We start from the raw sequence: 72,089 nt of genomic DNA, 5'->3' as shown, positions 1-72,089 counted from the left end.
TTACTCAATTCAAGCTTGTAGAAATTAAAACTTGAATTTATAAGTATATTTTACTTGGAATTGTTTGTCATGTTTACAATGATTCTTTAAGCAAGTATCAAAGTTATAAAATTAAGTAAAACCTACCTCAAATTTCTGCTAAAAAAAGTTGAGTAGGTCGCTTTCATTGTTAGGTTTAGTAATTTGTGGTTTTGTGATGAGTTCATTTTCTATTCAAAATGACCCATTCATCCTCAAACTATCTACTGATTGTTACCGTTATTGTGTGTTGTGTATCAAGTATTGAGGTCTCTTAGTTCGGTTGGGTACCTCATTACCTTTATTGTGTAATAAAGTGTAACACAAAATCTACTGTGTTGTTTTCTTAAATGTTTTTAAGTAAACCATACGCTTTAAAAGCATGGCTTATTTCAGTGAATAAAATGTACTTGAAACAGATTATTGCAAAGTCAACTTCAAATGAGTGAGTAGAAATTACTCCACAAACTCTAACTGGCCAAGTTAAATTTACTTATTCTCTTTTGTTAATTTTACTTAATTCAGTTAATTCCATACATGTGAAATTTACTTTAAAAACATGAGTGCAAAAACTTATTCACTTCTCAGTGAAGAACTAGACCTTGAACAATACTTGCACACGGCAACTCAAGACGCACATACATTTGAACATTTGACCTCTCTTAATTGTTACTATAATTCTTGCCATATATGGTAAGGTTTGATCTTTGAATATGATCGGATGCCTATGACATCCTGGATGTTATTGCCTGATTGTATGTGTATAAAAATGACCCATCTTCAATTTACTTAAAAAAAAAATTAGGAAACTGGTTGATTTAAAAAATTTAAGTATTGTGAACATAAACATTTCAGTTAATTTAACTTGCAATGTTTTGTAATAGCAATTGCAGTTAGGGTTATATTTAAGTTCAAAGTTCAATTTCCAAGTTCAATTTATATATATATATTTATATATATATATATATATTTTTTTTTGTTGATTTTTTTTATTTTTTATTTTTTTTTATTTGTTAAACTAGAAAAGTGTGGGGGAGGTGTGGTCAGGAGATAAACTTCATAATTTGAGTTAATTTAACTTAAATTTATTCACATTTTACACATTAAAATATGTTTACAAATTAGTAGCATCTACTTATATTTCATAATTAATGCAGATAAACTTAAATATTTTAAGTATATTGTAAGTAAAAAAAAAAATATTAGATACAAAATACGGGCTTACATTATAAATAATAAAAATAAAAATTACCATCTATGTAAAACAATACTCTATAAGATGGGATGTTTTAAAAGCTTTTATATTAGAGGAGATTTTTTTGAAGTGATGACTGTCACGGTTACCGTTGGTTTCTGCACTACATTACCCAAGATTCCCTCTAGCACACCTGCACTCACTCTCAGGATCATTAATCACCCGCACCTGTTCCCAATCATTAACCTCATCAGTCAACGCATAAAACATTCTCTGTGATTTCAGTCTGGTTTAAGCCTCCAACAGGAACAGACCATAATCCGTTGTCTCCAAAGAGACAAAGATTACTGAACTGAGATTGCTTGACGTCAACTTATCCAAAGTGAAAGTGCTTACCTGCTTTTCACTCCACATCGAGTTTCCTTCACGACTTCTGCACTTAAATTGAGTGAATACTCACCTCGCACTCTGATCATCTGTAAATAAAGCTGTGTTTGATTCACTTACCTCTGTCTCCTGGTCTGTATCCTGACAGAAGGCTTGACCTCATACTGTTATGGATCCTACACAGCCCGCAGACCGCACGTCCGCGAACCCCATGGAATACACTATGTTCGACCAGAATGGTAGAACTTTGGAGGAATTTGCTAAAGTTTACCTTAACCTTTACCAGGATGGGAGCTGGGATGAGGAATTCCTTCAACAGGAGTTCTGGACCGGGTTGAATGATCCACTCGCCCAGATGCTGCTGCTGGATGATCTCGAACTACCTCTCATCAAACTCATTGTCCGCACGCTGTGGGTGTGTGGTTCATCATTCACTGTGAGAGACATCCAGTCCGATCTCCACGTCCAGCCTGATCCTCACCTCATCAGCCCCGTCGAACCTGCTCACACTGTCAACCCAGACAAACCCACAGTACCACTCCCCGTTGAACACCGTATCCGTTCCGGACCAGTGGCTGAGATCACATGGCCCAGAGCACGAAAACTGATTTCAAACAGTGCTGATCTGGCGTCTAAAGTGTTTGATCCCGTTCTGATGTCCGTCCGGGGAGCTCGCAGATCTGCTCCACGTTCCACCAAATCCACCGAGTCTGTTATCTGCCCAGCCAAATCTGAGCATATCGTCTGCCTAGCCGAGCCACCACTTCCTACAACACCCCTTCGCCGATGTAAGAGGAAGAGGACCCGTCAGGCTCGCCAGAATACGGAGGACGTACCCGGAGACTTCGCCCTGTCAGCCCCGCCTCTGTGCCACGCCATGTCCGAGTCACACCACACCAAACCTGAGACCCCTCAAGGCAAGCCAGCACTTCACGCCAGTCCAGCCGAGCCTGCACTTCACGCCAGTCCAGCCGAGCCTGCACTTCACGCCAGTCCAGCCGAGCCTGCGACTGAGAGCGTCATGCCCGCCGAACCTGCGACTGAGAGCGTCATGCCCGCCGAGCCTGCGACTGAGAGAGTCATGCCCGCCGAGCCTGCGACTGAGAGCGTCATGCCCGCCGAGCCTGCGACTGAGAGCGTCATGCCCGCCGAGCCTGCGACTGAGAGCGTCAGGCCCCCAGAGCCAGTCGTCGGCCCAGATGTTCCGAGTCCAGTTCCGAGTCCAGTTCCGAGTCCAGTTCCGAGTCCAGTTCCGAGTCCAGTTCCGAGTCCAGTTCCGAGTCCAGTTCCGAGTCCAGTTCCGAGTCCAGTTCCGAGCCAGAGCCAGTCTTCGAGCAAGAGCCAGAGCCAGAGCCAGTCTTCCCAAAGGCGCTTCCTTCGCCGCTAGTCTCGCCCAGCTTAAAGCCCTCTTCGCCGCTGGTCCTGCCCAGCCCAGAGCCGCCTTCGTCGCTGGTCCTGTCCAGCCCAGAGCTGCTTTCGCCCCCTGCCTCATCCAGCCATGTGTCAAAACCTGACAATTTCCCCATTAAAATTTTGGGGGGGCGCAGTATACCTGCTAGGGGGACCGCGGAGGTCTCTCCGACGAGGTTCCCAGTGTCACCATGGCCACCAGAAAAAACATCTCTGCCATGGCCACCCGAAGGGTCCTCTCCGCCATGGCCACCCGAAGGGTCCTCACCACCATGGCCACCCGAAGGGTCCTCACCACCATGGCCACCCGAAGGGTCATCACCACCATGGCCACCCGAAGGGTCATCACCACCATGGCCACCCGAAGGGTCATCACCACCATGGCCGCCCGAGGGTCCGACAGATCCGCCCTGGCCAAGGCCACAGCCTGTTCCGCCCTGGTCCCCTGACCAGCCAGCTCCGCCTGGACCGTCCTGGAATCTAGGATGCCCACCCTCCCACCCCTTTGATGTTATACGGCGCGAGGACGCGCCTTCGGAGAGGGGGGGGGGGGTACTGTCACGGTTACCGTTGGTTTCTGCACTACATTACCCAAGATTCCCTCTAGCACACCTGCACTCACTCTCAGGATCATTAATCACCCGCACCTGTTCCCAATCATTAACCTCATCAGTCAACGCATAAAACATTCTCTGTGATTTCAGTCTGGTTCAAGCCTCCAACAGGAACAGACCATAATCCGTTGTCTCCGTTTCCTCTGATACATCAAGACTTCAAGCTGTAATGTATACTTACCTGAAACACTCACCTTTATGTCATTGTTGTGCTGTCTTCAGAAATCCTGTCTGAGTCCATGCTGCCTGAGATTCTGTGTTCCTTTGAGTTTCCAGTGTTTCAACTGAGCTTGTTTGATTGCCGATCTGCATCTGAAAGAGAAGAGACAAAGATTACTGAACTGAGATTGCTTGATGTCAACTTATCCAAAGTGAAAGTGCTTACCTGCTTTTCACTCCACATCGAGTTTCCTTCACGACTTCTGCACTTAAATTGAGTGAATACTCACCTCGCACTCTGATCATCTGTAAATAAAGCTGTGTTTGATTCACTTACCTCTGTCTCCTGGTCTGTATCCTGACAATGACAATAGTAAATGTAGATCAGAAGCAAATACTTGTTATGTTTACATTTAAGGTGTCTTGCTTTCTGCGTTTTTCCACTGCGTGGCACAACTCGGCTCGGCTCGGCTCGCTTTACTTTGTCTCATTTTGCGTTTTCACTGCAGTTTAGTCTGCTGGGTCAATCCTTGTCAACTCAACTAGACGTCCCCGGCTCAATTTTTTGATTTTGATCATTTTTTTCAGTAGGAATACAAACATAAATAGTGATGAAAGCCAAAATATTAAATGTCACAGATGTATATTTACTGCGTAATCCACTGTTTTGTAGAGGGCGGTCAAAATAACAATTTTCACCTGAGATTTGGAGCCAAATTAGAGGGGTGTAAAAATTACTTTATGAAGATGTCAGCATCATTATTTTATTTTTACACAGATTGGTAGGTCTATTAGTAAAATCTGTTTACTTTAGCAATCTTCGACAATCTTTTTCAAGGGAAAAAAGCACTTGTTTTTTTTGCCTCAAGTTTGGATGTAACTCAAGAAGTATTAAAGATATCTTAATATCCTTATCAGAAACACACTTCAACATACAAGTCCTTAAACACAAGAGAGGGGAACACAAGACAGGAATCATGACAGTGACTTAGTGTTCATATTTTCTCAAGCTTCACTTTTGACTGTTCTTGTGTAAGACTGAATTTGTGTAACTTTATGTTATGTGCACATCGTGGACACACAGACTGATAAAGATTATTCTGTGGTGAAGGGAATAAAAAAAGAAATGTAATTTCTACATTACAAAAGTTAGTTCAGGCAAGAATAATAAAAATAAATTCTATATTATTACTCAATTCAAGCTTGTAGAAATTAAAACTTGAATTTTATAATTTTACTTGGAATTGTTTGTCATGTTTACAATGATTCTTTAAGGAAGTATCAAAGTTATAAAATTAAGTAAAACCTACGTCAAATTTCCGATAAAACAGTTGAGTAGGTTGCTTTCATTGTTAGGTTTAGTAATTTTTGGTTTCGTGACGAGTTCATTTTCTACTCAAAATGACCCATTCATCCTCAAACTATCTACTGATTGTTACCGTTATTGTGTGTTGTGTATCAAGTATTGAGGTCTCTGTGTTTGGTTGGGTACCTCATTACCTTTTTTTGTGTAATAAAGTGTAACACATAATCTACTGTGTTGTTTTCTTAAATGCTTTTAAGTAAACCATATACGCTTTAAAAGCATGGCTTATTTCAGTGAGTAAAATGTATTTGAAATGTATTGCAAAGTAAACTTCAAACGAGTGAGTAGAAATTACTCCACAAACTCTAACTGGCCAAGGTAAATTTACTTATTCTTTGTTAATTTTACTTAATTTAGTTAATTCCATATGTGAAATTTACTTTAAATAAAATATGAATGCAATAACTTGCAAAAGAAGAATTAAGTACATTTTACTTATTTTTGTTTTTCAGTGAAGAACTAGACCTTGAACACTGGCACTCTCGCACGCAAAAGGCAACTCAAGACATACATTTGAACATTTGACCTCTCTTAATTGTTACTATAATTCTTAATATGCCATATATTAGGGGTGTAACGGTACACAAAAATCACGGTTCGGTACGTACCTTGGTTTTAAAGTCACGGTTCGGTTTATTTTCGGTACAGTAAGGGAAAAAAATGCAAACATTAAACTGCAGGTTGTTTATTACTATAAACTTTTTTTTTTTTAACAATTTGTTTACACCTTTTTTAAACACTTTTTAATAAAATATAATAAAATATATATAAAATAAAAAAAAAGAATAAGAAATAAAATACTGCTGCAAAGTTCTCCACTAAATAAAATACTCTCAGTCTCAAACCAATATCACATAATAAAATATAATGAAAAATATAAATAAATAACTATGATTACAGTGCAGCATTACCAATCCCAGCTTGTAGGCCTGCTCATATTTAAAAATTAAGGCTGGGAATCGATAAAAAAAATTAACTAATTAATTGCACAATTTGCTGTAATTAATTGCAATTCCTCCAAGCTTGTAATCATCAATAATTAAACTTATAATCACCTAATTAAATGAAACACGGGGAAAAAAAGAACAGAAAATAGCCCTATATTAAAATAATATTAAACATAAATATATCAATGTATTATTATTTTTCAATAATCAATCAACATAATCAATTTAAGATTTTTTTTTGCCCCTATTTTTACTAATTATCAATATAAAATATAGTCCAAAGCTATAGTACAAAGCTATTATTACCAGAGCATGTGATCGGAGCAGGTCATTTTACCAGTGTTGCTAGCGTGACTATACCAGTTCAGCAAACAGAAGTCTACTACTGAGAAATTTCACCTTATTTGAGCGGACTTTGCTTTTCCAGTGCGTGATCGGTACATGATTGGAGTCTTTGGGCCGTTAACGACAGAGCAGAACGCGCAGCACAAACACGGACTCGAACATTGAGCAGAGAGCGCAGCGGGCCGACACGCGCGCACACACACACACACGGAACGGAGAGTGCGGCGGCGCACACGGAGCGGAAAAGCTTTTTTTCGCCCTGCAGTCTATTTCATTGGTTTAGGTTACAGTGACGACGGGTAAAACACTGGTAAAACCCATAGGTAAAACCATAGAGGGTAAAACATTAGAATCAGCTGCAGGGCGGGACTAGCGCTGAACGCGGAGACATCCGCCACTTAATATGTTCGTGTGGAAACACGAAAATGTACCTATGTTCCGCACACAAAATATTGCATTCAGTCATTCGGTACACACGTGCACCGAACCGAAAGCCCTGTACCGAAACGGTCCGGTACGAATACACGTACCGTTACACCCCTACCATATATGGTAAGGTTTGATCTTTGAGTATGATTGGTTGCCCAACAGGACATCCTGGATGTTATTGCCTGATCTCTTATGTATAAATATGACCCATTTTCCCTCAATAAATATGAGAATGTTATGGTATTACACTAGCTCTGTGTCTGCTTGATCATTATTGATATTAAGTAAATTATAAAAGCAAAGCACGGCTGTTTCTGGAACTTCACCAAATCTTCTTCTGAGATTCTGAAGGCAACAATTTGAAAACCAAGGTGAGTTTTTGGAACAGAGACCAACTGAATACATTTTCTACCTAAAGTATTTTCTTGCTTTGTCATTTAATGCATTGAGAATCGCAGTGTGTAGCATCTGAGTGCATGCAGACATTTAACTTTTCCTGTTATTAATTTCAGGTTCATCATGGCGATGCTGAAAGATTTTCTGCTTCTTTTCATGATCTTCTTCATGGGGAATGCAAGAGGTAACCAATACATTTATTTGTAAAAACCCTTGCTATTTAAAAACATTTTGGAAATGTACAATATTCCATTTCACACATATTTTCAGCACATAACATAAAACAACATTCTTTGTTGTGAATATTACAAGAACCCTAACGTTTATGTATTGGATTCAGATACTTTGGCCCAAAAATGCCCCGCTGGATGGATACATTTTAGACTCCGATGCTACAAGTTCTTCTCTCATTCGACTAAGTGGAGCATCGCAGAGGTAATGTGTTAGTTACAATAAGGTGATTTGGTCACACTTTATATTGGTGTTTTTAACTATCTAAATAGACAGATGTACAGCCATGTATGTACACAATAAGTACATAGTATACATATTAAAGACACTTAATATAAAGTGGAAATGGTGATTTTTATTTATTTTTTATTGTAAAACATTATTTTTTGCAAATAAATAATACAGAAAATGGATACTAAGCAAATAATCAATCAGAGCAGACTTTGTTTGCAAATGTCTTAAAATGTTGTTTAAAAAGTCACTTATGCTTTATGCTAAAAAAAATAGATTTTGTATTGACTATAATAGAATGTGTCTCTTTAGAGAAACTGTCAAAGTCTTGGTGGGAATCTCGCATCTGTGCACAATAAACTGGAAAATGATTTCCTGCTGCGTCTGATACCTTCTTCCACACATTCTTGGGTTGGTGCTCATGATGGTGTACAAGTAAGTTAAATTGTGTGTCCTAAAGAGACCTATGCTGTTTGTCTAATAACAAATGTCTGCTTTAAACAGTAAAGGTAATGAACAAGTTTCTGAAGAAGATGGTTTGACTTCTTCCTGAAGTCTGACAGCAGTAGTGCAATCTTTGTATTCACTCTCTTCACTCATTAGAAAAGAGAGTGGTTTTGGAGTGATGGAACTAAGTTTTTCTATACCAACTGGTGCCCTGGAGAACCTAACAATTCAGGTGGTTCTGAGAACTGTTTGGAGATCAACTGGACCTGTAAGAATGCAATCTGTTTTTTGAATACTTTCAGTTATAATTTACAATACTACAATTTCATATCATACAGTACAATTAAATGACTCATTTGGATTTCACAAAGTGCCTTAAGTTGAACATTCTGTTTTATTTTGATTCTAACACCTCTATAATGACCAGAATAACTTTTTTATTTTTATTTCACCCTACAGCTAAGCGTTGCTGGAACGATGCGGCCTGTTCAAGATCAAAGTCCTATGTTTGTGTTAAGGGCATGTGAGACCATATGCAGTCATGCTGATCCACAGTTACTTTTATTGAATGGCATTTACTTTTTTCTGATCTTATCTTTACAAAAATGTTATTCTGAAATCAAATCTCTTCTGACAACTTTAATCTCTTCTCAATATCTTCTCTGAAACACTCCTCATATTAATAAAAGCATTGATAAAGCAAATCATGTGCATTGTGGACAATCAAATTCATGTATATACAAATATAAGTAGGCCTAAATTGTGTAGCAAGGTTTGAGGACATGGATATTAGAATGGCATTCAATTATGTCATCATCAGGGGAGGGGTTTAAGAATGCAGCTGCTTCATAATTGACAAAGAAGACGTTTGCATGTTTGTTTCCTACAATTATAAGCAAATATGGACTTCATCCGGGGCTCTTATTGTTTTCTGTCTTATAATATATATCATTATTTCGGTGTGAGAAACCTCTGCAAACTAAATAGTGATTGAGTGAACTGTTTGAACGAATCAAACTGAATCACTAATAATTTCAGACTTAAACCTGTATAAAAACAATAGTGATTCATTCACTATTCTTGCATTGCTAGTTCTGAGACTAAACAGCTGATAGAAAACACAAAGGACATGATCAGAAAAAAATATAAAAAGTAAAGTAATCGCCAACATCTGAGAAGGTTTTATCTATTTCAAAAGGGTCTAGTAGCCTATTAATATTCCACAAGTATATTCAAAATATGTGTATTAATGCAAGTTACAGATTCACTAAATATTTCCAACCTGTTTATCTGTTATGACTTGATCTCTGAACAGACTCTCCAGGACTTTGGGGAACTTTCCCCTGGGAAACCTGTGGTTTTCAGGGAGGTCACATATGTACTTGACATGATGAACTAAAGGAAGTGCTCTTGATTCAAGGCAAACCTGAGAAAAACAGATGCAAATGAGTTGCAGCAGTTCACTGCAATGGACTGTTAGTAAATGTCATGTCTGGACTAGTTTTACACTCTAGGGGTTTGAATGTGATAATATCGAGGAAACATTACATGTTCAGCGTTGAAACACCTCCTCCTTGTTCCATGCATTGGGTTTAATTTCAGAAGCGTTTCATTTTGGACCACATTTGCATTTAATAGTTGCTCTATACTTAGATGTTTTACAATGAAACATTGCTGCCTTACGATACGTAACAACTGCTTGTTTTGCCTTAAAAGTTTTGTATAAGTAACCACTGCTTGTTTATAAAAGCATTCAGTTACACAGTCAGCAACTATTAAATTACGATCGAGAGGTACCTGACATTTTTAAAACACTTTCTGAATCAGATGTTATTGAAGATACACACATAAGAATACAAAAGCTGTGTCCCAATTCAGAGGCTGCAGGTTTGAGTCTGATATACTATTAGTTAGTCAGTTGTTGAATTCTGATGGTCAGTTTTTGAGTATTACTGAACTATGTCTGAAATTTAAGTGTCATATTTCTGTTAAAGAATATTGTATTGTCATGAATTCTATTTCTGCAAAAATTGTATCTCTATTCAGAAATCAGGGCTCTAGGGGTAACACTGCAAGTAAAGTCTCCAAACATTTGTTTTTAGATAAACTTGATTTAATTAATGATAAATGCAGTAACCAATTGATTAGATCTCTTTTTGTCAGTATCTCTTCTCCTCATCTAAATTTGTTTGGGTTAATATGTTTCCCTCATTTGAGTGGCATTTTTGGGGAGTTCTTAGTCGGTATTGTGTATCAAATAAAACCAAAGAAGTGTCTTTTAAAATTGCTCACAGAATATATCCTGTGAAAGACACATTAGAGCGTTTTCATCTGGATATTGATTACAATTGCTGTTTTTGTAATTGTGAAAGAGAGTCTATTGTGCACTTATTTTTTGAATGTCCCTGTTCTTCAATCTTTTGGTATGAGATGTCTCAATTTCTAGGTGTTAAAATGAACTGCAACCTAGTCTTAAATTTGTCATCTGTCTTACTCCATACAAATGAATTTGACTTTTCATTTTTCAAGAAAAATGTATGTTATCGATTTGTTTCTATTATTAGGAAAATTTCATATTCATCAAACTAAATGGAGTAACTCAAAACCCAACTTTGCTCATTTTAAAGCAGCCTTTAAAATGTATTTTGAGTCTGTAAAGTTTTTAAAAAATCGAAAAGCCCAAAGATCTGCATCTCTGCTAAATGAATTTAATATATGTTTGTGATGCCCTTTATCTTTTTTTTTTTTTTTTTCAATTATTGTTGTTTCAAGTTATACTTACCAAATGTAAAAATGTGTAAAAGAAATGTGTCAAGAACTTGATTTCAAATTCTGTAATTTTGAAAATTCAATAAAAAGAAATTCAGGGGCTGCATCCTCTGAAGGCCGCATTTGAAGGCCGATTGCATCACAGCGGCGCGACGAAGGCTGTCCCAATTCGAAGGATCCTTCTAATGCGGGAAACCGTTAGTGTTGCCAAGTCCGAGGTTTTCCCACGGAATTGGGTATCCTTTTAAGTTGTTGCTGCAGTAACGGCTGCTCGATGGAGAAGAGCCGATGGGTTTTTTGGGCTACTTTTGTTGCACAGAACTGGCAACCCTGCCTACCGTCCTTCCTTCCCCGGGCTGCGAAGGATAGAACAAGGAACGTCTCTGGTTACTCACGTTACCTTAGTTCCCTGAGAGGAGGGAACGAGACATTAAGTATGGGGAAATCCATTTTCCTCAAAATGCTGAAGCCTGATTTGAATAACTCTTTTGCTTGCAAATAGCCAATGGCCAAATCGCCAAAAACCTCAGAATCTTTCGACTGAACGAGAGCTATTGAGGCTGAAGGCTTTTCACACGGCAGTCTACATAATGTCTCGTTCCCTCCTCTCAGGGAACTAAGGTTACGTGAGTAACCAGAGACGTTCCCTTATCGAGTCGGTCCCTTGACATTACGTATGGGGAACATATAAAACCCCCGCCGTGTGGAAGTTGGCCCAGCTCGAACGAGCCCCTGTAGAGCACAAACACTAAGCACTCAGACTGATAGCGCGCTAGCTCTAGGCAGGGTACCGGACCTGGTTGAAACACCCAATGTATTCTGGCACAGAGCCAACTCGGCGTCAACGTCATCACTATATCCCCGAACCCAGCACTGAACTGGTGTGATATGGGGGAAAAATGCAGCAAACATGTTGGTGCTTTGAGAACATTGCCAGCTTATGAATGCGGGCGTAATAAAAGGGCCACATAACAGTTAATGTGAATAATATCAACCGTATCTATTACTGCAGTAACTTGTCGCTGTCTATACGACCTGGTTGAAACCAAGGTCGACACACGCGCCAACCTCATGTCCTCAGGCGACTTAGTCATCCAATGGCTGCTCAGCTCTCTCCTCCTGCACTGACAGAACATGTGGTGCGAACGAGGGAATGTCCAGGTTATAAAATCTCGCAAACGTGTTGTGAGATGACCAGCCCGCTGCGAGACAAATGTCTTGAATAGACATGCCTTTTGCCCAAGTCCATGATGACGCCAAACTCCTAGTGGAGTGGGCACGCACCCCTATCGGACAATCTGTTCCTTGGGAATCATAAGCTAGTTGCACAGCTTCCACAATCCAGTGTGATAGTCTCTGCTTCGACAGTACGCTGCCTTTCTTGGTGCCCGCATAGCAGACGAAAAGCTGCTCTGAAGCTCGAAACTGACTAGTCCTGTTCACATAAGCACGTAGCGCGTGCACAGGGCACAAAGCGTGCTTCTGTGACACTGAATTGTCTTGTTCAGTGGGACAAAATGCTTGAATTGTAATCACCTGGGCTCTGAATGGTGTTGAGAGCACCTTCGGTGTGTATCCGCGTCTGGGTATGAGTCTGACCATGCAATCATCCGGTCCGAACTGCATACATTCACTGTTCACTGACAGGGCATGCAAGTCTCCCACTCGTTTCCCACAGGCTAGCGCGAGCAGTAGTGCCGTCTTAACTGAGAGCACTTTAAGGTTGCTAGATTCTGCTGGCTCGAAGGTGGGTCAAAGAGTGCACTGAGCACTAACGATAGATCCCAAACTGGCATCTGGCGAAGGCGGGGAGGATTTAGTCGCCTCGCACCCTGGAGAAAGCTTGTTATTAGGGGGTGCTTCCCTACCGAATGGCCATCTAGCGGGTCACGAAAAGCGGCGATAGCGGCTACGTAGACTTTCGCTGTAGACGGGGAGCTGCCAGCGTCTAGACGTTCCTGCAGGAAGGTCAGAATAATGGAAATATCACAACCCTTGGGGTCTTCCCGCTTGCCCATACACCAGTTAGCAAACACCTTCCATTTCAGAGCATATAAGCGCCTCGTCGAAGGGGCTCTAGCTTCTGCTATCGTCTGCAGCACTCGCTGTGATATTCCGCGCTGATCTGCCACACATGTAGGTCCAACAGCTCTGGGCTAGAGTGCCATATGGTGCCCCTCGCCTGGGATAAAAGGTCCCTTCTCGGCGGGACTCGCCATGGGGGGAGCTGCGACATGTTCACTAATTCCGGGAACCACGGCTGGTTGGGCCACTTGGGCACTACCAGAATCAACGCACATCTCTCTTCCCTGATCTTTTGCAGCACTAGCGGCATTAATTTGACCGGGGGAAAAGCATTTGGGCCAGTGGTTCGACAGCGCGTCCCCTCCCAGGGGGGAGAAGTACAGCGGGCAGTGGGTGTTCTCCTCTGAAGCAAAGAGGTCGATCTCCGCTTTGCCAAAGAGATTCCAGATCATATTTACAGTTTGCGGGTGTAGCCTCCACTCTCCGTGTACAATGCCGTCCCTGGACAGCATGTCCGCGCCGCAATTCAAACTGCCCGGTATGTGTACTGCTCGGATCGAAAGAAGTATCCGATCCGTCCATAAGAGCAGCTGCCTCGCTAAGCCCTGCAGGGACCGCGAGCGCAACCCTCCCTGGCGATTGATGTACACCACCACCGTGTCCATTCTGATGAGAACATGACGGTCCCTCACAAACGGGAGGAAGCTCTGCAGAGATAAACGAACCACTTCCATCTCCAAGCAGTTTATATGCCAGCGCTTCTGGTCCCCCGCCCATGTACCGAACGCTGGTCTGCCATTGCAGAGGGCTCCCCAGCCTGATAGTGATGCATCCGTAGTGACCACCACTCGTCGACCACGCGCTCAGGTGGCTCGATAGAGGGGGCATTAATGCATGCTGCGGCGGGGGCTTCATGCCAGCCGCCGGCGAAGCATTGACAGCTATATAAGTGGCCGGTGACTCGTCCGCAGCACTTTGCACGGGGACACACGAAATCACATCCTCGGGTTGCCCCGGGCTTCCGCTCTGCGAAGCGTCTCCCGGAGGAGAGGCTTCGCTTATGTCGCGGGTAATAGTCAAGGGAGGAAAAGAGCTCTTTTGCTGAGACATGTAATGTTTTGTGTTTATTGAAACAGAACACAGCGGTTTCACAACATTGCAAACAACATTCTCGGGCTTCACTGTATGTTGGCCGAGGGAACTCTGAGCGGGAACATAGGGCTGCATGATTAATCGCAATTTACATATAATCGCACTTAAATCGAGATGGCTTATCACGATTTTAAAATCGCAAAGCCTGCGATTATTTTTTATGCGCAGCTTGTCATTGATGTACGGCTCTGTAAACGCTGCTCCATCTGAAAGCACTGTGAGTTTGAGTCACTTATAACGTGCATTTGAGAAAACAACATGCGTCAAACATCTTTCCAAAACATGAGAAGCATTTATAAACCTCTTTTTAATAACATGCAACATTTAATAACATGCATTTACTCCAAACTCACTTCATAACGACAGTTGAGCATCCTTCTGTGAGATGATGTGCTTCTTACACAGAATAAGGCAGTCGTGTATTTATAAGTCATGTTTAATCAAAGCGTTTCAATCTTCTGTTTATTCAGCTACAGCGATAGGGATTTCCTGGAATGATGGCATTATTGCCCATTATTATCTCCGACCCGGGATGGCGTCATCCTCACTATACCCGAAAGATACCATTTCCCGCGCTTCTTTCGGAGGGCGGTAACTGGCCTCAGCGTAGGTGAGGGGTTCTGATGCGTGAGGGCGGCGTGGGCGTTGGGCCGACGCCAACTCCTCGACAGAGTCCATAGACGGAGCTCTCTGCAGTCTCCCGGCCCGCGGCTCGACAGTGGCGGGCGGGGGGGAGGCAGGGGTCGGAGGGCCGCCGTTCCGGACAACGGCCAGCCTTGAACGAAGGATCTTGATGGGGAGTTCCTCACAGGCTCGACAACCTGATCCTTCGAGTGCCGCCTCCACGTGGGCTCGACCCAGACACAGCACACACTGGTCGTGTGCGTCCGGAAAATTGATAGGACCACCACACGTGCGGCAAAGAGACATTTTCTTCGATAAAAGCAAAAAATCCGCCGGAACGCGAGAGGGGATAATCCACTTTGTCCACTCTGATAGCGTAATCCACGGCGAAACCAGGCTCCAGGTGAAGAAGAAAGATTCTGAGGTTTTTGGCGGCCGTTGTCACCTATATTGGAGGCTGTCAGCCAATCAGGTGAGGGCGCGGGCGCCATTGGCTATTTGCAAGCAAAAGAGTTATTCAAATCAGGCTTCAGCATTTTGAGGAAAATGGATTTCCCCATACGTAATGTCGAGGGACCGACAAGATAAGGGAACCTAACAGAGACGCTGGTAAAGCCTCTGCTGGAGGGACATCATCTGGGATCAGTGCATATTTCCGCTGTCCACCAACAGGTTTGCAGGGCTGACTCAGTCGACGGCTGCCAGTCAGCTATCTTAATATCCTTATCAGAAACACACTTCAACATACAAGTCCTTGAACACAAGAGAGGGGAACACAAGACAGGAATCATGACATGACTTAGTGTTCATATTTTCTTAAGCTTCACTTTTGACTGTTCTTGTGTAAGACTGCCCTTGTGTAACTTTTTTACGTTAAGTGCACATCGTGGACACACCTAGACTGATAAAGATTATTCTGTGGTGAAGTAAATAAAAAACAAATGTAATTTCTACATTACAAAAGTTAGTTCAGGCAATAAAAATAAAAATAAATTATATATTATTACTCAATTCAAGCTTGTAGAAATTAAAACTTGAATTTATAATTTTACTTGGAATTGTTTATGTTTACAATGATTATTTAAGGAAGTATCAAAGTTATAAAATTAAGTAAAACCTACCTCAAATTTCTGATAAAAAAGTTGAGTAGGTTGCTTTCATTGTTAGGTTTAGTAATTTTTTTCAATGAACTCAGAATTTTAAGGCATCCAGGTAACTTACTTTTTTTAGTCAAACTAACAAATCATTTTTTACATGTCCTGCTCCAAGATCTGCAGCAAATGCACAGAAATCAAGAATCAGAAAAGTGTTGTAATATCTCTATTTGAAATTACAATAATTAAAATAAACTACAACTTAATATTTAATTGATTTTGTTATCCATTTCTGTAGTACACTCACTCAAAGGCTTTGATGGCAGCATTCAGCTTCATGAGCCACTCTCCACTGGATAAACACACATCTGTTCATCTGTCCCTGTAACATCCAGACAAGATTCACGTGACCTCTGTGATTTATAAGCTCAATACTACATTTACATGTTGATTTACTTACAGCACATTTGTCTAATGTAAACAGTGTTGACAACAGTGAATTATCCTATAGCACACATTCATCACTCAGATGTCTATTTCATGTTGTGATGTGCTCTTCTGCAATACATATAGAATATTTTCCTTTCAGATGTAAATAGACATTTAAAATAAGCGTCTTTAAGATTTAACGTTATATGGTTATGTAAATCCACTTTAGAGACGTAGGCTACGTGTGCTTAGTGAGGCTCGCCTGTTAGCTATAATAAAACATGTTCCCTTTCAAGGGAACTCGAGCTGCGTCGAAACGCTGCGGGAACGCCCCTGCGTGAGTGCATCATGAAGCACGTATGGAATCAGTCCAATGGCGAGATGGAACGTCATATATATATATATATATATATATATATATATATATATAAACTATAAGAGATGGCGAGCGAACAACAGTATAGGAAGTGTGTTCATCCCTGCACTTGCTATATTACGGGTGGGGATACACACCAACTATGTGTTGTTTGTCTGGGAGTGCAGCATGCCCAGGGGACTGACTGCGAGCATTGCAAGCGTTTTCCACTAAGAACGCTGCGCTCTCGCCGATCACTCTTTGAGGACGGTGGTTCGGTTCGCGCTCCCTGCGGCTCGGGTCCCGCTTCTGTCGAGGCAGAGTGGCGACTTCAGTCGTGGGGTTCGCAAATGGATCTAACAGAGGGGTTTGAGACGGGCTCTGCCTTATCTCAGCCTTCACCTGTTAGATCCAGTGCCTCTGTCCCGGGTTTGGAAGCACGCGCTGCGGTTTCTTCTGCCCAGGCTGAGGCCCCAATACTGCAACTATCCAGTTCTGAGGAGCTGGTTGTTGTTAGTATTGGAACAGTAGATACTGAGGACTCGTCACCCCAGTCTCCGGCAAGTGAGGAGTTAATAGAGGTGCTCACACGAACGGTGCAAAAATTAAGCATTGATTGGCCAGCAGACAGGCAGGAGTCTAGAATTAAAAGCAAGCTAGATGAACGCTTTCTGCCATCTCGTGTGCAGCCTCAACGCCAGTGCCTTCAGTTCTTTCCAGACCTCCACACTGAGGTGTCGAGGTCCTGGAAAAGACCGGTGTCTTCCTGTATTTACACCCCTTAGACATCCACATATTCAAATATCGTTGGGTCTAGTCAGTATGGTTATGGGGCGATGCCGAAGGCTGAAGAGGCATTAGCCAATCACCTCTCTCCTGAGTCAGCATCGTCCTTTAAGGCACCAGTGTTACCCACCAAGCTGCTTCGAAACACCTCGGCTTTGGTGGGCAAAGCATACTCGGCGGCAGGTCAGGCCGCGGCATGCCTGCACACAATGTCCATTCTGCAGGCATATCAGGCCGATCTGTTAAAGGATATGAGTGAGAGTGAGGAGGTTAGTTCTGATACTATAAGAGAGTTACGTCAGGCAGCAGATCTTGCTCTCCGTGTCACCAAGGAGACGGCCAAGTCTGTGGGCCGTTCTATGGCAGCCCTGGTGGCCACGGAGAGGCATCTTTGGCTTAATCTCTCTGGTATGAAGGAGAGAGAAAAATATTTTCTCCTGGACGGCCCCGCTCACTACTGCGGGCCTATTCGGTGACTCTGTAAATATTTTATTTATTTACCTTTATTTTACCAGGAAATAATCCCATTGAGATTCAGAATCTCTTTTTCAAGGGAGTCCTGGCCAAGACGGCAGAATAATAGTTCCATTTTAAAAATTCATATACAAACATTTAACAGAAAAAGACATTTTGGCAACTTAAACATCATCTCAACATATTCACCAGCAGCACTCAGTAACAGTACATGTGCATTTAGTACTCAAATAGTTCTTTATCCTCATTTTAAATTGTGTCATTGTCGGTAAATAGTCAAATTTTAGTCTATTCTGCAATTTATACCAGGAAAAAGGTGCAAAAACTTTAAAAGCACTTTCACCTAAGACAGTTCGCGTTCGTGGGATATCATACATGATTTGCCCATATGATCTAAGATTACACTTCCTGGTAGTGACTTTTGGAGTCAGAAGAGAACATAAGTAAGGAGGCAGTTTACCAAGTATGGCCTTAAAAAGAAAAATATACCAGTGTTCCAGCCTGCGATTGTGCAGAGATGGCCAACCAACACTCTCCAACATACAAGTTGCAATGATGAGTACGAAAATTGGAATTAGTCACAAATCTTAGTGCTGCATGATATATTGAATCTAGCATTTTCAAAGAAGATTTGTTTGCATGCATATATACAATATCACCATAATCCAGCATTGACATAAATGTTGTTTGTATAAGTGTTTTTCTTGTACTAAAAGAGAAACAGCCTTTGTTTCTATAATAGAAACCCAACTTTACTCTTAGTTTTTTTGTTAGACCCTCTATATGCTGTTTGAAGGACAAATTTTCTTCTAAAAGGAAACCAAGATATTTATAGACTGATACTCGTTCAATTACTTTCTCATCTAGTGTAGCAATTTGACAAGCATCTTCTGTTTTCCTTGATTTAGAAAAGCACATCATTTTAGTTTTATCAGAGTTTAGTACAAGTCTCAATTTCTGAAGATTCTTCTGAATAATTCTTCTTTCCAAATATGGTCATCGATAGGTTCCAGGAAGAGAAAAAGCAGAAATTCCTCCTGCTCAAAGTTCATGTCCCTGGAGCTGCTGGGCGAAAAGAGCAGCCCCAGCCGTCGGGTAGCTCCTCATACCGGGCGCAACAGAAACAGAGTGTCGCGCCTCGCGCTCCCCCACAGAAAGACTGGGACGCGGCGCGGCGCTCTCAGACGAAGTCTTCGAGAGGTAAAACTGATCTGAGGACAGTTATTATCGCCAAGAAGGCCTGACGCCACATGCTGAGGGTAGTCCCCACCGAGAGAGAACTGACTTCACCGCTTCACACGGTGCCCGTTCTCTCTTGGTGCCCTCAGGGGGCCGCTCTGCCAACCCTGCCTTCATGCCAGGGCGTGGACGGTCCCGGCGAGTTTTTCCCCGAGGGGAGCTCGCTCCCTCCGAGGAGGGGTCCAGAGCAGTTAGACCAGTTGTTCCCTGCCGGTGCGCCATTACAGGGCACTGTGTCTGCAGCTCAAAGTATTCCAGAGGCCAGTCTCGAGAGGCTGGTACCCTTAGTAGATTTTCTGGTGGAGTGGAAAAGTCTTCCAAATATTTCTCAGTGGGTCCTGCAGACGATCGAAAACGGTTACGCTATTCAGTTCAGGTCTCGTCCACCTCGATTCAGAGGGGTCCTGCCCACAGTGGTGGGCCCCGAGCAGGCTCTGGTAATGGAACAGGAGGTAGAGACTCTGCTGCGAAAGGAGGCTATAGAACGGGTTCCTCCTCCCAGCAGGGAGTCAGGTTATTACAGCCGATACTTCATTGTTCCAAAGAAGGATAGGGGGTTGCGTCCAGTTTTAGATCTGTGCCTGTTAAATCGCACAGTAGGGAAGCTCAAATTCAAGATGCTCACTCTCAAGCAGATCGTGTCACAAATCAGATCCAAGGACTGGTTTGTCACGATAGATCTAAAAGACGCCTACTTCCATTTGTCCATCCTTCCACAACACAGGAAGTTCCTGAGGTTTGCTTTCGGGGGCGAAGCATACCAATATTGGGTTCTTCCGTTCGGCCTAGCTTTGACTCCCCGCACATGCATGAAATGTATGGATGCAGCTCTGGCTCCGCTTCGACTCCAGGGCATCCACATTTTAAATTATATCGACGATTGGTTGATCCTAGCCCAATTGGAGCAAAAAGCGGTTCAGCATCGAGATGTCGTTCTCGCTCATATCAGGAGATTGGGTTTGAGGCTAAATGCCAAGAAAAGTGTATTATCTCCATTACAGAGGACCACGTTTCTGGGCGTAGTCTGGGATTCGAGGACGATGCAGGCACGTCTGTCTCCTGCTCGTATCACTTCGATTCTCTCAGTGGTGAAACAAGCAAAGCTAGGCCAGTCACTCACTGTAAAACAGTTTCAGAGAATATTAGGTCTGATGGCAGCAGCGTCCAACGTTATACCTTGCGGCCTGTTGTACATGAGACCGTTGCAGTGGTGGCTCAGAACCAAGGGGTTCTCCCTGAGGGGAAACCCACTCCGCATGATCAGGGTCACGCGACAATGTCTTCGTGCCCTGGTTATGTGGAAAGAACCTTGGTTTCTTTCCCAAGGGCCCGTGCTGGGAGCTCTTTGTCATCGTGTCACGCTAACGACGGATGCCTCCCTCACGGGCTGGGGAGCGATCATGAGTGGTCGCTCAGCCCAAGGTGTGTGGCAGGACCATCATCTCGTGGCACATAAATTGTCTAGAAATGTTGGCGGTGTTCCAGGCTCTGAAACACTTCCTCCCAGACCTCAGGGGTCACCATCCCGGGGTATTTAAATCAGGGGGCAGACATCCTGTTGAGGCAGGGTCGAGGCCTGGGAATGGAGACTCCACCCCGAGGTGGAGGAGCTCCTTTGGAAGAATTTCGGTCGTGCCGAAGTAGACCTGTTCGCTTCCAGGGAGACATCACACGGTCCACTGTGGTTCTCCCTGAGCCATCCAGCCCCTCTGGGGTTGGATGCCATGGTGCAGGCATGGCCGAGGTCACGTCTGTACGCATGTCCCCCGATTGCTCTGCTCCCAGGAGTTCTGGAAAGGGTCCGTCGGGACGGGGTCAGTCTACTGTTGGTAGCCCATTCTGGCCGGCCCGAGTGTGGTTCGCGGACCTAGTGTCTCTCCTCGACGGCTCTCCTCTGGAGATTCCGATCAGGAGGGACCTACTCTCTCAGGCGAGTGGGTCGATACTTCACTCCCGCCCAGAACTGTGGAAACTGTGGGCTTGGCCTCTAAGGGGGCCCAGCTCATAAGTTCTGGTCTCTCAACTGAGGTTGTTGAGACCATTCTCCACTCCAGAGCTCCATCCACGAGAAAGTTATATGCCTTGAAGTGGAGATTATTTACTTCTTGGTGCGGAGAACACCAGTTGGACCCGCTTAACTGCCCGGTGGATGCAGTGCTGGAGTTCCTGCAGGAGCGATTCTCCACAGGGTTATCCCCCTCCACACTAAAGGTGTACGTGGCGGCACTAGCGGCTTACCACGTCCCTTTGAGTGGAGTCTCTTTGGGGAGACACCCACTTATAACACGCTTTCTTCGTGGCACTTTGAGGTTGAGGCCAGCAGTCCACACGAGGGTACCGACTTGGGATCTGGCCATTGTTTTGGAAGGCCTCTCCCTAGCTCCGTTCGAGCCTATTGAATAGGTTTCGGAGAAGTTTCTCACTCGAAAAACTATCTTTCTGCTTGCTATTTCGTCTCTCAAGAGAATTGGAGACATTCAAGCTCTCTCGGTTTCTCCCTCATGCCTGGAATTCTCGCCCGGCATGGTGAAGGCCTTTCTTCATCCCAGGCCAGGCTATGTTCCTAAGGTTCCAACTAATGTTGTTAGGCCTATTGTACTGCAGGCTTTCTGTCCTCCTCCTTTCCAGATGTCGGACCAAGAGAAACTAAATCTGCTCTGCCAAGTTAGGACTCTAGATGCTTACGTCCACAGAGCTGCCCTGTGGAGGAAGTCTGAACAGTTGTTCGTTTGTTTTGGGTCACCCAGAAAGGGGTGTCCTGCATCAAAGCAGAGGATGAGCAAGTGGTCGAGGCTATCTCACTTGCTTACGAGTCGGCTGGTCAGCCTTCACCTTTGGCTGTACGAGCTCACTCTACTAGGAGTATGGCCGCTTCTAAAGCTTTACTGTCAGGAGTTTCACTTCATGATGTCTGTGATGCGGCAGGCTGGTCCTCACCGCACACGTTCATCAGGTTTTATGATCTTGACCTCAGCTCCACTCCAGGGGTGCAGGTGCTTTCGTCCGAATGTGATTTCACACGGACGGTCACTTGGGTATTAGCGCTCCCGCAGCGTTTTGACGCAGCTCGAGTTCCCTTGAAAGGGAACGTCTCGGTTACGTATGTACAATCAACGAGACGCTGCGTCGCCCTGCCATACTCCCGGCATTCCCATGATCGACTTGCTTCAGCCTATCAGAAGCTAGCGCGTTTGTGATTCTGGGGTGCTTTATAGTTTCCTGGTCGATGACGTCACCCGCCTATGATGTTCCGTCTCGCCATTGGACTGATTCCATACGTACTTCATGACGCACTCACTCAGGGGCGTTCCCGCAGCGTTTCGACGCAGCGCCTCGTTCCCTATTCAGGGAACTAGGGTTACATACGTAACCGAGATGTTTTTACAGCAAAATCGCAACTATACTATACTGTCTAACTCCTTTACACCTTCAACAGTTAAAAAGTTTAGGCTACTCTACAGTAGTTCAGCACATGCGATTTTAACACAAGGAACCATGTTTACAGATATTTGAATTTTCTTATTTCTTAAGCTTCACTTTTGACTGTTCTACCAGAAAGACTCGGGAGATCAAATGATATAACAAGTGTAAATTTATTAATAGCTCAGCAAGCATAATTTTATAAAGTCTTTGGCGTAGGCCCCGTCCTTAGCAAGCAATGCGAGGGTAACGGAATCTGCAAATCCCACCTGAAGATAAAGGCAGGGGCGCAGCCGACCCCCTGGAGGTAAAGGAAGGGACCATCCTGGTGGTGGTGGGGAGGATGGAGGGAAAGGACCATCTTGGAGGTGGTTGGGGAGGATGGAGGTAATTGGCGCCGTCAGTATCTGCGAACTCAGACGAATGTAAGTACCATTATTTTATACTGAGAGTGTTAACACATGATTGGTTAGAAGTGAGTTAATACATGACGCGTTGATTGAGTCTTCCTGGCAGAACTTAACGCTAAGCTTACATTTCTTGTGTAAGACTGCCCTTGTGTAACTTTTTTACGTTATGTGCACGTTATCTTGGACACACCTAGACTGATAAAGATTATTCTGTGGTGAAGGGAATAAAAAAAGAAATGTAATTTCTAAATTACAAAAGATAGTTCAGACAAGAATAATAAAAATAAATTCTATATTATTACTCAATTCAAGAAATTAAAACTTGAATTTATAAGTATATTTTACTTGGAATTGTTTGTCATGTTTACAATGATTCTTTAAGGAAGTATTAAAGTTATAAAATTAAGTAAAACCTACCTCAAATTTCTGCTAAAAAAAGTTGATTAGGTTGCTTTCATTGTTAGGTTTAGTAATTTGTGGTTTCGTGACGAGTTCATTTTCTACTCAAAATGACCCATTCATCCTCAAACTATCTACTGATTGTTACCGTTATTGTGTGTTGTGTATCAAGTATTGAGGTCTCTTAGTTCGGTTGGGTACCTCATTACCTTTATTGTGTAATAAAGTGTAACACAAAATCTACTGTGTTGTTTTCTTAAATGTTTTTAAGTAAACCACGCACTTCAAAAACATGGCTTATTTCAGTGAGTAAAATGTACTTGAAATGTATTGCAAAGTCAACTTCAAATGAGTGAGTAGAAACTAGGCTACTCCACAAACTCTAACTGGCCAAGTTAAATTTACTTATTCTCTTTTGGTAATTTTACTTAATTCAGTTAATTCCATACATGTGAAATTTACTTCTTTTTTTTTTAGTGAAGAACTAGACCTTGAATTTAACATTTTTTAACGGCTATGCCTAGCCATACTGAAATTTAAACAAAATATAATTTAAAAATATTTTGTTGTGTTTATTAGAAGTAAAACTAGTAAAATTATGTATTCTTTATTATAGCTTAATTCGGTTATTGAATATGTATGAAACATTTTATGATATATCAATTACTATATATATATATATATATATATATATATATATATATATATATATATATAATCACATCACATTACAAGTTAAAATTTCAATAAAAAAATATATTACCTTCAATCTCAAAGTTGTGTGCTTTTTTTCGCAGTGTGTTTTTTTCTGTCTTGCTCAACCCATCAGGGTATGTCCCATGGGACTTGTAGGAAAAAAAATCTTCGTAAATCCCAGGATCCATTGGAAAAACAACGTGATAATTAAGTGTGCAAACAAGGTACAGTTAGCTATACCTGGAATGAATTAGCGCGCGCGATTTTCACAAGTGCACATCCGCCCTGTTGATGAATTTGACATTCAGCCAATTTCAAAGTAAATTCTATTCGTAAATTAATATATAAGAGTATATATATGAACTATTATTAAAATATATATATATATAAAAAAAATAATCTATCATAATACTAATATAGCCTAATAAAAATAATATTTATCATAAAACCAATTTCCAAGTAAACCATATTTTTTAATTATTATTATAATTATTATATGAATATAATAATATTAATATAATATATCATAAAACTAATTTCTAAGTAAAACTACATATATTTTAATTATTATTAAATTATTAGGCTATATGAATTATTAAAATATTTAAAAAAATATATTGGATATTAAAAAAATATATAATTATAAAATTATTAAATACATTTTATTTGGATGTAGTAACATGTACAGTACACTCACACAAAATGAGTTACAATCAACTGATTTCACCAGTCCGTATTTTAATGCTGTGAAAATCCCACTCCCCCTGCTAAACCTGTCACCACACAATCTCTAAACCAAGATGTGACAGCGGCAGTAGTGTGGTGAGTCTATGACCTTATACACCTGTGCTGGTGATGAGGGGAGTGTGATTTCACCAGTCCTGTATTTTAATGCTGTAAAAATCCCACTCCCCCTGCTAAACCCATCTTGTTTTTTAGCAGTTTTATTTTTATTTAAAAAAGGGCACCTGACCGCAAAGCAATTGCTCAGCTATTTTAATTGTATATCCATAACAGGCTATGTAAGATGTAAAATTGAAAGAATGAATGAAATAAATAATGCTTTTTGGGGCCCTAATGTGCTGGAAAATAACTATTAATTTTAATAAAAAAAAATGTCTAAGGTTTCTTTACATTCTTAGCTTTAAGTGTCAATTATCACTAATAATTGTTTGTTACATTTTCTATTTTGTTTCATTTCTATTTTTAAGACGCAATTAAGCAAAAAACAAACAAACAAAAAGACAGGTATTTGCCTCATATACACACACAATATGTATTTGATGAACTCTTAAAGCCTATCTTCGTGAAAAAAAGGTTAAATATTATTATTTTCAATGACATTTATGCAATGGGGGGAGTAGGCCTAATACAATATGTTCCTATGAACCACAGCGTGTTTAACACACAAACGATAAGTTCAGTTAAATTAAGTGAAATTAACAGTTTTGTTTTGATAGCTGGTAGCTTTATTCCTTACCCGTACAAGTTTATAGTTTGAATCGATCTGCCATGTTTTTTTGTTTGTTTGTGTTTGTTTTTTGCATCTTTTATCCACACTAGTTCACTTTCTGTTAATTTATTTAAGTGTAGACAAAGCTTCCATGCAGGATCTGGGTGCTTGCTGTGTGGAAAATCGATCGATAAACGGATATAGCAAAGGAAGTGCATTTAAACTCGCTTGCGCGTGCACGCGTGGGGGAGTGCGATTTGTCCGGGGAGTCGGATTTCGGTAGGCTACAACACCGGCAACGGTAAATGGCAGTGAGCCCAGCCCACCCATCCGAGAAGTGTCGACTCTTATTTTGAAAAGGGCTTATTGAGGGGGCGTGACATCACATTGAAGCAATACCCCTGATTGGCTGATTACACGTGTGGATTGTAGTCACACACTCTGCAGAAAGATAGTGCCAAAAAGATCTGTAGACGTGTGCAGAGGGATCTGTGAATGCCCTGTGATCTGCAAACACAGATTCAACACTTGCATGCTGAGCTTTGCACAGAATATGTAAGAATGTCTTTTTACAGTGGTTTGAAAATACAAGTTAGACTGTGTTTGTTTGCAAATTGTGAGGAGGGCATTTGTAGATTTTTTAATGGGAAAAACAGCGAAACAGTTGTGCCAAAATTCTGAAAACAAATGCAACACAATCTACAAACAAATAATGACCCTCATGCGCAGACAAATCACTTTGCATTCATTCAAATTCTGGTTGTCAAGCACAAGTCACTGATTTCTATTTGTGAATCATAAAGAGTTTGTTTGCGGATTTTAAATCTATTTGTAGATTACATTTTATATTTGTATGTCATGAAGAGTCTGTTTGTGGATTTTTTATCTATTTGTAGATCTTGTTTTACATTTGCGGATCATGAGGAGTTTGTTTGCAGATTTGGAATCTATTTACAGATTGTGTTTTACATTTGCAGATTATGAGGAGTTTGTTTGCAGATTTTAAATGTATTTGTAGATCTTGTTTTGTGTTTACAAATTGTATTATGCATTTTTGACTCATAGTCTCTTCATTTTCAATGATTATGGCATTATTTTGTCACAACAGCGAAACAATAGTGCCAGAATTCTGAAAACAAATGTGACACAATCTACAAACAGAACATGATCTTCACCTGCTAACAAGTCACTTTACATTCATTCAAATTCTGGTTTTCAAGTACAAGTCACTGATTTCTATTTGTGAATCAGGATGTGTTTATTTGTGGATTTTTAATCTTTTTGTAGATCATGCTTTATATTTGTGGATCACAAAGAGTTTGTTTGAGGACTTTGTATCTATTTGTAGATCTTGTTTTACATTTGCGGATCATGAGGACTTTGTTTGCGGATTTGTAATCTATTTGTAGATTGTGTTTTGTGTTTACAAGTTGTAATATCTATTTGTGACTTTTAGTCTGTCCATTTTCAATGGTTTAGGCATCAATTTACCCAATCAGGGTATCTTCCGTCCATTTCATTTCCTATTTGAAATGAAATAAGCAGAAACGAGAAATGGCTCCTTTATCCGTTTTTTCGTTTTTTCCAAAAAACGAAAAACGAGATTTCGGCTTGATTTTTCGTTTTTTAGTTCACAGGCAAAAAACGAATAAATTACTTCAAAATTCGTTTTGCACATGTGGACGGTCATGAGGCGCCCCTGTCAGCCGATTGGTCAAGAAAATCTGAGCATGTGACGTCATCGGTAGTTCCCCAGGTTTATTCAACAAAATAATAGTCCTATGGCTCTGCGTACCGCATATTAAACTGTTCAGGGCAGGTCCTGGGCTTACTTATGTGCAACTTAACGCGTTTCAGAGAAATATTTATACATCAGAAATATTAAATATTAATCTGCACCCAGACGGTTTTATTAGCTGTGCGGAGTTAAATCTGTCTGGTGCTGCGCTAGGCAAGCAATGTTCAGTCAAGTGTAGCATACGCAGCTGTCATAACTCTTCTTTTAGACAATACGCTCAGTTTTGGACAAGGGGTGGTTATTGCAAATACTGTAGGTCTAATGCAAAACTGCTGATGGTGGTTGGTACCGCGATGATGGTACATAAAATTGTACTGTAACTGTATCTAATCATAGCCGCGAGAATGAGACAGCGAGATGATTGACAGGACGATAGCGGAGGAAAAAGCGCAAGATTTTGTTAGTAAAAAAATATTTATTTGTTTAATATAAGTGAGTTTGTCTTTGAAAACAACAACAAAACAGTGAAATAACAGTGTGATCACAAAACTGAGCGTTCGTTTTAAAGGGAAAATTTCCAAATATATTTTATTTATTAGTTATTTATTTGTTAGCCTATGCTGTTGTTATTCCGTCTTAATCGTTTTGTTAATTCAAGTGTAATACTATGCAGGAGTTTTTTTTATTGTAGCCTACTATTTTATTGTTGTTGTGTTTTCATTAAAAAATAACAATGAACCGCATTCGTTTGAAAGGTGAATAGGTCAGGGAACGACAACTGGCGGCCCGCGGCCATGAGATAAGTTGTGTTAATCTCATCCGTCTTATTCGCTCTGTTAATAACGAATAGGCTAATGTTAATTAAAATTGTTCAAAGAGTGGAGGAAGATGTTGTCAAACATTAAAAAAATCTAAAATAAGCGCTATATGCTGAACGTACCCTCGTTCACTGTTCGATTTCCTTAGGCTACTTACGGAGCGGGTCAAATTGACAAATTGTTTTTTAACCATTTTTAAAACCGTTTTCTTTTTATAAACAGTATAGGCCTACTGACTTTTTTTGCATAATTTTTTTTTACGTTTTCATTTTTTCTTATACATTTTATGCTTATAACATCATAATTAAACAATTAAATGTAGCTGTATAATAAATGTCAATCTTTGGGAGCTCATTTTTCCTGCTGTCTATGCCAAAGTCTTGTGCCACACTAAGCAAAATTGTGGGAAAGCTCATTATTCACTCACATGGGAGTGAGAAACAAAACATAACAAAAACATAGGCTACATCAAATAAATGTTTTTTATTTATTTATTGGCTCTGTAAAGCTGCCTTTGAAAATCATAAAAGGTTAAAAGCTAGGTATTTCAGATATCTTGAATATAGAAATGAGAGCTTATTTGTCTGACAAAGATTTTCATCTGTAATTTGCAATTAATTCTGAACAACGTGATTTAGCTTTTTCAAGTGTGTTTGGATAGGGTTAGATCACTTTTAGACACTTGCACTTTAGAACTGGAGTTGAAGTGCCCTGTCATACAAACACATGTGTCCATACAGTTGCTTTTGAATAGCTGAGGGACAAATTGACCCGGGCGGGAACATCACAAATGTGTGGTGTGAAAAGGAACCAAAACGCCTGAAAAATGCTACAAAGTATAATTTTTCTCCCTTGGTCCGGAATGAACGGAACTACAGATGTGAAAGCACCCTAAACGGTTCAAATTGACCCGCAACATAACACAAGGGTTAGGGGTGCTGAGGGGGACCTCTGGCGTGGAGTCCGGAAGAAAAAAAATATGGATGGTAAAAATCAAGTTTAAACAAACTCGTGTTGTGTTTTGGCTATGCATACATATTACGTGTGTTTGTGGTTATATTTTACGCTGTAGGCTACAATTACACTGGGTCACCAACATAGCCCAGCACAGTTTTAACTCCCGCATCCGCATAGTATTAAACCTGTAGCATAAAACAACAGCATTAGACTAACAAATAAATAAAATATATTTGGAAATTTCCCTTTAAAACGAACGCTCAGTTTTGTGATCACACTGTTATTTCACCGTTTTGTTGTTGTTTTCAAAGGCAAACTCACTTTTATATTAAACAAATAAATATTTCTTTACTAACAAAATCTTGCGCTTTTTCCTCCGCTATCGTCCTGTCAATCATCTCGCTGTCTCACTCTCGCGGCTACAGTTACAGTAGCCTACAATTTTATTTACCATCATCGCGGTACCAACCACCATCAGCAGTTTTGCATTACAGTATTTGCAATAATAACCACCCCTTGTACAAAACTGAGCGTATTGTCTAAAAGAAGAGTTATGACAGCTGCGTATGCTACACTTGACTGAACATTGCTTGCCTAGCGCAGCACCAGACAGATTTAACTCCGCACAGCTAATAAAACCGTCTGGGTGCAGCAGATTAATATTTAATATTTCTGATATATAAATATTTCTCTGAAACGCGTTAAGTTGCACATAAGTAAGTCCAGGACCTGCCCTGAACAGTTTAATATGCGGTACGCAGAGCCATAGGACTATTATTTTGTTGAATAAACCTAGGGAACTACCGATGACGTCACATGCTCAGATTTTCTTTACCAATCGGCTGACAGGGGCGCCTCATGACCGTCCACATGTGCAAAACGAATTTTGAAGTAATTTATTCGTTTTTTGCCTGTGAACTAAAAAACGAAAAATCAAGCCGAAATCTCGTTTTTCGTTTTTTGGAAAAAACGAAAAAACGGATAAAGGCGCCATTTCAATCCGTGTATCATTCGTTCAGTCGTTTTTTATTTAATATTGAAAGTATAAAAATTAGAAAACAGTTCATTTTTCGATTTTTCATTTTTTCCAAAAAAACGAAAAACAAGAATTCAGCTTGATTTTTCGTTTTTCGTTCTGAGGTAGAAAAAATAATAAACAGCTTGAATATTCGATTTCTACACATGGGCGGGAATGAAACGCCCCTTTCCTCTGATTTGTCAGCCGAAGATTTTCCTCAGTTCTGCACTGCAGAATAAGAGTCCTCCATTGTGCAGATTCTTAACGCGTTTATTGCAACTAGGCTACATTTAATCTTCTTTTCATCAAACAACCAGACTAACGAATGGTTCGACACAACCCGTACTGGGGAATAGACTAGACAGGGCTTTCTTCTGTGTAGATATCAATTCACATACGCTTTGCATCAGCTGGGTATGCAGGGTAAATGACGGCTGTGACGGCTACCATGGTCGCCTCACCCAGTAATTATTTTATTTTTTTAATAATAAATGAAGATATAAATCAATATAATTAGTTGTAAATTAAATATTTTTAACACTAATACACAAAGAAAAGAATAATGCATTGACTATATAATAGGCCTATTTTAACGTAAACGCATGAACTGTCATTCAGACTGACTATCTAACAACCGGAGAACAGAGAACAACAGAGATATTAAAATACATACTCTTCTGAAATGTATTAATTTATATCTCAAAGATGTGCGCTTGCGCGCAGCGCACGGTCATGTTGAGAGGGAAACAAACGCATTTTATTATTAGCCTATTCAGAAATAGTGTAAAAGACCGTAAATAAAATACAACATTAACATTATAAACGCTATTAATAACATGTCTATGCGTATTTTACTTCCCCTTACTGTAGCCTGTCAAATCCTTAAATGAATGGTATTCAGAAAACAACAAGAATGAAAAATAAGTAGCCCGTATAATAAAAATATAGCCTAACCTAATAACTTATAATAATAGCCTATTATGTCCTTTATTGAAACTGAAACTGTACGGACATTGGTTTCGCGCATCTCTCATTCGGTCCAAGGTTTCCATATTTGCAATGTAACATTTGGATGCTAACTAGTAATGTAAAGAAGGCTTCGTACTTCAGTCGAGTCCCAATATACAAGTATATGCTAAATCATCATCTTCACAGCAAGGGAAATGAGTTTGGAATAACAGCAAGTAGGACTGTGCAGCACAGCCTTTATATTGTACAAAAGACCAATTAAATTAAGCAGAATAATTTTTATATATTTGGTTAACTGTGTTTTATTTTAATAATGAATAGGCTGCGATGTCAAGTTAGCAATGCCAGAAGTGAACTGATAATAGCCTAGATCCGGGCTATTCAATTGGCGGCCCACTGGCCAAATGCGGCCCGCCAATCATCTCCATCCGGCCCGACGGCACCAACCTCCCTCCCCCTCTTTTCCTGGCGGTGCGGCTAATTTAGTTTGATACTCGCTCCGATTAACCTGAGAAACGTTTTACGTGCGAATATTTCAGCAGTTATGTGTCCCGAATTTATGTCGACTGAACCAGCGATACCAATCATTCGTGAATGAATCATTCTTTTAGTTCGATCCTTTCTAAACGCGCTTGCATAACTGTGCGTTCACACCGCCGCCAGCGAGACGAGAGCGTCAAAGTGGCCGGTCAGTAACGGTCTAAAACTATTCGGATTCATTCGGACCGCTCCGTCACTGAATCATCTGAAGCGGTTTCTCGGTCAGTACAGTAACAACAAATAGTTGCGTTTACTCCGGTCCCGGGCACTATTATTAAACAGCGTTGCGACAACCAGTGGGAAGCGTTTTTCAGTTCGACAGAAACCTCTCTGTTACAAACCACAAATCACTCGACGATTTAACTAGTATTAAATCAGATGAAACAGCCTCAACATTCCCAACAAGACTGATGAGGAAAGCAGGAGAAGAAACATTGTGGCATGAACGAAATTAGAACACTTTAAATCCGCTAATCACCCTTACAAACATTTAACATGAATGTGCTGTAGTAATTTACCATGGTTGGGCAGAAATGTGTAATATTTATATTGAATTACTGTGTAGTAATAAATAAATATAGTAAATATATATATTTACTATAATATTATACAGTATAATAGTAAATATAGTGATTTATATTGCATTAGATTTATTAGGTGGGTAGAGGAATATATAATTAATGTTTGTTATGAAATTATGTCAGTTTCTTTGTAAAGGTGCGTATAGTTTTTAACCTGTGTTTAGGCATTTTTTTATACAGTGGGAGTGAGTAGCCTGTGGTTATCAAGTCTCACTGTCAGAATATTTTCATTTAAGCGTAACAATTATAAATAAAATTATTATTATTTCTCACCAACAGCTACGAGTTTGTATAATTAATGTATTTGTTCCAAGGAAAATAGTTGTACACAGCTGTAAATTATCAAGTTTTTATTTATTATGGTTTTATATATCTGCATACTGTTGGGTACCACATTTTCAAGTAAATACCATACTTTTTTAGGTTTACTTTAACTTATTTATTGAAACTGTTATGTTTCAATAAATAAGCTAAACCCCCAAACCAACCCACCGGCCCACCTCAACTTTTCGATTTGATAATCCGGCCCTCGAATGAAGCTAATTGAATAGCCCTGGCCTAGATGTTGTGTGAGCGAGCAATGCGCCAGCGCCATCACTTGGATTTGTTGCTCAGCAGGGGAAATAACTTAATATTCTGTCTTTTAATACTGTCATTCGAAGCAGTAAAATTTATATTTTTATTTGTGTACATTCAAAATGACTACAAATGACCTTTAAAAAATAAAGAAAACAACATGATGCGCTGCGTCTCAGACTCCTTGAACATCTTTCTGGCGCACACCAAAAATGAACCAAAATAGAGTGAATAGCCTTCTGACGCGCCTACTTTTGAAAGTCAACATTTAGATTATTTTAAGTAAAATGCATTATATAGTCACTTAGGAATAAAACACAGCGTGGTTCATGATAAAAAATTTTAAAAAAAACGTGACTTTACAGTTCGGAAAATAGCAAACCCCTGGCACTTGAGAACTCTGGTCTACAAAGAAGAAAAAGCCCTGTCTAGTCTATTCCCCAGTACGGACTGTGTCGAGCCATTCGTTAGTGGTCCGTGTACCTTCGGATAATTTGTTTTTTCGTTTTTGTTTAAAAAACGGAAAAACGAAGAAACCGTTAGTTTATTGCATATTCAAACCTTCTCGTGGACATAAAAAACGAGTTTCAGTTTCTTTTATTTATTGTTTTTATTTTGTTTTCATCACACGTTGTTCTAATGCATCAAATGAAAATACAATTAAACCAAAAACGAAAAATGAAGGTTTTTAATGCTCAAAGCGCGTATTATTTCACCGGAAGTTTACTGTATCCCTGGTTACTGGCGCTTGCGATCTATGCTTGCGACAAACAAGTTCATCAATCAAGATGGGGTCAGTCCTGGATAATCACGCTGAAAACATAGTTAATATGATAAATAATGGAGCAACGTATTCTGATGTTTCCACTGCCTTGGCGTCCATTGGAATTGAAAGAGGCCATTCTGTGGCCAGCATAAAGAAGTTCCTTGGCGACCGCAACCTGGTAAAGAGAGGGCATTTGTCGGATGATCATTTGGAGGTGGCAGTGGCCAGTGCTATTCGAGAGGTGAGTTTATTTTTTATAATCCTGCTGCTGCTGCTACTACTAAGAGATGTGTAGGCTACTGTCCGCCTGCAATATCCGGTTTAATATTATTTCGTACAGACTGGACCGTCTTTTGGCCGAAAAATGATGACGGGTTACCTTGCCTCAAAGGGACTCCGCGTTTCAGAACGCCGCGTTGGATCAGCACTGAGGCTTGTCCATCAACCTTACCACCAAGCTCGTTTACAGGTGCCTATTTCACAGTGTTGTCTGTCTTTTCAGTTTAATTGTGTAATAATGTATGCAGTGTTTGATTAGTAAGTGTATAGTAAAATTGGGGTATGAGGAATTAATACAATACTAATCAAAGACTGCACAATTAAACTGAATAGACAACACATTGTATATGTTACATTATTAACCTTTAATGAACTAGTAAACTCATACATTTATTACCATTTAAATTCCCAGGGAGCACGAAACTTAAACCCAGTTCCTTACAATGCTGAGTATTTTGGTCACAAATTACATATTGACCAAAACGAGAAACTCGTAATGTTCGGAGTTACGCATGTGATCGCAGTTGATGGGTACAGCTACAGAGTCGTTGGGCATGCAACCATGCCTGTCAAGAACAACCTTACTATCTATGAGGAGGTGTACAGGTTAGTTGGAAAAACCCCTGTAATAAGAAATCATTAGTAAAATGAAATACTAGTTGAGTTCTGGTGTTAAATGTGTGTTGTTTGAGTCATTCAGCTCAACTAATAGATATGTGTTTTAATATCAACTGTATGCTTTTAGGATTTGGGCCATTTTTATTAACACTTTCCTTATTGTATTTCAGACCAGCTGTTCTGACCAATGGAATCTGGGACCAAGTACGTGTAGACTGTGGGAAAGAATTTTATTTATGTCTCTTTATGCAAGAGATACTAGCTGCATACAGATATAACACAGTAAGGGAGCCTTACAAGCAGACACCTTCAACAAAGGTGAGTAGTTAAAAAAAAAAAAAAAAAAAATTAATCATTTGTTTGAAACCTGTGGTAGGCCTTCTATAAGTTAATGTTTTTGATTCATATATTCAGTACACATAAAAGTGGTGGACTGCAAGATTGTAATTTTAAGTTTTAAATCAGAATCACAGGATTGAGCGAATGTGGCCGGAGATAAACAACCGGGTCAATTACCCTATTAAGGAGGCTTTGATTCAGCTGACTGACCAGGAAATGATTGACATGGAGGACCCCACCACTCGCTACTGTGTGTCTGATCTCGCATGTCAGATAGGCCGCATTGGTGTAGGAAGAGTAGTGGACTCGTGGAATGCCCACAGAATACCAGGTATTCTTATTCTTATTAGCAACCAGTTTTTTTTTTTTTTTGAGAGACAAACTAAAAACACTTAATTTTTTGCAGGGAGAGGTGTCCCAAATGCCTTGGGAGAAGGCGGTTGCTTCAAAAAGTTAAGTGAAGACCTGCTACCCAATTCCATAGTTGCTGCAAACATGTACTTACAAGAGATGGGATCCTCTCTGACCACACCAACAACATTTGGCATCTACCCTTTCTTAACAGAAGAGGACTGTGCATATGCAGAGCAGTCGTTTATTGATCAGTTTCCTGACCTGTCTGTCCTCTACAACAGTGTAATTAACAACAATTACAGAAATTTTCAGGAAGCAGTTATGTGCCTTATTAACATTACTCACCGATATTCAAATCCTTAAAGGCAGTGTATCTACATGCACTCTTTGTGAAGATAGTGGAATTTAATTTTTTGATTATATTTTTAAATAAGATTGTGGGTCTCATTTTGTGAACAAAATTTAGTGAATTAAGTCTTCTTAATGAACATTTCTATTTTTTGTTAAGATTTGTACAACCAGTAGCTGTAATTGAGCAAATTAAAGTTTATCAAGCAAGTACTTGTTTGAACAAAACATTTATTAAAACACATTCATTGAACAATGTTAAATACAATTTTTATACCAATGAGGGAAGACAAATAAAACATCTTAAAAGGTTAATGCTCCTTAATTCTTTGCCCTGGAATGTATGCAAAGCTCTGTGAATGTGTGGGATTTCTCAACCTGGAACTTCTTCCCTGGAAAACAAACACCTTACCAATTCTAGTATAACTACAGTATCTATAAGGATGATACGTTTTTTTTTTTTTTCGTGAAATTTTACAACCTGGAACATTGTTGTACTGAAGTATTATTTTATAAACTCCATTGCAGAAAAAAAAAAAAACCTGTACAGGTAGTTAAAGATTTTAAATTTGTGTGCAATTACACACTCTGGAACACTTTTAAAGGAACAATTTTACATGCTCCATATCAGAAAAAAAAAAAAATTGTAGGCAAGGATTTTACTTTTGTGTGCAATTTCACATCCTAGAACACCATGTCTATAAGAAAAAATGCTTCTTCAGAGAAGCATTTTACAAGACATTTCAAACTAACTCTTTCACAACATCTAGAACAGTTGACAGACCAGCCACCCTGATTATGTTTAGCACAGAAAACTCAGACCTGCACTTTAAGCATTGGTTTGATGTTAATGCCCATTCTTCAATGCAAGCTCTACACCCAATGATGCTCCGGCAACATTCGGACAGCATTGGCTCACTGATGATGTCTGTAAAAGAATGGAGGATATGCATTAAAACTATGTCAACATTTTTTGTTGCCTACATTTTAGCATGTTGAGGTATACTGGAGTATATACTGATTGCAAAATAAGTTGCAAAATAAAAATATTTAAGAAGCACTATTCATTCTTTAGAAAAACTAAGGCCCCGTTTACACGATGGGAAAACGCAGATATTTCCCTGCGTTTTGGCCTGTCATTTACACGAAAACGCCGTTTTTATCCCTGAAAACGATTATTTCTAAAAACTCCGGCCAAAGTGGAGATTTCTGAAAACGCCGGTTATGTGTTGCCGTGTCAACTGGGAGAAACGGGGTTTTAGGTTCTCAAACGTCACCTTATGCGCCAGAAAATGCTTATGTCATGTGAGCGCCCTATGTTTATAGTTTGTTTGGCTACTGTTTGATCATGGATGCTGTTAAGGTGGTACTCATTTTTACTTTTGTGAAAAAAAAAAAAAAAAAAATACTTTTGTGCAAACGCTTTTGGCCTGTTTGCATTTGCAAAACACAACTGCTGAACTATATCGAGGAGCAGAGGCGAAGGAGTACACGAAAATCAGCATTTTTACAGCAGCTTTTCCTTCCAAGACGCCGGTACATTGCCTCCCAACGTCTGTTGTTTTGAAAGGAAATGGAAGTCGCTCGTGCTATTTGTTGTTGTCGATTTTGAGGATTCTGATTGGCTTGCATGGCTTTATCCTTCTCCCTACGCTCCCTCCATCCGCTGCCCATAGGTTATGATGGCGCTCGAAGGCGAATTTATGCGGGTTGATGTAAACGACAACTTTTTTGAAAACGATGTTGTGTGCACGATGTTATTTTTGAAAACGGAGGGGGGGAAATATTCGTTTCTCTAAATACCCGGCTATGTGTAAATGTGGCCTAAGTAAAAGAAAAGCTGGTAAAGGAAAAGTTGTTCAGTTCATTGCTTAGCCATTTGGAGTCAAATTCACGCACACATCCATAAAAAGAAAAAGTGTAGTGTAGTCCAGTGGTTCCCAAACCTTTCCTGAAGGACCCCCAACACTGCACGTTTTCTTTGGCTCCCTAATCAAACACACCTGATTCAACTCATCAGCTCATTAACCCATGTGATAATGAGCTGATGAGTTGAATCTGGTGTGTTTGATTAGGGAGCCAAAGAAAACATGCAGTGTTAGGGGTCCTTCAGGACAGGTTTGGGAACCACTGGTGTAGTCCAGGGTATGTGAATGCTGCACACAAATATGGCAAGTTACACTACTCACAATAAGTTAGGGATATTGTTATTTACATGAGCTATTCCTATTTGGTCTGAATTTTAATGAAATAAGTAAAAGTATCCTTTGATATTACTAATAATGAATGAGAAGAAACACCATTTTCATTAGTGTAATATTTATTACCCCAAAAATGTAGACAATAACAAGGGTAGCCCCAAATAACAAAAATTGACAATGTCAGTAGCGGGTGTTTCCCCCATTGCCTCAATGACAGCTTGACAGCGACGTCTCATGCTCCTCACTAGCCTCATGATGTTGTCCTGAGGCAATGCGTTCCACTCTTCCACAAGTGCTGCACGCAGTTCTGCCAGGTCACGTGGGGGTGGGGTACGATCATCCAGTCTCTGCTTCAGCTGGTCCCAAACGTGCTCTATAGCAGTGGTTCCCAAACCTGTCCTGAAGGACCCCCAACACTGCACATTTTCTTTGTCTCCCTAATCAAACACACCTGATTCAACTCATCAACTCATTAACCCATGTGATAATGAGCTGATGAGTTGAATCAGGTGTGTTTGATTAGGGAGAAAGTTGGGGGTGTGCTGGCGGAATTGGGGGATGATGATGGGTTCTATGATGTCTCTGAGGTAAGAACGTGCAGTGACTGAGCCATCTACAATAACCAAATCAGTTTTGCGCTGACTGGTGATGCCTGCCCAAACTGTTACACCTCCTCCACCAAAGCTAACCCTGGGGACCATGTTGACCTCTGCGTCTCGCTCACCTCGCCTTCTAAAGCAACACTGAGTGTCGGGTCACCTTGCACAGAAATGATGGTCGTCAGTGTTGCTGGAGAAGGCGAGGTGAGCGAGACGTCGCTGTCAAGCTGTCATTGCAGCAAATGGTGGAAACACTGACATTGTCAATTTTTGTTATTTGGGGCTACCCTTGTTATTGTTTACATTTTTGGGGTAATAAATATTACACTAATGAAAATGGTGTTTCTTCTCATTCATTATTAGTAATATCAAAGGATACTTTTACTTATTTCATTAAAATTCAGACCAAATAGGAATAGCACTCATGTAAATAACAATATCCCTAACTTATTGTGAGTAGTGTATTTTAACTATAAACCCTTAAAGGGATAGTTCACCCAATTCATTCATGATTTACTCACCGTCAAGCCATCCTAGGTGTATATGACTATCTTCTTTCAGACGAACACATCAGACATACATTTAAAAATATCCTTAGTCCTCCAAGGTTTATAATGTTTGTGAATCACAGCCCAAATTTTGAAGACAAAAAAAATGCATCCATCCATAAAAAAATTAATCCATACGCCTCCAGGGGGATAATAAAGGCCTTCTGAAGCGAATCAATGCATTTGTGTAAGACAAAGATCCTTGTTTAAAACATTTGGGCTGTCATTCATAACTATTATAAACCTTGAAGGTCTAAGAATATTTTTAAATACATCTCTGTTCATCTAAAAGATAGTCATATACACCAAGGATAGCTTGCGGGTGAATAAAGCTTGGGATAATTTTCATTTTTGGGTGAACTATCCCTTTAAGTGTGTGGTAAATTGTGAAGTTAATACATCAGACACTTGGCGTCTCATACCTCTACAAACAAGGCAGGTGAAGGCCTCCTTGAGCTGTGATGCCTGCTGCATGTTGACTTGGTTTCTTTCCCTTGTGGCCAGTGTGTTGAGCTCCCGGAGTCTGACAGAAACACTCTCCAGACCTTGAGATGCCTCCAACACCTCCTCAATCTTTTCCAAAATGTCCTGCAATCCAGAATCTTCTTCCCTACACACACATAATATATATCAGTGGTTCCCAACCACATTCCTGGAGGCCCACCAACACTGCACATTTTGCATGTCTCCTCAAACACACCTGATTAAGGTTATCAGCTCATGATAGATAGATAGATAGATAGATAGATAGATAGATAGATAGATAGATAGACAGACAGACAGACATGCTTGTTTGTAACTTGATCAATAATTATACATTCCAATAACATTTACCTGGATTAATAACAACAAAATTAAAATAAACTTAATAGATCCAATAAAATAATATCAATCACCTCATCCTTTTTCGTCTGTGTTGAAGCCTGGAAAAATGGCTAATGAGCATCGCATTAATTTTTCTAGAGGTTTGTCTCCAATACTGAGAACCTTAACACATACAGTACACACAAAGGACACTACGTCAGTAACAGAATTACTAAACAAATGACAATAAAATATAATACAAATCGTGAGAGTTTTGTTACCTCGTGTTCCTTCTGAATCCATTATTTCGTTCCAGTTTGAATCCAGCAACACAGGAGATTCTGTAGTCCTTAGGTCAGCTTGAAGTTTCTGAACAATGCCTGTAACACTGGCCTCAGCTTCAGTAAACCTTACCACCACAACACTTTTGGGAACTGGTTTGCCATCTAGCACTTCTGCAATATTTATTGCTCTGAAATTTGGAAACAGATTTAACATTTGATGAACTCTCTTGTAGTATTTAGTTTACATATAAACCCTGTTTAAAAAAAAACACTCACAGTTAAGTGCAATAATATAAAGTAATAAATAAAAAGAAGGTTTTCAAACCTTGTCCAACTTCGGCTTGCACGGGGCGTTGTTGTGAGAACAGATCCAGATGATGCTGGTCTTGTGAAAGAGAAATGTCGCTGAACTGGTGATGAAGCAAATGCTGAAGTTGATGGGGTGTTTTGCGGCATCTCAATTGGGTCACCATGGACTTCATAATGAGCCCTTAATGTCAAATCCAACGAGCTGAAAGACCCTTCAGCATTGGGAAAGATTGCAACGTTTGAATCATCAGTCAAATAGAGACTGTCACTGCTGACCTACACCAGAAAGAACAAGAATTAGCCGAGTAAAATCGTATATCATTTCAAAGCCAGACATATTCAATTCAGTTTAATCAAGTTATGTAGCAGGCCAATGTTGCATCTATAACAGTTCTATAAAGTAATATGATGGTAAATGTAAAACCTCTGTGCAACAGCAACTTAAAATGTTTCTCTCACCCTTACTTTATATCACTCATGGAAAATATGGGCTGGCATATGTTCTATGCCAGTGCTTCTCATGCTTGGTCCTTGACTGTAGCACTGCACATGTTTCCCTTGTATGCCACATCCATTTTAGAGTACTAGTGAGCTCATCAGGAAGCATTATGTAAGGTGTGTTTGTTGTTTTGGATGTCTTCCATATTTAACACACCTGACATAGTACTCTAAAAACTGAAATAGATGTGCCATAAAAGAAAAATGTGCAGTGCTACATGGCATGAGAAACACTGGCATAGAACACATACCAGCCCATATGTTCCACAACTGTTATTAATAACTTAAGGATGAGATATATAAATTGATGTTGCACAGAGGTTTTACATTTACTGCAAAATCACATTACAAAACTTTTAAAGATATAAAATTTCCCAGTTATAGAAATCGATTCAAGTGAACTGACAGCTGAGATGTCAAATATATTAGAAGCAAACCTAAAAATCTTTATTAGATTTCGTACATACATTAGCAAAAAGTGTTACAATATATGTATGGCTCTACATTTATTCATACTCGCATGCTAATAGGTCATTTACTAAGACCAAACTATTAGTTTAGGACTATTCAATTTCGTTCCTGGAGGGCCATGACCAGCAGAGTTCAGTTCAAATCAAACAAATCAGAACCGTCTAATCAAGCTCTTCAGGATTATTACATTGATTATTACAGGCAGGTGTGTTTTATTAGGGTTGTTGAACTCCAGGAACATAAAGGAATAGCCATGTACTAGTTAGCTTATTGCCATAGTAGTTAACTTATTTAACCCCCTTTAAAATGATCTTTCTGTGAGTCTTGCAAACCTACCAGAAATATGCGCGAAATTTTTTCAGAACGCATATCTTCATCTTTGAGAGTGACTCTTTTGTTTCCATGAAAAAGCACGTATGTATCCATTTTATTCGCACGTGGAGGTAATAAGTGAACTAGATGAAGTGAAACCTAATTGCGCGTGCGCGAGTGGATACTTCCGGTGAACTAATACGCGCTTTGTGCATTAAAAACCTTCATTTTTCGTTTTTGGTTTAATTGTATTTTCATTTGATGCATTAGAACAACGTGTGATGAAAACAAAATAAAAACAATAAATAAAAGAAACTGAAACTCGTTTTTTATGTCCACGAGAAGGTTTGAATATGCAATAAACTAACGGTTTCTTCGTTTTTCCGTTTTTTAAACAAAAACGAAAAAACAAATTATCCGAAGGTACACGGACCGTTAGTCTGGTTGATGGAAAAAAATATGAAAAAGTTGCAATAAACGCGTTAAGAATCCGCACAACGGAGGACTCTTATTCTGCAGTGCAGATCTGAGGAAGAACTGATGACGGGACAGTTTGATCTTCGGCTGACAAATCAGAGGAAAGGGGCGTTTCATTCCCGCCCATGTGTAGAAATCGAATATCAAGCTGTTTATTAATTTTGCTACCTCAGAACGAAAAACGAAAACTAAAGCTGAATTCTTGTTTTTCGTTTTTTGGGAAAAAATGAAAAATCGAAAAATGAACTGTTTTCTCATTTTTCTACTTTCAATATTAAATAAAAAAACGACTGAACGAATGATACACGGATTCATTTCTCGTTTCTGCGTTTCTGCTTATTTCATTTCAAATAGGAAATGAAATGGACGGAAGATACCCTGATTTTACCCCCATACTAAATTTTTGATTTTGATATTTTTTTTCTGTAGGAATACAAACATAAATAGTGATGAACGCTGAAATATTAAATGTCACAGATATATTTACTGCGTAATCCACTGTTTTTTTTGCCTCAAGTTTGGATGTAACTCAAAAAGTATTAAAGATATCTTAATATCCTTTTCAGAAACTTCACTTCAACATACAAGTCCTTAAACACAAGAGAGGGGAACACAAGACAGGAATCATGACAGTGACTTAGTGTTCATATTTTCTCAAGCTTCACTTTTGACTGTTCTTGTGTAAGACTGCCCTTGTGTAACTTTTTTATGTTATGTGCACATCGTGGACACACAGACTGATAAAGATTATTCTGTGGTGAAGGGAATAAAAAAAACAAATGTAATTTCTACATTACAAAAGTTAGTTCAGGCAAGAATAATACAAATAAATTCTATATTTTTTCTCAATTCAAGCTTGTAGAAATTAAAACTTGATTTAGAATTTTACTTGGAATTGTTTTTATTGTTTACAATGATTCTTTAAGGAAGTATCAAAGTTATAAAATTAAGTAAAACCTACCTCAAATTTCTGATAAAAAAGTTGAGTAGGTTGCTTTCATTGTTAGGTTTAGTAATTTGTGATGAGTTCATTTTCTTCTCAAAATGACCCATTCATCCTCAAACTATCTACTGATTGTTACCGTTATTGTGTGTTGTGTATCAGGTATTGAGGTCTCTGTGTTTGGTTGGGTACCTCATTACCTTTTTTTGTGTAATAAAGTGTAACACATAATCTACTGTGTTGCTTTTAAGTAAACAATGTGCTTTAAAAGCATGGCTTATTTCAGTGAGTAAAATGTACTTGAAACGTATTGCAAAGTAAACTTCAAACGAGTGAGTAGAAATTACTCCACAAACTCTAACTGGCCAAGTTAAATTTACTTATTCTCTTTGTTAATTTTATTTAATTTAGTTAATTCCATATGTGAAATTTACTTAAAAAAATATGAATGCAATAACTTGCAAAAGAAGAATTAAGTACATTTTACTTTTTTTTTTTCAGTGAAGAACTAGACCTTGAACACTGGCACTCTCGCACGCAAAAGGCAACTCAAGACATACATTTGAACATTTGACCTCTCTTAATTGTTACTATAATTCTTAATATGCCATATATGGTAAGGTTTGATCTTTGAGTATATGATTGGTTGCCCAACAGGACATCCTGGATGTTATTGCCTGATCTCTTATGTATAAATATGACCCATTTTCACTCAATAAATATGAGAATGTTATGGTATTACACAGGCTCTGTGTCTGCTTGATCATTCTTGATATTAAGTAAATTATAAAAGCAAAGCACGGCTGTTTCTGGAACTTCACGCAATCTTCTTCTGAGATTCTGAAGGCAACAATTTGAAAACCAAGGTGAGTTTTTGGAACAGAGACCAACTGAATACATTTTCTACCTAATTTTCTTGCTTTGTCATTTAATGCATTGAGAATCGCAGTGTGCAGCATCTGAGTGCATGCAGACATTTAACTTTTCTTGTTATTAATTTCAGGTTCATCATGGCGATGCTGAAAGGTTTTCTGCTTCTTTTCATGATCTTCTTCATGGGGAATGCAAGAGGTAAACATTTTGGAAATGCAGGCCTACAATATTCCATTGACTAATATTTGCATGACTAATGAGGGGTTTACAGTGTGTAAAATACACATATTTTCAGCACATAATCACACAAACATAAAATAAGCTACATAAATAAAAATAAAAACATTGTTGGCTGTGAATATTACAAGAACCCTAACGTTTATGTACTGGATGCAGGTCATTTAGAGGACAAATGCCCCGCTGGATGGAAACATTATGGACACCAATGCTACAAGTTCTTCTCTGAGTTGACTACCTGGATCACAGCAGAGGTAATGTGTTAGTTACAACAAAGTGATTTGGTTACACTTTATATTAGGTGTCTTTAACTCTACATAGATAGATAGAAAGAAAGATAGATAGATAGATAGAAACATAGATGGATAGAAAGATATATAGATAGAAACATAGATAGATAGATAGATAGATAGATAGATAGATAGATAGATAGATAGAAACATTGAAAAGTTTACATACCCCTTGCAGAATCATACAAAATGCATGTTATTTTTTTTTATTAAGTACTGTCCTGAATAAGATATTTTACATAAATTATGTTTACATATAGTCCACAAGACAAAAAATAAATAAATAAATAAATAAAAGCTGAATTTATAAAAAATAACCTGTTGAAAAGTTTATGTAGGCTACCCTTGATAATACTGTGTCTCGTTACCCGGATGATCCACGATTTGTTTTGTGATGGTTGTTGAGTACATTGTTTGTGCTGAGCAGTTAAACGGTCCAATGTTCTTCAGAAAAATTCTCCAGGTCCTGCAAATTCTTCAGTTTTACAGCATCTTCTGCATATTTGAGCAAAACATATGGAGCATCAGTGAATGTTGAATCTTTTTTAATTGTTGTAATTGAGGGACTCAAACACAACTATTAAAAAAGATTCAAAAATTAACTGATGCACCAGAAGGAGACAAAATGCATCAATAACTTATTTTCTTTTTGGAAACATGCTGCTGGAAAGGGTTCAAATATGCAGAGGGTGTTTTGCAATCTTTAGAGAATTTGCAGGACCTGAAGGATTTTTCTGAAGAAAATTGGATCGTTTAACTGCTCAGGACAAACAAGGGACTCAAGAACAACCATCACAAAAAAAAAAAAAAATCTTTTATGTATGTCATGGAAATATCTTATTCAGGACGGTACTTAACCCCTTAAACCCAAAGTACCCCCCCCCCCCCCAATAGATATTTTTATTTTATTCTTGATATAATACTAATAATAATAAAATATATGGACACACTTTGCTCAGTTAGCCACATAAAAACATCTCACTCAAATGGAGAACAAATACTTCTACAGTATATAGTCCACAACAACAGTTGATAATGAAATGAGATATGTTTGGTAATTGTACCTGAAAGAATTTAAAATTAATTTGCTATATTTCAGATCAATATATTTGTTTCCTTAAAATTTTAATTAACTTTAACTTTATTCTCATCTGAATTATAAATAATTTATTTCTGTATAAAATAATACTACCATTAAAAACACATTTGATTTTCTTTTTTTAATCAATGTAGAATGTGTAACTTAAAAATAAACAGATTAGTGCTCTGTTTTAGGACAAGAAATGAAAACCAATGCAATATGATGAATGTCCAAAAGATTAGATAATTTTTGCTTTTAAACAGTGTGGGCCCTATCTTGCACCCATGCAGCGCAATTGACTTTGTACACTGACGCATGTATCATTCCTATTTTGCACCCGCGCAAAGCGGACTTTTCCCTCCACAGACGCACGTCGCTAAACTAGGGAATGAACTTGCGCTCCCGGGGGCGGTGCAGCGCAAAAAAGGAGGCGTGTTCTGGCGCAAACGTTCCTTCATGCTATTTTGCAGGTTTAGAAAACAATTTTGCAACTAACCAGGAAAAATAGTTTAAAGTCAGTGGCGCGTTGCGCATGTTATTCATATGCTATTTTAAGGGCGCATGCTTGGCCATAATCAATGTAGCGTGTGCACAACGCGCGTACACTTTGATTCTCTCATCTACACAGAAGCAGCAGTTTTCATTTTTGCAAATCATACATTATTATGATAGATAGATGGATGGATGGATGGATGGATAGATAGATAGATAGATAGATAGATAGATAGATGGATAGATGGATAAATAGACAATTTATTATAAAAGCATACATCTAGCTTACACATTTACCCAAATTATCATACGCCTTTTTAACCGAAGTTAATTTGGGTGTGTTTCTCCATCCCCAACGTCCCTGACGAGAGCGTTGCTCTCCTCGGCTGTGAACCGCTCCTGTCGCGCGTCTGGCAAATCCGCCGTTATAATAGGAATCCGCTTTAGAACAAAGCGCGTCTGCTCTTAAAGGGAATGTGAGATGACGCTCTGATTGGTTTATTTCACGTTACGCCCAAACCACACCTATGAATAATGAAGCTACTTCAGACCAACCCATTTTAGATTTGCGCCTGGCGCAAGAGTCATTTATCCCGCCGGGAAAATAGCAACAGTGCCAAGACCCGCCCACAAAGTTACTTGCGCTTTGCGTTTTGACACTTGCGTTTCAGATCGTTAAAATAGGGCCCTGTGTGTGTGTGTGTGATTTTGGTTGGGTGACAGTTGTAGGTTACAGTTTGACAAGAGTTTACAGTTTGACAAAAGCACAATGTTGTGTTTTACACAAATATAAGTAGGCTAAACACTTTGCAGTTTTAATGATGTCCTGTATGAACAAAATGACGGAGTATGTTTTTATGTTTCCACTGTTCGATCGAGCCCATGCCTCTCTCTCTGACACACACGCGCACGCACACGCACACGCGCGCACGTACACACACACATTCCAGCATTGCAATCTTGACATCGCAGCCTGTTCATTATGCTGCGTTCACACCAAACGCGAATCTATCGCGTCTAGTTTGACGCTTGAACATTTTGAATCCATTCGCGCGTCCAAAGCGAATAGGACGCGCGTATAAAGCGAGCGTTTGAAGCGAAATAGACGCGCATTCAGAGCTAAGGCGGGGCTACAGATTAGGTGTCCTTAAAGAACCCGCATATGTCTATGCGCGTATCTAACAGTAGTTCCGCATTACATTAATTAATGTGCACGCGAGTTCTATTTAGGCCTATTTGTATATAGGGTGACCACCATCAAACAAACCAAATGTGGGACAATTATAAGTTTGTGTGGGACAATGTGGGACATGTTACCAACACTAAAACACAACCTGAAACTGTTATATTGCCTAATGTTTATCTAACTTAAAACATTCATGTTTAAAAATGCTTAAAACATTTGTATTCTGCCTTTCAGCTGATAACAATTCTTTGTTCTTTAGTCCCTTCCAGAAAACACCATTACATAACAATGTAACATGTCTTTATTTTACATGTCATTTAAAGGGGCATTCCACCCATAGGAACATTGTTTTTTATTGAAAGTGGGTCATATATGTAGTCGAAATGTAAAATAAATTTTGAATTTGGTGCCTTCGTGACCGAGGAAAGACAAAAAATAACTTCAGGACGCATTTGTATGAAAGACAACAACTCCCACATTGCACAGCTCCGCAAGCCACTCCCACTAATGCAGAACAGCGCATATCTGCATATAAGAGAAATCACTCTTCCGTCTACAAGGCTAGCTACCACCAGAGCTTGAAATTCATTTCACACAAAATGTCTAGTTAGTTGGCGAACTCATTAGTGCATTACTCCTCGTTTGTATTTCTTTCGAAAAGGTGAATTATTGCATGGTACCTGGATGTTCAGTCAGAACATATGCGGTGCGAAACTAGGATAGTTCACAACACAAACGTCCGTGTCCTCGTCTGATTCAGAGATTTCATCCAGGAGAAATTGTCATCGTTGAAATTCTTTGCCGCAGACGGACTCTATCTCTGTGTTCGTAGTTGCATAGTGAGATCACCGGCGCCACCAGTCCGCCCTAACTCGAGCCAGTCTGGGCTCCTCGTCCGCGGCAGGCAGGTCTTCTGCCTCGGCTGCTCTTCGCTATAATGCGGCTTGTAAAGGTAGCCACAAACACCTGATTCAAGCATCAGACTTCCGAAATCCTCTTCTTCTATATCATATTGAGTACTCTCCTCCGCTATTGTCATAACTTTACATCTGTCTCCACAGCGCCTGTTAGCTTAGCTTCAAACAAGATGGAGGATATTGCTTTCAGTTTCAGAGAGTAAAGTCCCACCCACTGATCTGTAATAGGTCTGTAGCGTGAGCGGGTCCCGCCCCCTGGGAAAGATGAGGAACGAGTGTCTGTAGTCTCAACAGAAATCCCCCCCTCTTACACTTCCTCCGACAATGACGCAAAATTACGATTTTTGCATCATTGTGGGAGGAAGTGTAAGAGGTAAATAACGGATTTCTCCCGGTTTCTAACAATGCAAAGCTTAGTGCAAATGGGTGGAGTGTCCCTTTAAATTCAACATCACTGAGCCCAAAGGCTGCAGGCATCATGCAGATAATTATTTTTGAGACAGTTCTGACCAAGTCCAACTAAAATATAACAAAATTAATAATGAACAAATAAAATACAAAACAACATAAAATTAGACCATTGACAGTCTTATATATTAAGAATATATTAAACCAAAAACTTTCATATTTTTAGAAAGGATGTTAATTAAAACAACCACAGAAGGCAACAAGTTGATCAATTCTGTTAAATTTTAATTTTACTTTACCGAATTATCAATTTGTTTTCTGACAGGGAACACATGGAACAAATCACCGCTCCACATTTTGATTGACAGCCGTCACAACCTATAGTGACCGTGTTTACTCCTTTTCTTTCAACCACTGGATAGGATTTAAAAAACGGCTGTTGTTGTATTTGTACTTCTGATGAAGCGCTGTTAAATATAGGTGAAAAACTACGCCGCAAAAAGAATAAATAAAATGCTTTTTTAAAAATGCAAAAGAAGGCATGCACGTTTCCTTAATATGATAATTAAAAACCAACAGACTGATGAAAATGCGGGACATTTTCTCAATATGGTACGTGCGGGACAAGGGGTGAAAATGCTGTGCGGTACAACGCAAAGCGGGAGACGGGTGGTCACCCTATTTGTATACCGTGTATTCTCCGTGTAAATCGATGCAAATGTAAATTCAATACGAATTCATACCGTTCCACCCCTAATAGGTATCGGATCATATTTTTTTCTCCCCTCCGATATCCGATCTAGCGTTCTGGGCCAGTATCGGCACGATACCGATGACGTGGATCGGATCAGGACATCCCTACTAAAAATGCCTTCAGGGCGTAAGGGGTTAATAAAAAAGAACATTCTTTTTTGTATGATTGCTCTTATTTTGTGAAAATAATTAACATTTTGCAGATTCTGCAAGGAGAATTTAAACTTTTGAGCTCATAAAATACAACTATTTATTTTTTATAGTAACTTTATTTTCTGCAAATAAATTATACAGAACTGATAATAAGCAAATAATCAATAAGAGCAGACTTTGTTTGCAAATTACTAAACTGTTGTTTAAAAAGTCACTTATGCTTTGTTAAAAATATTAGATTTTGTATTGACAATAAACAAAATCTGTCTCTTTAGAGAAACTGTCAAAGTTATGGTGGGAATCTCGCATCTGTGCACAATAAACTGGACAATGATTTCCTGCTGCGTCTGATACCTTCTTCCACACGTTCTTGGATTGGTGCTCATGATGGTGTACAAGTAAGTTAAATTGTGTGTTCTAAAGAGACCTATGCTGTTTGTCTAATAAAAAATGTCTGCTTTAGTAAAGGCAATGACGATGATTTCTAATGAATGAAGAAGTTTCTAAAGAAGATGGTTTGACTTTTTCCTGAAGTCTGACAGCAGTAGTGCAATCTTTGTATTCACTCTCTTCACTCATTAGGAAGGACAATGGTTGTGGAGTGATGGAACTAAGTTTTCCTATACCAACTGGAGCAGTGGAGAACCTAACAATTCAGGTGGTTCTGAGAACTGTTTGGAGATCTCACTGCCCTGTAAGAATCGGTTTTTGGAATACTTTCAGTTATAATTTACAATACTACAATTTCATATCATAGCCTACATAACATGAAATGACTCATTTGGATTTCACAAAGTGCCTTAAAGGGATGGTTCGGAGTAATTTCAACCTAGGGTCCTTTGCACCATGCAAAGGACCCTAGGTTGAAATTACTCCGAACCATCCCTTTAAGTTGAACATTCTGTTTTATTTTGATTCTAACACCTCTATAACGATCAGAATAACTTATTTCATTATTTCATCCTACAGCTACCCAACGCTGGAACGATGTGCCCTGTTCGCACCCGATGTCCTATGTTTGTGTTCAGAGGACCAAATGCTTTAAAGCTTCTCAATAGTTACTTTGAACTACATTTACTTTTTTTCTGATCTTATCTTTATAAAATGTTATTCTGAAATCACATCTCTTCTCAACTTTAATCTCTTCTCAATATCTTCTCTAAAACACTCTTCTAATTAAAGCATTGATAAATCAAATAATGTGCATTGTGGACAATCAAATTAATGTATATAAAAATATAAGTACTGTGTAGCAAGGTTTGATAATGTTGTATTACAAATTTATAAAATGTTACAACTAGGTTCCAATACCATAGTATATAAACCGATAAAGTTCTGTACACTGTGTTTTACATTTTGAGGCATAGATGATGAGATTCAAAGAAGATTAAGTCAAGCAACCCAGGTGTCTGACATTAACCTTTTGTCTTTATGCACCTCCTGAACAGTGTCAGTGTCCCAAGTTAAGCTATGATAATGTGAAGGTATGGGTGATACTGTCAGGCTGATTGGATTAGCATCTATGCATTTGAATGACACTGTTATGCTGATGAGATCAGACTGACTCCTGTACTTCATTTACATGCCACCTCTATGTAACCCCCCCCCCCTCCCCCTCTAAATGTATAACTACAATGTACACTGGTCAGACTTTAGTCAGACTTGGATGACTACAGCAATGCACAGCGAGGTTCTCAATAAAGAGTAACTTCTGCTTGAAAGATATCCCAAATTCTCCTGCTCTGCTTCCAACGAAGGAAAAGTTTCCAACAATGACATGGTTATTAGAATGGCATTAAATTATGTCATCATCAAGGGAAGAGTTTAGGCATGCTGCAGCTGCTTCATCATTGACAAAGAAGACATTTGCATGTTTGTTTCCTTCAATGGATTGCAAATATGGACCTCATTCAGGGCTCTTTTTGGTTTCTGTCTTATATATCCCATTATTTCGTGTTAGAAACATCTGGAAACGAATCAGTGATTAAATGAACTGTTTGAACGAATCAAAATGAATCATGAACAATTAAATCAGTAGTGATTCATTCACTATTCTGGAATTAGAAATAGAAAATATTTGGGTCAGTTAATTGGATTAACTTGATATAGCTAAATTAATATTACAATCAATTAATCAGTTCGTCCAACGAACTCTTTTGATTATTCATTTATTCTAAGAAAAGCATATCTTTCACGGCCACCGGAAAATAATTATTTCTTAGCATGTACAGCGCTTAGAGCATGTAACAAGATCAAGATTGTAAAATAGACTTTTTTTGCAAGCAGAGAATCAGAACCAAATACGTATTGTGCATAAGTTTTATTAACTAAATCACAAACATAACTAAACTAAACAAACATACATACATACATGCATGCATAGGTAAAATGGTGAGTGATTTGGAACCGGAAGCAGGAAATGGAACTATGGAAAAGATCCATTTAACTATGAAAAGAACCATCAGTTTTAATTTTCAGAGCACCTCATTAAATTGATACTTGCATGGTCTGTGCAGTGGACACAATTCTTGAAGTTGTTGAAAATTGAACTTGTTGGTTCTGTGAGTGTCAAATGTTAAAATTGCGATCGTTTTCTTCTCCGTTGGATGAAGAAGATATGATACTTGCACGGTTAGTTTGACTCGGTTCTCATGGCTGGAGGGCAGATTGTGGCTTAATTTTGATTTTTTTTATTTTAAATTGTACTCAAAACACTGTAAAATTAGTATACAGTACATACAGTACATACAAATATAATCTGTAATTTAACAGAAACAAAACAGTTAAATGATAAAATGGTCAAATGACTGTCAGCCCCCCAAAAAACTGTAAAACATCCTAAATTAAATAAACTGAAAAACACTGTTATTTTACAGGTATTTCCTGAATAATCACGATCATATACCTTCATTGTAAAAAAAATCGTAAAAAAAGGGTCAAATGACTGGCAGCTGCGGCTGCCAAACAAAAACCATAAAATTAAAGTAAAATATTCTAATTTAAATAAACCGAAAAAACACTGTTATTTCACAGGTATTTCCTGCATTATTATGATCAAATACCTTCATTGTAAAAAATCGTAAAAAAAGGGTCAAATGACTGGCAGCTGCAGCTGCCAAACAAAAACCATAAAATTAAAGTAAAATATGCTAATTTAAATAAAGTGTAAAAAACTTTAAAATAAATTTGATGTCACCATGATAGAGATCAGTGTCTGCTTTAGTTGGGCTCATGACCCTTCAGATCTTAACTTCTGTTTTTCTCTGGCTGCTTTAACTGTGTATTTGATACACATCTGTTATAGCAATAAATGCTGGAGAAAATGTCAGATGATCTTTATCATTCTTTGATGATGTCATCATATGATGACCTGATTCTCTGATATGACAGTTAAATCTCTGAATATATTAGCTTAGATTACATAATATGTAGATGGATTTTAGCTTTATACGAATTATAATTAATTATATACAATTAATGTTGTAATTTTTCACATAACCCTTGAAATATTGTGGCATCAGTATTATAACAATCTGAAATTTAATAAATATATATATATATATATATATATATATATATATATATATATATATATATATATATATATAAATAAATATATATATATATATATATATAAATATATATATATATATATATATATATATATATATATAAATATATAAATAAATACATATATATATAAATATATAAATAAATATAATATAATATAATATATATATATATATATATATATATATATATATATATATATATATATATATATTAAATTTCAGATTGTTATAATACTGAACAAAATACTAGGATATATATATAGTACAGAAAAAGTTTTGACCTGGTTCATTTTTTAAGTAGTATAGAGACATCAAGAATCAACATATGAATCTCAACAATGGTGACAACCAACAAAGCCTTTTTGTGACTTTATAGTAGGTCAGATTTTTTTTTTCATTGTCACCATTGTTGCGATTCATACGCTGATTCTTGATGTCTGAGTGAGTCTATGTGATCCTGTCAAAACATTTTCTGTATAATGACTTCATAAAATCTGAGTATCACAGCACTGCAGGATCTCCTATAGCAGTTTTATCATGCAAAATGAACAAGTAATATTTAACGACTTAATCAGATATTTCACTTCAGGTGGTATTAATAAAGCAGGACACTACATGATGACTATTATCACTAAAAAGTAACCAACATCATCTGATCTGAGTTTCTCTTGGATTGTTACAATTACAAATGTGCATCAGAGCTCACAGTTAATGCAGCCAGAGAAGCATTAAAGTTAATCACTAAAAGGTCAAGAGCCCAACTAAAGCAAACACTGATCTCCATCATGGTGACATCAAACTTTATTCTTTTCAATAAAGCTTCAACTTCTAAACCTCTGTTAATTCTCAATAAGAATGTTAGTATGAAATAAATAATGTCTGGATTGTAATAAGTGAAGATGCTGAGATCCTGAGAGATCTGGTAGTGTTTAATGTTCTGTTGGGGTTTAAAGTGTTTCTGTATGGTGTGTTTCGTGTGTCACCATTGTGTTGAAGAGTAGAGCCTGAGCTTCAGTCCAGGATGAGCAGAGAAACACTGATGATATGCTGCATGTTGCTTTATTTAACAGACAGTAACTGTGTAGTTGCTGATGCAGTGACGTATAGTCACAACAAATCATGCATATAATTAACTGCATGTTTTTAAGTAAACAAATCAGAAAATAAATGTGAAATAACTGTGTTTTAACTGTGTGTTTCTGTTAAAAAAGATTAATGAAGATTTCTATAAAAGTATTTTGCACTTATTTAAATTAGGATATTTTATAGTAATTTTACGTTTTTTGTATGGCAGCCATTGCTGACAGTCATTTAACTGTTTTTTATGGAATTTTTTTTTAAATGAAGGTGTTTGATCGTAATAATTCAGGAAATAGCTGTAAAATAACAGTGTTTTTCTGTAAAACATTTAAGGAAAATTTCTGTAAAAGTTTTTTGCACTTCATTTAAATTAGGATATTTTACTTTATTTTTACAGTTTTTGTTTGGCAGCCGTAGCTGACAGTCAATGACCATTTTTTTACGATTTTATTTTTTACAGTGTGAGTTGGATTGAAGAAAAGACAGTCTGACTCCTTTGGGAGAGTTAAAGTATAGCAGGCGGTGGTCATGGCCTGCCGGGGCCCTTGGGCCCCAGTGGGGGGTCCCCACAGACATCAACCCGAAGAAGCAGCAGGAGAGAGCCAGCAGAAGAGAGAGGAGGGTCACTGTGAATTTGTCTCTAATAAAGCCTGAGAAAGGCCCCACCTCTCCGGGTTTGCTTGACCAATGAGAAGGGTGGAATTTCCAAGCGGGAAGATTCCTCTGTGGTTGATTTATGAATCTTTGTTTTAAGCATGCTCATTTGCATGTGCAGCTGGATTGGTTTCTGATGAAGAAACTAAGAAAGATTCTTGTAATACTAATATGTTGCGCAGCTATCGGCATATCATGTACACAATCATTTCAATCTTCAAAGTACTAATTTATAGAGACCAAACATACTATAGGTGAGGTTACATTGACCGTTGGTTCTACCATAAAAATACACAGTATCAAAAAAATAATAGAATTAAAAACACTACACAAAACAGTAAATCATTCACACAATTTTCTGGGATGCATGTTCATTTATAGATCAGATTAATGCAGCAAAGTCTGTTTTAAAGTCTGTTTCTGTCTTCCCCATTGTCTTGGTCTCGACCATGTGACCATATTTATAACAGCAATACAACTTATCTGATCGTGGTCATGGTAACTAAGACCTTCTTGCCCTTGTTGGGGGATGGGACCACAGATCCCAGAGTGAGTTTTAAATATTATTTGTTAAACTTTAACAAATACTTGTGTCTGATTTGCCTCAGTCGTTACAAGTAAATGGAAGTGAATCAGTGAATCGATTCTTGGATCCAAAAACACATTCGATCATGAACCAAACACTTGGTGTCAGCATGCCAACATTACTGTTCAAAGTAAGCTCTACAGGTAATCGACAGTATGTCTCAGAGGAAAGAAGTAGAGTCAAAAGAAAGGTAAGAGACATGAAAGCACATTATAAACGTATTAAACCTCTATAAACAATCTTAATCCAAAAACACATGACTGAATGGAGTGAGGCACCTGATTCGTTTTCAATGGAATTCTCACTGTGTTGATTGACACTGTGGGAACACTCTGCGTGATTGCGTCATGAAGCACGTGTGAAATCAGTCCAATGGTGTGATGAGACGTCAGAAGGGGGTGATGTCACAAACCAGGAAACTATAAAGCATGTTCAAACAGAGCAACGCTAGCTTTCTTCAGTAAGTGCAATATGTAAAATTGTGTTTCTTATTTGGTGTTGTCTGTCTACATACATATATATCCTACATATCTATATCAAAACTATGGTGAGCAAACAGCAATTTACGTTGTGTGTTAATCCCTGCCCACGTTTCATCACGGGTGGGGATACATACGATCTTTGTGTTGTTTGTTTGGGAGCGGAGTAGTACAGATATCTCCTGTATCATCAGGCCTTAATGTCAATCATCCACCCACTCTCAAGGAGGTATTCGTCTCAAATTCTGGTATTCTATAATTTCCCCTGAAATGTTATGTTTGAGAAGCGTGTGATTCATAATGCGCTGCTCTCACCATACCTAAAATATTGACATTCTTAGTCTAGCCACAAATGAAATGAATGTGCATCCTCTTTTTACAGCTTTTCTTGTGGCATTATCTCTGCAGTGCTTTCTGTCTGGAGTGGGGGCCTTATGTTTACAGAAGAAGCTCAAGATTTTTCTGTGCCTTGCCTAAGGCTGTTGATTTAAATCCAAAATACCATTCTTCAGATACTTCTGCCATTATATCATATAGCCCGTCTGTGTCGTGCATCTGTTCAAGCAGGCTGGCGGAATAGTGTATACTACCACGCTGCGCTTACATAAAGGATTCTTCACATGCACAACCAGTCAACAACGACACATGAGCGCAGCTGTGCGATGAGAGAGAAGACCAGGTTCATTCACTTAGCTACTGTAAATGTAAACTTACTGCAGCATCACTCAGTGAAATTACTGAGTTGCAAAGGATTTGCTTGGTATATGTGAACTGTTCTACAGCCAGCTTTAATAATAAAAATAGTTTAGTCTTTCATACGTGGAGCACCTAAGGAGATGTTTAGGATAATGTTCAAGCTGCTCTTTTACATGCAATGAAAGTGAATGGTGATCAAGCTCCGAAACCGACAAAAACGCAATGTAAAAGCAACATAAAAGTAATTCATTTGATATGACTCATAATCAGTATTCAAAGTCTTCAGAAGCCTTCATGTGAGGAAAATGCTATTCCACTGAAGAAAAAAAGTTGAATGGGTTGGGTTTGGGGTGACGTGAGTAGATGATGTAGTTTTTCAGTTCAGCAAAAGTACAAAGGTTTTGTGAAAGCTTGACGTTCAAAGATTTGACCTGGTAACCCAAAGGTTGTAGGTGCCAAGAGTTACGCCACTGTCCTTGAGCAAAATGCTTAACCCTTAGTTTTGTTTTCCGGGGCCTGTTCCTGTTCTAAGCGTTCTGGTGGTTCCTTTAGATAAGAACAGTCTTCTCAATGACAAATTGCATTTTAAGTACATTAGTTCCCTAAGTCAAGCTGGCTGGAAATCTCCTCAGATGTGCTGAGGATGAGCTGTCACAGTTCAGTCCCTCCAGCGCATCCATTATGGTATGTATCAGCTACTTTACATGTTGAAACGTTGCCCTGTTTGCTCAAAGCGTGCTCTGGAATTGTTGTCCATTGAAGAGATCATGAATGTAATGTTCATTTTCATCACCATGTTAAGAGTCTTTCACTGCCAATCGAGAGGAAGTTGGTTTCCACGACACTATATTCAGGATCTATGAATGAGCATGAATGATCAATGTATTTATTAAAATATTAAAGTACATAAAATTACATGAGCAATAATCAAACTTATTTTGTAATATGTTGGTTATATTATAACATTTTATTTTTACACTTACAAGTCAAAATGTGTAATTTCTGTACCACTAGAGGCACCAAATGAAATTGCTAAATGCACATCCTGTCCCTCTTTGTTTGTACAAACAGGTAGTTCCTCCCCAAACTCACGGCATTGGTTAAGCCATCAGTCAGAGCTTTTGAAACTGGTTTACACTCAAGTCAACTTCCAAACGGCTTATTAAAGGATGTCTTATAATAAGTCAACATTGCAGAAAGTATTATAACATAAAAATTGTTATTACTTATGGTGTTCGTCACATAAAGCTTTTCACAACTTATTTTGTGTTGCATTCCCATAATGTATAATGTAGAAGTGTTCAAATCTTGAGGTTCTCATCTTCGCATAATATATCCATTACTATGCACCACAGGGCTCTTTCTGCACCCGTCTGCTTTCAGCCTGGTATTGTTGAATCTGTGATGGGCTAATGAGACCATGACCTCCTTTTGTTAGTATTCTGCTTGAATAGAAAAGAGTTCAACATTTCAGTCTCACTCCCAAAACATTGTATGTTGCAGAACCGTGAAAGGCTCACATTTGACCATCATTTCTGTATCCACAGGGACAATCAGATGAATCTGTCCCCTTGCCTAGAGTGCTTTGACCATGTGACAGCGGTCCCGAGTGAATTCCCTTTGACTACTTATCTTCCATATGGCTTTCCCCTCCTCTCGTGTGCTCACATTAATCAGGGATCGGTTTGATTGAAGGGGGTGGTCGCCTTGTTTCTGACACAATAACAACAGTCTAAACACTTCATTGTGACTAAAAGAGGAGAGATTTCTTCCAAGAGAAGACATTGATGACAAAATCAAACTGTCACTTTAGTAATGGTGGTAAGTAACATGTATTATTATTATTGTTATACAGCAAGTGATAAGGGTTTGAGGAAGGATTGTTGATGTTTAAACAGCCGTATAATTTGGCACAGTAGGTTCTATGTGCTAACATTAGTTAACACATTATTGTGAATTAACAATTATTATTATTTTTTTTACACCACTGTTAATCTTGGTTAATGTTAATTTTGTAAATATACTCTGTATTTTCTGCTTCATGACCCTCAATGGGATTAAATCACTTTTTTGAGTTTCACAAAAATGATTGATACTTTCCCAAATATAATTGATTCGCTTACTGAGTTTGACTTAGTGATTCAATAATACAGTTGTGGAGTTTAACAGCAAACTGGGAAGATTCTCATTTAATAACAGCTTAAATTCAACACTGTAAATAGTGATCGATTGACTTAACTTTAAATAAGTGAGGAAACCCGCTGCCTTAAAATTAAGTAAACAAACTTCATGCATACTTGAAAAAAATTAAGTTATGTGGAATTGTCAAGTTTACATAACTTAAATTTTTCCAATTATGCATGAAGTTTATTAACTTAATAATTTTAAGGCAACGGGTTTCCTCACTTTTTTTTTTTTTAAGTCAGCTGATCACTTTTTACAGTGAATCTGTTCCTAAAAAAACAATAATAAACAAACAAAAAACAACAATATGTCTCAGATAAGACAAAAAATATTTTAATGTTATGGTCGATAATCAATAAAATGATGAAAAAATATGAATTCAAAATAAAACACTAAAAACTAAAATCAGCAATTTTCTATAAAAATCAATCAATAAAATATAGCCTAAATACTTTAACATTCAAAAGTTTGGGTTGGTATTTGGTAAGATTTTTCAAAAGAAGTGCTTTTTAAGTGCTTTTTTTAAAATATATAATAGTGTGAAATATTATTACGTTTGAAAATAATTGTTTTCTGTTTTAAAATGAAAGCTGAATTTTCAGCATACTCTCCAGTCTTCAGTGTCACACGATTCTTCAAAAACCATTCTAATGCCAAAGAAACATTTCTTATTACCTATTTTAAAAACAGATGCTGCATAATATTTAACTTGCTTCTGTGAATTCAGAGAGACAGGCTTTCTGATAATCAGTGCAAAAGGAAGTGCCAAGAAATTGATCGTGCCTGCAGTATAGGCTACTGTATGTGTGCTCTACAAGATAAAAACTGTTTGTGCTGAAAGTGAATCCTCTGAAGCGTGAAATGCACTGAGATGGTCTCAGGTGGAGAAGTTGCTTCTCTCATTATAAAACGGCAAATTCAATGACCACGTTCACATTCACTTTCCCATGCTCCAGTTATTTAATCACAGAGAACTTGCCTCATAATGGAACCCTGCGTGATACAATCGATTTGCAAATCACATGAACAAAAGTAGCCTACATTTTATTTATTTTTATTCTCAGCTAACATCTTGTTTTATGTGTTTGGTTTCAAACTGCTCGCTCATTAGGAGTGGTGAGTCATGCCGTTGCTTTGATACACATGAGAGAGAGGCAGCTGTCTTGTTCAGTTGGTGTGGATTGAACAATAACAGACAGGTGCTGGTACAACTGTGTTCCTGGCACTCATTGCCTGGCAGCTCCACCTCAGTCTCACACACGTTGCGTCTCAATGCCTCCCCCGCCAGTCCATTCTATGGCAGAATCAGCAAGTCTAGCTGTGCCGTTCATGCACTGTGTACTGCTGTTTTGTTGGCCTGGAAGATTACATTTAAAAAGAAAAGATGTTTCTATTGGGAAACACTCACAACTACATGATGGATTAAAGGAAAACTTCGCCCTAAAATAAAAAAATCTTGTTTACTCATCCTCATGTTGTTCCAAGAATTTTCAAAGAATGTACATGCTTTTCTTTTCCATACTTAAAATATTTAGCAAAAACAAAAAGGGCAAATATTTAGTTGATCAACATATTACCCACCTAGTTTTACTCCCAAAATATTATTTAGAAAAATATTTTTTTGAATACCATTTATTACAACAAAACTCTCTTGAATAAATATTTAATTAAAAGTAAGTTGCAGTTTAGTGATGGAGTCAGTTGCGAAATCTGTAGTGCTCTGAACAATGAATTGTTTGAATCTGATTCAAACGGCCAACTCACTAACGAGTTTTTTTGTGAATCTGTTTTCATTTGTCCATGAAACGGACATCATGGCCATAAATAAATTTTCCTTTTGTGTTCCAAAGAATAAAGACCATACAGGTTTGAAGCATAAAAAAAAAATATTTTCAGTGAGAATTTTTATTTTTCAGTGAACTATTCCTTTAAAGAGTGTGACAAACTGATGCAATAATGTTTGAAAATATGTTTAGATTATAAATAGCTGGTATGAATACCCCTATTTATGTGCCCTCTTTTTCTAAATGCATTTACAAAGCCTTCAAAGTCACCTTGTCACCTTGAAACTTTTTTTTCTATCTAAATGCCCACGTGAAGTGGAAACAGCGACCTTGGGTTTCATGTTTATATGCCATTACCATTATTAGGATTTTTATTGCCGTTTTCTGATACACCTGAAAGGAATGTATTGATTAAGTAGTTGCTGCACATATTGCAGATTGGCACAGATACAAATGAATTTGTAATAATTAGCCTTGAAAATGAAATCTACAATCTGGATAAAATTTGCCGAGAAATTCTCTTGAGTCATGCAGACTCCTCATTCAGATGCCTTTATGGTCATTACTGGACTGTTAAATGTGACTCAGCTGATCAGCAGCCAGCCATTTCATGCTTTAATAAAGATTCATTGTGGGCTGAAAAGTGTGTTACAAGTGTGCACAGCTGTGAGCTGCGTGTGCCTGGGTCTCTGTTGAAACAAGCTTGGCCTTTGTGAACTCAGTAAAAGCAGAAGCTGAAGTTTCCTTGAAGTTTCCTCACATTCCTTGACGTTATCGGCTGCTTGTCTAATCAGACACCTCCTATGACCTCCTGCGCTACTGTTATTGAGTCATTAGGAATGAGAGATCCGGCTATAGATGTGCATGTGTTGCCAAACATATCTCAGTGGCTAACGTGAATGTCTTGAATTTCCTGTCCAGGCTGATGTCTGTGTTTATAGTATGGATGGAACGCATTGTTTCACTGCTATCTGCCTTTGGGTGTCATAAACAGTGTTTATGTTGGAAAGTTGGCTACATCCGAAATTGCATACTCTCTTGAGTACATTCTATATAGTATGTGTGTGTGAATGTAATCCGGACATACTACATACACCATGTTGTCCTTATCATGTGACCTATCAGCATCAGTTCCTTTGCTTCACTGCCATTCATAAATCCTCTCCCGTGGCCTCATGGGATACTAAAGTGTCCATCATATGCACACTTCAGAATCTCGCCAGAATTAGTAGGTCATCCGGGTACCTTTTGTCTACTCTTTTATGAGTACTGTGAATTCGGATGCAGCCATTGTTTACAACAGGGGTGCCCAATCCTGTTCCTTGAGATCTACCTTCCTACAAAGTTCACCTCCAACCCTGATCAAACACAACTGAACCGGCTAATTAAGATCTTCAGGAGCACTAAAAAGTAACTAATTGCGGTATATGGAAAGTAATGTCATGTTACTTTTGCATTACTTTTTCTCACCTGGGCTTGTTTGCTTTTTTTATTTTTGTTGTTATTTTATTTTTTTTGTTATATCTTTGGTAAATGTAAAGGCCCTTTCACACCATAAGTGAAATGAATAAGTCTCAAGCTGAAGGAAATGCAAATTCACACCTGTTCAGTAGAGGGACGTGGCTCAAACCTTTCAGCTGTACTGGATTCCCTTACAAAAAAGAAGTATACTTCAAGTTCATTTTATGAAGTATACTTAAGTAATGTTCAAGTATAATTTTAAGTATACATTATGTAGTAAGTAAGTATACTAATGTCAATATGTACTAGTAGTAAACTTGTAAGTGTACTATTTTAATACCGCTTGGGACTAAATTGTCCCACTTTTAGTATATAAAAGTATATGTTTAAGTGTACTATAAGTGTAAGAGTAGTAAACTTTAAGTGCACAACTAGTTCATAATTACGTTTCTCATTTGTACTGCAAGTGAACTTATGGGTATACTAGTAGTTTACTATTTTAATACTTGTAGCAACTTTGAAGTATACTCTCAGTAAACTACTAGTTTAGTAGTTTTATACTACAAGTTTTCTTTAAGTGAACTTAACATCATACTTATAGTTTACTATTTATATATTATTTTTGCTCTTTTAGTGTACTCTCAGTAAACTACTAGTTTAGTAACTAAAACACCTCCAAAGCTTCACAGTCGTTTTCTCTTCATGGGTTACGCTTCATTTCATTTGGAAACATTAAGCAATTTTGATTTACAATCTGTTTAATGTTTGATGATCACATTATTTTACATAGATGTGTCATAGCTGGAAAATGCAGTCAATGAGAGAAAGAGTAAAGTAGAATTAAAATAAATTCCTATGTGCACTATGCTGTATTACAAATTTATTAAATATTTAATTTAGGTTTACATTGAATTTAGCATGTTAAGGTGATGATTATCAGAGTTTCTAGCAAAAGACTCCGGCCAGTCCTGTTTTACTGAAACTCTTGGAGTTTGAATGGCTCTTGGAGCTTGTGTTTTATCAAGAGAGTCCTGCCAGTCCTGTACTCGAGTCTCAGCATTTGAATAGAAATGCTGAGTGGATTAGGATTGGCAACACTCTCAGTCTAGAACAGGCTCCTAAACTTGTCTCATCACAAAGTTTTGGTTCCTGCCCCTAAATGTATATAAACCGTAAGAGAACGTTCCCTTAGTCAAAATGTTGGACGAACCACAGCCACGCTCAATAAAGAAGAACTTCTATTTGAACGTGATCCCAATGTCTCCTAGTCTTGCTTTGAAGAAGAAAAAGTTCCCTACAACTACCAGTGGACTAGCCAACCCCAGAATTCAGATATGCAGAATTAGAAACATATCTGTCTTATATCAATATTGTATTCAATATTTTCAAACAATGTAAGTTTCATAAGATTGTATATGAAAAACTATGTAAAAAAAGTATATTTAATAGGCTACTCGATCAAAAGAGTTAACACAACTACAAGTCAAGTATACTTTGAATAATTAAACTTTTAAGTATATCTCGATCAAAAGATTGAGTACAAGTATAGGCCAAATATACTCATACTTTTCTCTCAGTATAAGTCAAGTACACTTAAGTCAGTGTAATTAAGTATATTTCTGAGAAGTACATAAAGTATATTTTTGAGAAGTATTAGACTGAAAGTATGCTTTCTTCTTTTTAGTTGAAAATAAGTATACTAATAGAACACTTGAATAAACTTATTTTTCGTAAGGGAATTATTATTGCGGTGTACAAGATCAGGTTCAGTTCCATGCTTATTTTATTTACTCTATAAGCTATTCCACCCGAAAGTTTGTTACTATATAAACCTGAACATGTTAGTTTATAAGACGGTGTGTAATATTATGTTTAAAAAAAAAATATTTAATAAGCTACTCAATCAAAATAGTAAACACAAGTACAAGCCAAGAATACTTAGAATACTTAATTATACTTTTAAGTATATCTTGATCAACAGGTACAGGCCAAATATACTTAGACTTTTCTGTCAGTACAAGTCAAGTATACTTAAGTGGAATTTGAAGTATATTTCTGAGAAGTACATAAAGTATATTTCTGAGAAGTACATAAAAAGTAGACTGAAAGTATACTTTCTTATTTTTTAGTTTAAAAGAAGTATACTAATAGCACACTTGAATAAACTTCTTTTTCGTGTATAAATAAACTTTAATTTTCTCACGAATTCATGACCTACACCTGACCCCGCCCCTAAACCTGCCCATCACGTGGGTTTAGACAAATCGTACGATTTCGTAGGAGTAAGGCTTTGTGTTTGTGTTTCACTGTTTTTATACATTTTGAGGAATCTGAATCTGTTCTTGTGCAAGTAAGATGAAAAGCATGCTCACATTTAGTCTAGAACTACAGTAACCAAGATGTTCACACAACGCAAACAACGCCTCTGCACTTACTCATGATTTCTCTCAACATGGGGACAGGAGAGCTGCCAGTCAATGAATGGGAAAACAAAGTAACTTGCACTACTTATTTTAACCCTCTGGGGTCTGAGGTGTTTTCTGGGCCCTGGAGGTGTTCTGACATGCGCTGACATTTGTTCTTATTTCTGTTACTTGTGACATTTCCATGGCTAAAGTCTGATTACACTGTATTTAGCACAAACTCTGCTACAATAATATATCAGCAGCATGTATGTAAAAGTTTGTAGTTTTGAGATAATGACATTTATGCGTGGTTTGTGAAAAAAACAAAAACAATTGTCACTGAAATAAGGCCATGAAACCCATACTGATTATTTCTTCACACGACTTTTGCAAATTGTATCACGTAGCCTAGAATATTTGTTCCAAAACTATGTGAAAATCATCCTGACAACTCATTCAGATAAAAAAATATATTTTAAATTTGTAAGACATGTTTTGTGTAAGAAATCTTTATGCGAGGAGGCGTGAACACATCATTAATATTGATAGCTTTCACACCTGAGAAAAACAAAGACCCTCCCCTAATGGCCCTATTAGGTGCTATCAGGCCCTATCATTCTGAGCAACCTTGCACAAAGAATGAGGAGATTTAAAAAAGAATGGCTTTTTGATTGTTTGGATTTATTTACAACACAACATAATCCAAAGATACACAACAAATGACAAAAAAACACATTATTTGTGCCATTCCTGAAACGTACATACCTGTCATTTCCAAGGTGTTTGATTTTTCACTTTACCATGTTCATGTACAGAGACTCATGTGAATGTTGAAGTCAGCAGGACTCATCAGTGGGGCATCTGGTCCCTGTAAAAAAAACCACACCACAACAACAACAACAACAACAACAAAAACAGCTGTGAACATGCTGATATCAAGAGAAACTATAGGGCTGCACGATTTTGGGAATACATTTTTGATTTTTCTGGTTAAAATTGCTTTTTAAAAATCACAATACACACACACACACACACACACACACACACACACACACACACACACACACACACATATATATATATAATGAACACCAGGTTTGTTGTGCCTTGTAGGCATAGGCTGCTGTGCTGCATAAAATAATAATAACAATAACCTATAGCAGGTGGCCTATATAAATCGTTAAAAAGGAACACTTCAGTAACACTACACTAAGAGAAAAATATATTGATTATCATATGTCACTTCAAATGTTGCCATTCGTTATGACGTTATGAAATGAGATTGAAGTAAAAACATGAAGCCTAATGTTTGGTGCGTTTTGCTTTTCAAACGCACAGCGCATTATTTACTGAAGCAATCGAGCCGCTCCAAACTATGAAACATTATTGTAGATATCTAAGTTTGAGCAGATATCCACAAACACAGTATTTAACAGTGAACACGGGTCTAAACATTATAATATTCAGCATATATCTTGCAACAGTTCAACTGCAATGTGAAGTTTATGCAACAGTAACATTAACTAATATAATTCAGAATACATTTCTTACCTTACATCTTTTTTGTCTTCAAATCGCGTTCCTCTTCTTCTGAGGTAAATCCAATGTAAACTGACTAAGCTCACAGCGTGTCTTCCAAACTCGACGAAAAGCAGAGACTGATGAAGTTTGGTGCTTTGTTTTTGAGGTAATGAGCGCGTTCACATTTCTTAACGTGGAGATTTGCATGTCAATCTCTTTTGCGCGTGTGGGCGTGGTCACATTAAAAATAATGAGCAATGGTTTGAGAAACTGGTCATCTTGTTGGTTTTATACAAATTACTTAAACAGAGAATATTTGTTTTCATTTTGAATCCGATCATTTAAAAGTACACACTTAAATGTTTATAAAGATATATGGCTCATAAATGTGTGACAAGTATTTGCTGAGTTTTGTTTCAGTTTATAGACTTGCTCAAGAAAAAAAAGTTCACAGAGACGGAGAGGCAGAAAGCACACCCTGTTTATTTTCTTTATTTTACAAAAGCACAATGTTTTGTTTTGATTCCAAGTGGGCACATACAAAAGTAGACATCTCACAGATTGTTTTTTCATATTTCTTTTTTCTGTATGACCATAAATGACAGAGTAATTTAAGTTTATTGTGCTACTATGTGAAGAAAATCCAGCAAAACACGCCAACGCGTTTGCCGACCCCAGAGGGTTAAAAAGTAACTGAGATATTTTGTTTAAAATTTGAAAGTAACGAGTTACTTTACTAGTTACTTGAAAAAGTAATCTGATTATGCAACTGGAGTTACTTGTAATGCGTTACCCCCAACACTGGTGGTCATATAAAGCATCTCTGTATGTCTGTAGCTATTTATATAAAACCACTTGCTCCAAGCCACAGAGTAAGGCAAATTCAGTGCCTCAGGAAAGAACTCAGGCTGCTAAAGAGGCAATACAAGTCAGTGGGGGAAGTCGAGAGAGCTGGCCCAAACGCTGGGTCCATGCGATGCGCTGATAACACCACCAGAGTCTTCATCAGACTTTGACCTGAAGGAGCCCCGCCTAAGGGAAGTGGAGGAAGTGGTGAGGAGAGTAAGATCGAGCTCAGCACCAGGCCCAAGTGGAGTGCCCTACAAGGTGTATAAGAACTGCCCAAAGCTACTACATCGGCTTTGGAGGGCCCTGAAGGTGATCTGGAGGGGAGGGAAGATCGCCCAGCCATGGAGGTATGCTGAGGGAGTGTGTATACCAAAAGAGGAGAAGTCTGAGAACATCGACCAGTTCCGGGTCATCTCCTTGCTCAGTGTGGAGAGTAAACTCTTCTTCAGCATCGTGGCCAAGAGGCTCTCCAACTTCCTATTGAGCAGTAAGTACATCGACACGTCTGTGCAAAAGGGAGGTATACCAGGAGTTCCTGGTTGTCTGGAACACACGGGTGTGGTAACCCAGCTCATCATGGAAGCAAGAGAAGGCAGAGGGGATCTGGCTGTACTGTGGCTGGACCTCACCAGCGCCTATGGCTCAATAACCCACAAGCTGGTGGAGGTCGCACTGGAGAAACACCATGTACCGCAGAAGGTGAAAGATCTCATCCTGGACTATGGCCAGCTAACATCTGACTGGCGCCAGCTGGAGGTGGGGATAATCACTGGCTGTACAATCTCAGTGACCCTCTTTGCGCTGGCAATAAACATGCTGGTCAAGGCAGCTGAAACAGAGTGCAGAGACCCCCTCAGCAAGGCTGGAGTAAAGGCGGGCGTACACGGTGCGTGTTCGGACACTCGGGAGGTCGTAGATATTGCACACGTTGCGAGTCAGTTTAACTGATAATCGCGTCAAAGCAGCTGGTACACGGCACGACTGTCCTGCACAAATTTTATCCCGAGCCGGCAGCAATCACGTGAGCTTTCACGCTAAACACAGAGACCGTCAATGTTGCATGCAGGCAAAGCTTCAGATAGAAAAATGACAGAAATGCGTGTGCAAATGATTTGTTGAAAAGTAGAGAACAGTAGCCATTCCTTTCAACATAAAAACTTGAAGAGAGAGAGAGAGAGAGAGAGAGAGAGAGAGAGAAAAGTGTGTGTGTGACAGTGTATGCGCAGGCTGTATGGTTGCTGCCACTGAGGTATAGCCCCATCGACGTGGTTGTGTATGATTTGGCAATAGGGGACAGCTGGTGAAAATCGGGCCGACTCCCCAAATTTTTTAAACATGTTTAAAAATTATCGGGAGGTCGGGAGGTGCTCGTAACGTGCTCGGCTCGTAATTCCTCTCACACGCTGCGAGCCGCGACCATGCGAGCATCACCGATTCCACTCGATTTCTCCCGAGTGAAAAAAATCATCTGCAAGCTCGTAAAAACAGCAAAAATCGCACTGTGTACGCCCGCCTTAAGGCAACCTCCCTTAAGAGCATTCATGGACGACCTCACAGTGACAACAACTGCGCTACCAGGAGCCAGGTGGATCCTCCAGGGGTTGGAGAGACTCATGTCATGGGCATGAGCTTCAAACCTGCAAAGTCCAGATCTCTGGTCCTAAAGAAGGGGAAGGTTACAGACAAATTCCGTTTCAGGCTGGGAGACCACCAGATCCCGTCAGTCACTGAGAGACCAGTGAAGAGCCTTGGGAAGGTCTTCAACTGCAGCCTGAATGACAGAGACTCCATCAAGGCAACCGGTGCTGACCTGGAGGGATGGTTGAGAACAGTGGATAAGTCTGGGCTCCCTGGAAGATTCAAGGCCTGGGTCTACCAGCATGGAATCCTCCCAAGAATCCTCTGGCCTCTGCTTATCTTTGAGGTCCCCATGACAGTGGTGGAAGGTTTTGAGCAAAAGGTGAGCAGCTATCTACGCAGATGGCTGGGCCTGCCACGTAGCCTAAGTAACATTGGGCTATATGGGAAGACCAACAAGCTCAGGGTCCCTTTTAGCTCAGTCAGGGAGGAGTTCATCATTGCATGGGCACAGGAACACCTACAGTACTCTGGATCCAGAAGTGTCCGGCGCAGGGATTGTTGTGAGGACAGTGGAGGGCAGCCGAGGCAGTCCAGCAGGTAGAGATGCGTCTGAAGCACAAGGCCATCCTTGGAACAGTGGCGCAAGGCAGAACCGGACTTGGGAGCCTAACAGCGATCCAATATGACTGCCAGCGGAAAGGAGAGGTAGAGGCTGGTACAGGAGGAGGTGCAAGCTGCAGTCAAGGAAGAGCGAACCAGCAGAGCAGTGGACATGCGGGAGCAAGGGGATCAAGGACAGCCGATACACCCAAGCTACAGCCAAAGCCATTCACTTCATCAAGGAAGGACAAAAGCCAGAGAAAACATTGAAAAACTGCTCTGTAGATTTGCTCTCTACGGCCCGAGACTGGGCGATGACAGTTGACCTGGAAAGGCAGCTGAAAATCCCAACACACATCACCCAGTCCAAATTGAGACGTGACATCATCTTGGTCTCTGAGGCCACAAAACATCTGATCTTGTTAGAGCTGACAGTGCCCTGGGAGGAGAGGATGGAGGAAGCTCAAGAGAGAAAGAGGGAGAAATACCAAGAACTGGTGGAGGATTGTTGGAGGAACGGATGGAGGACCAGGTGTATGCCAGTAGAGGTGGGCAGTAGGGCATTTGCCAGTCACTCCCTGAGCTATGCTGGGCATAACAGGTGCTAACCAAAGAAGAGCCATAGGCAACAATGTGGAGGCAGCAGAAAAAGCATCCAGATGGCTCTGGTTAAAGAGGGGAGAGCAGTAGGGGCAGTAGAATGCCACTTGGACACAGGCTGGGGTCTGATCAGCCTCGGTCGGGTCGCCTAGACTCCTGGAAACAACACTGATAATGTGCCCAAGGTCGTGCATCAGAAAATGTTTCTGTAAACTTGATGGTTTGAGTTGAACATACCAAAATAATTTGTCTAAATTTTACAGTTATAGTAATTTTTTTTTTTTTTTACTAAAGAATTTAGGATTTGACTAACCAAGTATTTATTTAAAATACACTTAATATATTTGTGATATTTCTATCAAAATATTTGAGAATGGAGAATTAAACTGATCTGTTTCAAGAACCACAAATATTACTTAAAGGCAGGTACCCTTTAAGTACCCATAACAGGTACCGGTGTACAGGGTGGGGGTGGGTATTTACGACAGTGCAAGTATTCCACAGCGACTCTAGGGGTCGCTGTTTGACAAAAACACAATTTCTACATAGTGTGCCTTTAATTCAAATCCATATTATTAATATTTAACACACTCTAACTGTGCATTCACACCAAACGCGAATAGCGCATCTACCGCGTCTAGTTGGATGCTTGAACATTTTGAATCCATTCGCACGTCCAGAGCGAAATTGATGCGCGTAAAAAGCAAAAGTTTAAAGCGAAATTGACGCGCGTCTAAAGAACGTCAACCTGTGGTTGTGTGGAGTATTTTACAAAGGTTTACAGGAAATTAAAAGTTATTACTCATAAATAAAAACAGTTATACTCAAATATTTTTTTTTTTTTTTTTTATGTTTTTCCAATTATTTCTACTCAATTTTATTTGTTAATGTACCAAATGCACTTACTCAGATTATTTAAAAAAAAAAATACATTTACTCAGTTCATATGGTATATGTAATTGATTTCATTGCGTTAAAATTTAATCAATATTTTTAAAGGAGCCGTATGTAAGATTGTGGCCAAAACTGGTACTGCAATCACTTTCAAATTACTGTAGAGCGGTGTATCCCCTCCCCCTCCCCCCTGACTCGAGGTTGCCAGATAGGCTTCAGGATCCAGCAGGAACGTAGGCTGACACGTAGCTGTGGTAACTAGAGCAGAGCTGGCAACCCCGATGCCGAAACACTACTGACTTCGTGATTGGTAGATAGGTGGAGGGTGGCGCTTCAGGCCAAAACACAAGATGACAACATCAACATCAGTTGAGGGCTGCAACTTTACTTTTTAAATGACAATATCCTGGCCGGACTACTGTTGTCAGTGATATAAGTATTTGAAATGAACATGATTTCTTAATGTATAGTGACATATCAGGGCCATTTTATGATTAATTGAAATACATTTCTTACATTCAGCTCCTTTAATTTCGATAATCTCTATTGCTGCCTAGTTGGAGACTGCTGTATATGTCTGTAGCTTTTTATATACAAGCAAAATGCTTTTTGAGAATAGAAACAGATATGTTTCATACTCATTACCAGAATACATTTCCAAAACATTAAGAGGGAGTGCTTGTGAATAAGCAATTATGGTTAATGTTCCTTTTGTGTTAATTTTAGCTTATTTGTTATTTTGCGCTGGGAAATGAAAATCACTGTTGGAATTAGATTTATTATGATAATGCGTTCATTGAGGACTGTAATTTAAAAATATTTTGTTGCTTATAAAGAAGTGCATGTGATATGAAATGTAACATTAAACTCTACTTTTTAGGAAACTATCTGCTTGATTCTGTTGGCCATCACAGCCCATGTTCCCCACGTCTGCTGCTGCCTTTCAGTAGAAGGAATTTTCTCCCTGATTTTGCCCATCGCCTGAGCAAGTTAAGGCAGGTGAGGCTGGAGTGTGTTTTTAAGGTGAATTAATTTGCTCCTCATTCCATTGAATATTCCTGACATGCTGCGTTTTTCTCAGATGAACACCGCAGAGGTCACATAAACACACGTACCCACTCCTCACGCCATATCTAGCAATAGCTAGATAATCACAGGGAGACTCTAATTTACACTGCTGAAATAACAGGTTTCTGACAGGTTTCTGCTATCACGACTCTTGTGTTGATAATCAGAGTCACTACTTGAACGTCCGTCATCACACACCGTCATCTGCTCATAAAAGACATCTGCTGTGTACAACAAACAAACATGCTCAAAGCAGTGTCGTGTGGTGGAAGTCTGAAAGGAGGAGGGAAAGTTTGCTCCGTTTATTTGGGGTTTTTCAGTACAATCCAAATTCATGTTCGGTTTAATGTTTACATGGTTTCCCAGTTAAAGGCACCAATAGTTTTTATTAGTATAAAAATACTTTAAATATATTTTCTAGATAATTATTAGTTGACATCAGGTTTATACCTTTTTAAATAGATTTCTCAAAAAGGCGATAGCTAAAAAACATTAAATAATAGATAACACCATACTTCCCCAGTTGCTTACGTTAAGAATTGCAAAACAAATTTGTATTACAAGTTTTATGAAATGTTTAAATATGCACATTATATATTATCTAATTAAATGTTTACTAATTTGCATACATTTCTAGATTAGAAATCTGAAAATTGGATGAAGCCAGGTTCAAACTCTCGCTTCATTTTGTCTTAGAGTCAAAGGTTTTTACAGAAGGGATTTTTTTATATCTAATTTTATCGCTCCATAAATCAGAAAATATTGTCAGCAGCTGGAAAAAAAATATATATGAACAAACCCCTGTGCAAAAACCTGCAAAAAATTATATATGAACAAA

General features: G+C 38.7%; 4 protein-coding genes across 4 annotated transcripts; 3 read left to right on the top strand and 1 right to left on the bottom strand.

Annotated features, from left to right (window-relative positions):
• Positions 1-7,083: 7,083 nt before the first annotated feature.
• LOC311091513 (ladderlectin-like) lies at positions 7,084-8,879 on the top strand. The gene is made up of 6 exons (XM_084127474.1): positions 7,084-7,241; positions 7,383-7,450; positions 7,607-7,701; positions 8,041-8,163; positions 8,332-8,443; positions 8,635-8,879. The coding sequence occupies exons 2-6, from the start codon at positions 7,390-7,392 to the stop codon at positions 8,700-8,702; spliced, it is 459 nt and encodes a 152-aa protein (XP_083983600.1). The 5' UTR covers positions 7,084-7,241; positions 7,383-7,389; the 3' UTR covers positions 8,703-8,879.
• Positions 8,880-34,238: 25,359 nt separating this feature from the next.
• LOC311090370 (uncharacterized protein) lies at positions 34,239-35,935 on the top strand (the record flags this gene model as incomplete). The annotated part of the gene is made up of 4 exons (XM_084125628.1): positions 34,239-34,348; positions 34,531-34,678; positions 34,826-35,030; positions 35,106-35,935. The coding sequence occupies 4 exons, from the start codon at positions 34,239-34,241 to the stop codon at positions 35,414-35,416; spliced, it is 774 nt and encodes a 257-aa protein (XP_083981754.1). The 3' UTR covers positions 35,417-35,935.
• A 6-nt stretch (positions 35,936-35,941) lies between these two features.
• Positions 35,942-40,416, bottom strand: LOC311090501 (uncharacterized protein). Its single transcript, XM_084125799.1, has 5 exons — positions 40,163-40,416; positions 39,835-40,025; positions 39,646-39,736; positions 39,172-39,359; positions 35,942-36,329 (listed from the first exon to the last, which is right to left on the bottom strand). The coding sequence occupies exons 1-5, from the start codon at positions 40,291-40,293 to the stop codon at positions 36,145-36,147; spliced, it is 786 nt and encodes a 261-aa protein (XP_083981925.1). The 5' UTR covers positions 40,294-40,416; the 3' UTR covers positions 35,942-36,144.
• Positions 40,417-43,568: 3,152 nt separating this feature from the next.
• LOC311091105 (ladderlectin-like) lies at positions 43,569-50,437 on the top strand. The gene is made up of 6 exons (XM_084126861.1): positions 43,569-43,713; positions 43,851-43,918; positions 44,117-44,211; positions 49,513-49,635; positions 49,820-49,931; positions 50,207-50,437. Exons 2-6 carry the CDS (start codon positions 43,858-43,860, stop codon positions 50,293-50,295), a joined length of 480 nt encoding a protein of 159 aa, XP_083982987.1. The 5' UTR covers positions 43,569-43,713; positions 43,851-43,857; the 3' UTR covers positions 50,296-50,437.
• The last annotated feature ends 21,652 nt before the right edge of the window (positions 50,438-72,089 follow it).

This window comes from Abramis brama (genome assembly GCF_963993115.1).
Source record: "Abramis brama genome assembly, chromosome: 10".
Lineage (NCBI taxonomy): Eukaryota > Metazoa > Chordata > Actinopteri > Cypriniformes > Leuciscidae > Abramis > Abramis brama.
The sequence above is the reverse complement of the archived record's forward strand: the minus strand, read 5'-3'. Positions and strand labels throughout refer to the sequence as shown.

What these genes read in the sequence shown, in the direction of transcription:
- LOC311091513 (XM_084127474.1), top strand. Translation starts at nt 7,390, where the DNA reads ATGGCGATGCTGAAAGATTTTCTGCTTCTTTTCATGATCTTCTTCATG. An exon ending in CTTCATGGGGAATGCAAGAG is followed by an intron (nt 7,451 to 7,606) that starts GTAACCAATACA and finishes TATTGGATTCAG; the next exon opens with ATACTTTGGCCCAAAAATGC. An exon ending in GTGCTCATGATGGTGTACAA is followed by an intron (nt 8,164 to 8,331) that starts GTAAGTTAAATT and finishes TTCACTCATTAG; the next exon opens with AAAAGAGAGTGGTTTTGGAG.
- LOC311090501 (XM_084125799.1), bottom strand. Translation starts at nt 40,293, where the DNA reads ATGCCGCAAAACACCCCATCAACTTCAGCATTTGCTTCATCACCAGTT. An exon ending in GCAAGCCGAAGTTGGACAAG is followed by an intron (nt 40,026 to 40,162) that starts GTTTGAAAACCT and finishes TCCAAATTTCAG; the next exon opens with AGCAATAAATATTGCAGAAG. An exon ending in GGATTCAGAAGGAACACGAG is followed by an intron (nt 39,737 to 39,834) that starts GTAACAAAACTC and finishes GTATGTGTTAAG; the next exon opens with GTTCTCAGTATTGGAGACAA.
- LOC311091105 (XM_084126861.1), top strand. Translation starts at nt 43,858, where the DNA reads ATGGCGATGCTGAAAGGTTTTCTGCTTCTTTTCATGATCTTCTTCATG. An exon ending in GTGCTCATGATGGTGTACAA is followed by an intron (nt 49,636 to 49,819) that starts GTAAGTTAAATT and finishes TTCACTCATTAG; the next exon opens with GAAGGACAATGGTTGTGGAG. An exon ending in TTTGGAGATCTCACTGCCCT is followed by an intron (nt 49,932 to 50,206) that starts GTAAGAATCGGT and finishes TTCATCCTACAG; the next exon opens with CTACCCAACGCTGGAACGAT.